This window comes from Triturus cristatus, chromosome 6 (genome assembly GCF_964204655.1).
Source record: "Triturus cristatus chromosome 6, aTriCri1.1, whole genome shotgun sequence".
NCBI classification, from domain to species: domain Eukaryota; kingdom Metazoa; phylum Chordata; class Amphibia; order Caudata; family Salamandridae; genus Triturus; species Triturus cristatus.
This window is the reverse complement of record NC_140589.1, coordinates 683,599,269-683,671,357: the sequence shown is the minus strand read 5'-3', so window position 1 is coordinate 683,671,357 and position 72,089 is coordinate 683,599,269.

The window sequence follows — 72,089 nt, the reverse complement described above, 5'->3', positions numbered from 1 at the left end:
ATTAGTCGGGAGGTGAGACTGGAGAAGCTGACCTGGGTGACGCCTATGGGCCCGCCTTAAGAAGACTGTGTGCCTTATTTGTGGGGTGTTGTATTATACGTTGAGTTTGTATATAAATACTACTTTTACGTACAAGAAATAATTTGACTGTTCAGTCATTTATTGGGGTTGCTGGATGTATTTCGAGTTGTGAGTCTGTGTACACTCTATACCTATCTCCGCCCAAAAAGCCTAGAACTGCTCAACCCATGCTACTACTGAGAGTCAAGTGCTGGAAGTGTACTTGTCTCAGTTGCTCTGAGTCGATATCCTGGCACACACAGGAGTGAAAGGCCTTAACCACCATGGATGGGACCACTGGTACCTGCTTACCGGTGGCTGTCTGAACAGGATTCTGTCAGTTAATAACATTCAAATAGTAACATATATTATTCAGTGTCACAAATGAAGTTTAAAACATTATTTAAACAATAAATTAATTCAATATGTAAGATCATGCATAGCAACCTATGTAATGTGCTTAAGTAGACAGTTGTTTCAGTCGTAAATAACAAATGCGTTGCTCAGTAGTAGATAATGAGAATATGGAAATATGTAATCAGAGCATTACTATAGATTAGCACATATCAAAACAATTACAAACAAGACTTTGTTGATGCAGTTTTACAGTTGGAACATCTAATGGTGTAAAACCACTCAGCAAGGGTACATATAAGATATATACTCTTTTGTTCAAGTTCTGAAATATTATTTGCATATTTCAAATGCTGATGTGATGCTACTGTTGATGCTTTGGTCTTACCAGGTATTTATCCATGAGAACATCCTCAGTACCATATGCCAGAAAATACATATGCATTACCCTTATTAAACGTAAGTTATGTTGAATATATCAAACCAAAAATGATATACTAAGTGCTGAATATGGATGGGTTTTACATTCCCTTGATAAATAAAAGTCACAAACAAACTGGAGTATCCAGTAGATGGAGTCATTTAGAAATGTGAGGGTGGATGAGTTGCCCATCACACTGAGCTGCTGATTCAGCAATGTCAAGGCAGTTAGGACACTTTTGATCCTATCCATTCACATCTTGATTTACCATATGATATGTCGATTTCAGCAAAATGTTGATTGATAAGGAAAGGTTTAGAGGGCCTAGACTGTCTGAGGAAGTGATGTTATCGTCAGGGAGCTGCTGGATGACACAGTGGTAAAGATTTCTACATTCGGACTTAGCCTCTGTTTTAAAAGTCAATCAGCCTCATGCATCAACCCAAAATCCAGTCGGTAAAATACCGATTCGGTAATAGCTCCCGGTATTAAGTAAAAAATACCCAATCCCAATGCATCAACCCAAAAGCAGAAATCGCTATTTAAGGAATCCTTAAATAGCGATTCTTTAAATAGGGATTCCTTAAATACCGATTCCTTAAATAGCGATTGCATTTAAGGAATCCCAAAGTGAGATTCCTTAAATGCAATGCATCAAAGTTAAAAAATTAGCGATTTCGCTAATAGGGGGAGCAAATTACCATGAAGATGAACTGCATGGTAATTTGCAAAAACTTTGAAAAATGCACTTTTGTGCATTTTTCAAAGTTTCATGTTGCGCACACACATGCCCTTAGAGCATGTGTGTGTGCAACATATGTGCACATATCATTTTCAGGGGTGCAACAGGGTGTCCTTTTGACACCCTGGCACCCTTGAAAGTGCTCCCGCTATTAGCGATTCGGTAATACCGAATCGCTAATACAGACTGGCTTTACATTCATTCCTATGGGCCTCCAAGCCCATAGGAATGAATGGGTAGGTATTCCTTATTACCGATTCGGTATTACCGATTCGGTAATAAGGAATATTAAGGAATCGCTATTTGAATAGCGATTCCTACATGCATAGCCTTTTGCTATTCCTTATTAGCGATTCCTTATTTTTCGCTAATAAGGAATCGCAAATGGCATTGTTGATGCATAGGCCCCAATATTCTTCAGCAAGGCAACTTTAGAGGCTGTAGCCAATGACAGTTCCACAAGACCGAATACGCCTTTGGCGAAGGACCGATGAACAGGATTTGCTGATAGTCTTCCTGTGGTAGAGCTTGAGGAAGTATGAAACACTCATGTCCATGTCAAACTTTAAAAGCCCTTGGTGTGTAGTTTGACAGGGGCCACGACCTTGATGCTAACAAGAGTACATTACTGCGATATTATCTATGTTTGTTTGCATACAAAGAGAGCTTGACAACCACCCCCCTAAAAAAAAAAAACAATAAAATAAATCATACAAACGCTGTTTAAACCTAAATATTCCCTCAACCCCAGTAGCTCAGATAATAGAGGTCAAAACTCTATGTGCCATATTTAAAGCCGGTCATAGCCTATATCTTGAGGTCCAGCACTGCGATCCTGCTCACCAAGGTTATATTCTCCTGCACGACCCAGGGAGGCAGTACTATCTGCACAGGGGAGTCTGAAATGCTTAGTGTCAATGCTTGAAATAGAGAAATATTTAAAAAAAACTAACCCATAAGAATTCTCAAACATCATCAGAACCTTTGTGAGTACCATTCCCAGGCCCTAATAATGGATAGAGCCCTGCTGAGTGCATTTTAACCCCACAGAATATCAGATTTAAAAAGCATGCTTAATATGGGATAATCAAAGTTTTGCGCTGTCCTTGCGCACGCAAGGTGCAGCAAGGGCAATGCAGTCTTTAAGTCAGATTTGCCAAGCCACGCAATGCCATCTTGCGTGGCGCTGCATTGCTTGGTAAATCTAGAGTGACACAACGCAGAGCAGGTTGCTGCCTTGCATTACTCTGCACCGTGAAGGCGTTACATGGGTGAGCTTGGGTGTTCCCTACACATCCACCCATGCTTTTTTGGCGCATTCCCAGATTTACCAGGAGAGGTAAACCTGAGAGTGCATCAAATGCTTTGTCTTTGCGATAGAGGCAAAATGAGGGAAAATGTCATTATTTCTCCTTGTTGTTTCCTGTTTGTAAGTCTGCAGCACACCTATAAAGAGGGAAAAGCCTCTAAAGATTATTTTTGTGAACGAAGGTGTCACTTTCTGCACAAAAACAATCCTGCCTGCAAGTTAGGCACCATTGCTCCACTCCACATAGGTGCCGGCATTGGCACTGGGCAGCCCACAGTGCGCTAGTGCAGGGAGAGAGCAGGAATGGGCCGTATCTTGATAGAAAAGCCCATTCCTGCATGCTCTATTTGGCTCATCTTTGCAAGTTGTCTTGCTGCGTGGTTTGTACTGCATCACATAATGATACATTTGGGCCCCAATTCATACAGGCTTCTCTTTAAGCATCACCAAAAAGGGTTTGGTTTATCCCTACCTGCCCCAGAAGACTGTTAGTGGTGTCACCTAGTAGTTTGTGCCCAGGGCCGGACTGGGAACCAAAACCGGCCCTGGCAAAGAGCTCGGACGGCCCCCTGGGGGTTTGTGGGTGGACCGAGCTGTTTGCCAGGGCCGGTTTCTGTTGATTTTGTTACAGGGGCCGATTTACAGTCCTGTAACAAAAATGTCCCCCAAGGGCCCAAATTCGGCCCCCATTCTGGCGGCCCACTGGGGAAATGCCTGGTGCCCGCTTGGGCCAGTACGGCCCTGTCTGTGCCTTTACATAAAATCTAAACAAATATAAATAAACGGTACTGTGAATGATGAGATAATTGCTTTGGACTGCATCGAAAAGTTGTCTAGCTACATTTTGAACAATGTTGATATTAATTTGCTAGAAGTTGTTTTATCTCCTGTATTTTAAGGCTGGATGGTCCATTTTTCAGATGTTCTTTGCAGGCTGTTTGATCTTTAACTGTATGCCAGTCCTCATCTATCTGCTCCTAACAGTATTAAAATGTAACATGTATTTCCCGTTACCAACCTGCACCTTAGGGTTTGCAACTTAAATGATATTTAAGTTTAAGCCACATCTATATTAAATTGAAAGTGCGGTTTCTGGACCCTTTCCAACAGCTCCTTCAAAATCAAATGGGAAAGTTAGCTTTTGAACTCCAAGTTAATTAACTCGAGATAAAGGCCTGCTTCAAAAACGCACGAACAGCATGTTAGATTTCTTGGCTCTTTAAAAATAGAAACATCATAGTAGATCTTCGAATCTGACACAATGTGCCTTGCCTTAAAGATGCATAAATGCAACAACGTATTTTAAATTAGAACTCGCAGTTTTATTTTGAAACTGTTTTATGTATGTAATAAAAATATGAACTTTTCTCACACGTTGTTGGGGCACTTGAGACAGATTGTATTAGGAAAGGTTATAAAACTCTTCATGAAATTGTCCAAGAGCAGCACCTAGTGGTTTTGCTGGATCCCCAGCCAAAAGCAGCCACTACTTGTAAACGCCGAAATAAATCGCGTCACATTAAAGCTACTGATTCTCTGTTTGTTGGTGTGCCATTTTTTCATCCTCATTTAGATTTTCGAAGCAATGTGTTTTTAAAAGAAACATTTGGTGACCCAATTACCGCACATTTTTCCAGTAACAAACATTTACAGGTCTGGTCAAATTAAATTTAACCTAAAATCAAGAAGTAATACCGGGTCAGGATCATGAACACGTACTGTCTCTGATCACAGCAACCAAATTGAACTGTATGCCTGTATTTCCCAAACTAGTGTGCCTACAGTGCACACACTAACTCAGTAGCACTTTGGCCTAGATTTACTAAATATTAAACTGTACAGCACTGTGTGAAATTCCAGTTTAGTAATACCCGAAATCAAAAGAATTCACCTGTTGCAAATTTCAGAACATCGTAATTGACGAATCTAAACTCAGATAATGTAAAACATTAAACACACCCCTATGATTACATTGCCTGGCATTAACTTGATTGATTTAATCAATTCAATTATGGGTTCCCGGTGGTCCTCGATGGGGCATATATTGTAGCAAACGTAAATAATTGCACATCAACATAGCCATTAATCCAGACCCATCTTCCCTCTTAGTCGGTATGGGAGGCACTAATGTCCATCTGTATTTGCTTAATAATATATATATATATATTCACTGAAAAAAAATAAAGTAAAGGTATAGCTAAGTGTGATTAAAAGATCTGTTTTTGCTTTAAAAAACAAAACCTTAGAAATTAACTTTTATAAAAAGGCTAAAGTGACATTATAGTTACGTGAATGTGTCAGTGAAAACATTAACGTTTACAACTAAAAAAACACACAGAAATTTACCAGCACAGTTTTCTCATCAATAATTTCACCACAAAAGTTGCTGAGAAATTATCAATGATGTGAAAGAAGATGTCATGAGTGATGTAATATGTGGGCTAATTAGCAGTGCATGGCGACGGTGCAAGTTATAGTTATCTTAGGGCACGGATTATAGGTACTTAAGATAACTATACCTGGTGAATTTCAATGGTTTTTAGAGTTTAAAACATTAGGTTGTCACTGAACATTTCACCTAACTATAACGTTACGTTAACCTAGGTACTTTACAACATAAAATAATGCTTAATTGCCATATGTAAAACCAACCCCCGGCAGAGAGTCAACCTCACACTGCACACTGCTTCCAACTGTGCATGATGTGGGATTGGCCACTGTAGCCAACCCCCCTAAAGACAGCCAACCCCATGCTGTGCAGGGCCGACAGCCGTGTTGGCGGGGGCCTGAGGTTTTGCTACTTGGCTCAGCACTGGACTTTGGCCATGGGGACCCCATCCCTCCTGGACCAAATACAATTTAACAGGGGCGAGGAACATGCAGCCCTCCTACCCAAATCCTTTTGAGCCCCGGCGACCCCATCCCACAGTATAAAATAAGATAAAAAAGCTAAAGTTGTATTAGACCAGAGGATCCTATCTCCTCAGGGCTGTACCTCATTTCAAAGTTGATGGGGGCTGGTGGGGGAAGAGAAACCACTGTATCTCTGGGGTGGCTCGCCGGGACACAGCTTGTGATTCATCCCTGGGGCCATAGAAGGCTCAAGGAAGAGGTCCATGCGGCTCCACTTTCTTTTACAAAATTTAGCAACCCCAGGGGGTGGGGTACCAAAGACCTTTAGAGGATCAGAGAGGGGGGTCCTTGGGCACCCCTCACCTTCAAAAATAAGTTGAGCCCTGGGGATTGTGGTCTTCAGATATATAAGCAGCACGGGGAATGTGCTGCATGCATCCTCCCCCTAAAAAATACATTGAGCCCAGGGGATTGAGTCTGTTATATTGTCATTCTGGTATCTATAAAGCATTAAGAAACCTTTGGTGAAACTGCACTCTACTAAGAAGATTTATTCAAAACATATAACAGGTTCATCAGGAACTCACTGTAAATGTATTTGGCTTTTTGGTGCCCTGTTCAGTGGCACCTCACAGCCTTATTCCACCTAAGGATTTTGAGTACCAAAATTTACAAATCCTGAAGGTAAAACCTGGGAACATGGTGAGGCAATGAATCTAAACTAGTGGTAAAGTTACTTCACTGGTTATAAAATCCAACTTTGTCTTACTTTATGCCCCAAAATCAATGTCTTCATCAGGAGCTTCACACAACATATCCAAGATCAAGGGACTATCACTGACTTCAGTCTTGGTCCTTTCCTCACTGGATGACTTTGTCACCCAAAAAGTAAGTCACAAGGGAAGAACTTTTATTGGGGTGACTCGCTTTGGTTATCCATATTCCACTCTTTTGCAGACAGATTTAAGTTTAAATCTTTTTATTGAGTTTAAGACAGGAAATGCATACAAAACAGCTTTTATATACAAATCTGTGTACAAAAGAAACATGTCAACCCAGTGCTTAATTTGTAAAATAATAAGTGCCAGGGCTCTGACCAGGAGGCCACTGCAGCTTGCACCACCCATCGCCCTTGTCATCGCTACCAACACAACTTCTAACCATCTCTCTTGCATGTAAATGTGACAGTTCAGATTATTCCAGGTCCCCAAAGCTAAAGGAATGGCTGGGGAGGCAGTTATTGGCAATTTTAATGTATATTGCAGTCCTAAACTACCGTTGTTCTGCTCATCTCTATGTTAGATGAGCAGCGCCACCATGTGGTGAACTGTTCTAAGTATGGTTTTGACATTTAGGTGCCGGTGCCGAGCACCGGAAACCAATTAAGTGCTGGTGCTTAGCACCTGGAAAGCCCTGGCTCAAATTATGCACTGCGTCAACCTAAACCAACTACACTGAGGTCGGGCACCACTGGAGGACACAACTCCCCCACCAGGATCAGGGGGATATAAAGGCATATAGGGAGTACAAAAAACAACACAGGGAGGGGAATGCACAAATATGAGAACTGCAAGCAGCCCATACAGAGCTCATGGGATGTGGATTCAGCCCTGCAGTGGGTGGAAGGAGTCACAGGAGTGGGCCGGGATGGGCAATCAGGGTACAAAGAGAGATATCCTGGGTGGTGGCATGCATATCAAAGAGGCAGCGATAACAGGGAAAGGGTGGACAAGAGAATGGTGACTGGACAACAAAGCCCTTGACAGGCAGGGCAACAGGTCAGGATCAAGAGAGTGACTAATGGGAAGAAGGGAGTGAAAGAAATGGAGCTCATGCAAATTGGGAAACATGCAGACAACCAGACCCAAAAGGACAAATGCAAGGTACGAAGAAACAGTGATAAATAATAGCCACCCAATAGTCTGGAGTTTAAGGAGACAACAGTCCATCAAGTTGCTTCACGGAGGAGGGGGCCCCAGATGTCTGTAAACAAATGTTCCTGGCCATTCAGTTGGTATATCAGCCTTTCATGTGTTACCCTGGTCGCCACACTTTCAAGCCAGTCCTCCTGGGTGAGAAGAGCCTGAGTGGACCACCGGCAAAGGATGCACAGCTTACCTGCAGTCAGTAGGGAGGCCACCCAGTGAAATTTGTGGGAGGTAAGTGCCAGGAGACCCCATGTGTCGTGGAGGATAACCTGGGAGGCATGGAAGGGGGTGGTGTGGCCATGCGTTTTGAGCAGGAGGCGATCAACCACGCCCAAAAAGGTGTGAACTTCGGGCAGGACCAAACAATGTGGAGAATGTTGCAGTTTGGGGCCTGGAAGCGCCCGCAGTGCTATGTAGACATCAGCCACACCCAATGTGACCTAGCTGGCGCCCAGTGCCAGTCTTGCAAGATATTACAGTAGCGAACCTTCATTCTGGCCTTCCCTAAGTCCCTTACATTGGGAGGCCAGGAGGAGTGACCAACATTCCAAAGAATAGTCATGGTGAAAATGGTCCTGCAATTGAATGCGAAGCAGGTGTTCCAGTGATGTAGAGAAAAATGTAGATAACAAAAGACTGTAAAGTCCAGAGATTGTAGTTTTGTCAGTGCCCCACTGCACCAGATAAGTATGGAGAGGGGATGCAAGACGCCTCACGCAGTTGCGAGTCAAGACAATGATGGTCCTTAAGGTCATGCCAAAAATGGGAGCAAGGAATATGGTATTCCGCAATAAGGCTCTCAAAAGACCAATTGGCCCTGTCAGTCAGGAGGTGATAGATTTCAGAGATTCTGGCTTCGGACAACTTAGGCAACCATAACAGCAGCCAGTCATTTATGATGGATATGTTGTACCACAGAGGTGCTTTCGAGTGCAAGAAGCCATCTTCCTGCAGGAAAGCGTAAGTCAATTTCCAGACCCCTGGCTTCTGGGGACTCACATAGGGGACCTAAAGGCTGGTCGAGACATCGTAAAGGCTCAACTCAATCCTGACCCACAAAGGAAGTCCAATGTGCATGAGAAGGTGATATGTCATCTAAGACAAATGATAGGCCATGTAGTAGGACCAATACTGAGCACATCGGAGCCCAACGGAGGTCGTGGTGGCATAGAGTTTGTCAGGAACAAGTCACGGGGCAGAGAGACCTAGAGATATTTGCAGACTGAAGAATCAATTTGCACAAAAATTCCAGCTTGTACATGGACCACCCTAGCAACGAAGTTCAGCTTACTAAGTAGCTGTTGCATTGGAAAGTGGTGGTTGTACAGTCGCAATGAGACAGCAACACTGCCTCTACTCCTCCATTTTCCTCGGCTCTGTATAGATTCAGGTGAAGGCGGAGGAAGCAATTACACTAGTATGTTTTAGAAGTCTAGGACTGAAGTGAGGCACTGGGAGGGAACAGTAGACGACAGTACAGCTGGCAATCAATATGGTATTCTCCTTCGGTGACGTCAAAGCAGTTGAGAGCAGCTGCCAGAAATTCCAGTTTTGTATAGAGGCTTTCTATGAAAGCCCTATACATCACAAATACATAGGTATGTTCCCCCTCCTTTTCCTTCCTTTTTTATTTTAAGTTCTTTCAAAGGATTTTTTTTTAAACCAGGATATTCTCATTACATGATTGCAGGGCTGTGAAGCGGCCTACATTCCGCACCCTAGCTTGAGCAAGCCGGTCAGCGATATTTGTCGTGTCCGCTGCACGCCCACAGGCATATAATTCCCGCGCTTTCAAGCGAGTGCCGTCTGCCTGGGCGTGACAATGAGAGCTCAACCTTGCTCATCGCTTCAAAACACATCTATATTTTAGCGTTGCCATTCTTGTTGCGCTCGTGCTTGAAATGACGCAGGCTCCGCAACGTTTTAATTGCTTTGACTCACTCTGAAAGCATGTCCTAATGTTCTGAGCGGCATTTGCTGAGGCATTTTAGCGCGAGCACCAGCAACAAGCTTTCAACTTTAAAGCCACAAACAGTGAGAACAAACAGACTGACCTTGAAAAATTCATGCTCGTAGAGAAGGCAAGAGCAACGATACAAATATTCATTTAGATGAATGCATACCAGGCCTGGCCTTATCAATCTGAGCTGCCCACATTTCAATTTTCCTAGTTATACTCAGAAGTATGGGTTGCAATGAAAAGGAAGAGAATGGATATTGTTGCCATGGCAGCAAAGGCATCTTCTGCTACTTTGGCAAATCTAATGCCAGAGACCAATAAAAAAGCATAACGTTCACCGAGCTTGAAGAGGAAATTAAATTTAAATACCATCCATTGTGATTTTATCAAATTCTGATTTTGTCCTTCAATCTTAATCAACAAACCACGGAGGCGAATTTGTTTTTGTTTCAGAAATTGAAATGGAAGGTTGCGTTTTTTTAAACATGGGGTTATCAGGTTTGACGAGTTTCCACTGAAAAGAAAATGTATTTGTCACAGAAACACAAATGCCCCAAAAAACCTATTTCATACAAGGCCATATGTGAAAGATAGGTTTCAATGCTGTTATAGGAGTAAATATTTAAGTTTTAGTTTGATGCTGTCGATATACTAATTAGTATACCTGAGAATTAACAGGTAAGGACATTCTCTGTGTGGTATAATGTTAATAATGAAAGTGTGACTGTCAGATGAAATCTTTCCAAAAAGAGACAGAACTGAGAAAGCCATATACATGGATCGCTACTTCTTCTGTAGTTCTCCATGGAGAACGCTACACTTCAGTATCTTCCTAAAAGGGATTTTGTTTTTTGTAGATCAAGGACACATACCAGTGGTGCCACATCTTCACCACTGACTGCATAAGAAAGAACAATATTATCTAATGGGATACATAATATATGTTTTTTGAAGGCTCGGTGTAGGACCTGGGGTCTCCAGGCCCTATGGGGCGGTAACGTGGCACGAGCCGGTCGGGCAACCAGAGGGCTGTGTGTTAAGCAACCATACACCACGCACTTCTCATGGACGGGGGACACACACAATAAGTGACGCCACACAGTTGAAATTATGCAAATACTTCAAGTTTATCCAAGTAGAGCTTGATAGATGCAGTTCAGGAGATATCAGTGCCATGCATGAGTTGTAATACAGTCAATCAATATACACAGGCCATCCATGAGATGTAAATGCAGTTCCTACTCTAGACATGCAGTTCATGAATATGGCTAGGCACGGGTGATTATAGCGCTGCGCGCGTTAAGCAAGGTCTTTCTCTGAACGGGGCATCTATACCAGAGCAATACTCGGAAGGGGTGACATTGGAGACTTCAACACGGAGCCTGTAGAACAAAGCGCTCCTCGTAGTCAATGGCACTAAATACTTTGAAGCAGGGCATATGAAACAAAGCGCTACTCGTAGTTGAGGACACGTAACACTTTCCAGCAGAGCGTGTAAAACAAAGCGCTACTCGTAATCAATGGCATGTAATACTTTCAAGCAGAGCATGTAAAACTAAGCGCTACTCGTAATCAATGACAGGTAATACTTTCAAGCAGAGCATGTAAAACGAAGCGCTACTCTTAATCAATGACAGGCAATACTTTCAAGCAGAGCATGTAAAACGAAGCGCTACTCGTAATCAATGACAGGTAATACTTTCAAGCAGAGCATGTAAAACTAAGCGCTACTCGTAATCAATGACAGGTAATACTTTGAAGCGGAGCATATGAAACAAAGCGCCACTCGTAATCACGGACTCTTAGTACTTTGAAGCGGAGCTTCCAGCGGGGAGTGCAACGGGACTCGAGGAGCGAGTCTCTAGGCTCTGGTGCAGTTCGTAGGGCACCGCGCTCAGTACCGCTCGAGGGGGCACACGGATAGGATCCCTCGGCGGGGTCTCTCCGTTGTGAAGGCAGGGGGGGGACTCCCACGGAGGGGAAACCCGGGCCAAGAGTGCGGTGTGGCTCCCAACCAGCAGGGGGCGCACCGGGGGTGATCTCAGCCTCCGGGCTTACCTCAGTCTCGGCGTCGGCAGGGGTCCGCTCCCACGATGATGGGGGAACTCGGCCCCGGCCTTTCGCACCTCCTCACACAGCTGCGACGGCAGTGACGGGACCCCGGGCTTCTCCTGGGCCTCGTGACATGGCAGGGCTCTTCTCCTGGCCTCCAGGCCGCGGCGGTGAGCGCGCTGGCTTCGTCGTCGCAGGGGGGGCTCAAATTAAGGATGAGGATGTTGTGCTCAGTGGAGCATGCTGCCGGGGGTCCCAGACCAGGGCAGGGAGCGCAGGGGTCACAGCGCTAATGCCTGGTCGATCGCCGGTGGTTCGGCAATCTGCTTTGCATAGAGTTTGAAGGGTCAGGCTGGACACGCAGTCTCAGCGCTTGCATGTAAGGTTAAAGTTCAGTCTGGACACGCAGTCTCAGCTCTGGCATAGAAGGTTTACAGTTCAATCTGGACACGCAGTCTCAGCTCTTGCATATAAGATTCAAAGTTCAATCTGGACACGCAGTCTCAGCTCTTGCATATAAGTTTCTGTTCTCAGATGTCAGATGAAGTCTTGTTGGCGCAGATGTATCTGGCGCCCTTAAGGGGTACTGTTACAGGGGGTTAGGAATGGAGATGGCGACTAGATCCTTCCTAGTCAGGCTGGGCAGAGATTCTCTGGGTCCTCCTACTGCTGGGCAAGATCAGTGGGTTTCACAGGGTCCCTCACTCACTTATGAGGCAGCACCTAAATCCTGTCACTCTCAGAGGCATAAGTCCCTGGCTGGGCCCTACCGCCTACACTCCTGGTGGATTCTTCCAGCTCTGCTTCACCCCAATGGCCAACTCCCCTCAAAAAGTTCCCTCCCTCTCTTAAGTAGCCCTAGGTCAGGTGACCTCTAGCCAAGGCGGCAAAAGTAAAACCCCACCTCCCTTCTAGAAGGTTCCAGCACATTCCAGGAGCTTCCCCACTCTTACCTATGGGACAAAAAGGCGGGCTGGTGTCGCAACATTGTTGTGGGTTCCAGCCAGCTCCTGGCAGCTAGGGTGCTACTATGAAAAAGACCACTCTGCAGTAGCAGGGGTCTGTGGCAGCCATCTTGGGAGAAGGGAGCACCTGCACCTTAACACTGATTGGCAATGAAAAGGCGCCCGGAGACCTAGTCCAACATAAAAATGAGGATGGAAAAAATGAGGCACGATACAAAAATAGAAGGGGAGACCACCCTAGGGCTGACAGGTCCAACATGCGTCCCCCCCAGCCGAAAGAGGGGAGAGCTACCCAACCTCTAATGAGTTCTCTTCACTAAGGTGGAAAAACCTGGAGAGACCGTCAGCATTGGCGTGGTCAACTCTGGGCCGATGTTCCATCCGAAACTCCATCCCCTGTAGGGAAATGGACCACCTCAACAACTTGGGGTTTTCGCCTCTCATCTGCATGAGCCAGCGAAGGGGGCGGTGGTCGGTCTGGATATGGAAGTGAGTGCCAAAGAGGTATGGCCTCAACTTCTTCAGGGCCCAGACCACCGCGAAGGCTTCTCTCTCAATGGTGCTCCATCGCCGTTCCCGAGGGAGGAGTCTTCGAGATATGAAGGCCACTGGTTGATCTTGGCCCTCGGTATTGAGTTGCGAGAGCACCGCACCTATGCCGTGCTCTGAGGCGTCGGTCTGTACAATAAATTCCTTGCTGAAATCGGGTGTTGCTAGTACTGGAGCTGTACACATCGCATGTTTCAGCGTGTCAAAGGCTTCTTGGCATGCAGCTGTCCATATGACCTTGCGAGGTTGCTTCTTTGAGGTCAATTCCGTCAAGGGGGTCACGATGGTACCATATCCCTTGACGAACCGGCGGTAATACCCAGTGAGGCCGAGGAAAGCTCGGACCTCTGTTTGGGTCTTGGGGGGCTCCCAAGCCAAGATGGTCTCGATTTTGGCCTGGAGGGGTTGCACCTTACCTCCGCCCACCAGGTATCCCAGGTACACGACAGATCCCTGTCCAATCTGGCACTTGCTGGCTTTAATGGTTAAGCCAGCGCATTGCAGAGTCTGCAATACCTCCTGGAGGTGTTGCAGATGGTCCTCCCAGGTGCTACTGAAGACAGCTATGTCATCCAAGTAGGCTGCTGAGAAGGACTCCAGGCCAGATAGTACCTGATTCACTAACCGCTGGAATGTGGCCGGAGCATTTTGAGCCCAAAGGGCATCACTCGAAATTGGTAGTGGCCCTCTGGGGTGGAGAACGCTGTCTTCTTCCTTGCTCCATCGGCCATGGCAATCTGCCAATATCCGGATGTCAGGTCAATGGTGCTGAGGTACCGGGCTGCTCCCAGCCAGTCCACCAGCTCATCTGCACGTGGGATGGGGTGAGCATCTGTCTTCGTGACAGAGTTCAACCCCCGGTAGTCCACACAGAACCGAAGTTCTGGTGTCGTACCCGGTGGGCCGCTTTCTGCACCAACACCACTGGACTAGCCCACGGGCTGCTGGAAGGTTCTATCACCCCCAGCTCCAGCATCTTTGCCACCTCGCACTGGATGCTATCCTTCACTCGGTCAGAGAGCCGGTAAGACTTGTTCTTCACCGGGGGGCTGTCCCCTGTGTCCACATCATGGGTACACAAATGAGTGATTCCAGGCATGAGGGAGAACAACGAGGCGAACTGTCCCAGGACATGACTACAATCCCTCTGTTGCTCTGGGGTCAAGGATGGGGAGAGGACTACACCTTCTACCGAACCATTCTTCTCTTGGACCGCAAGAAGGTCAGGAAGAGCTTCACTCTCTTCCTCTTCGCTCCCATCCGTCACCATAAGGAGAGCAAGCTCCGATCGCTAATGGTGAGGCTTCAGGCGGTTGACGTGGAGCACCCTGAGGGGCTGACGGGGGGTTTTCACATCCACGACGTATGTGGTCTGGCCTCGCCGCTCCACAATGTCGTACGGGCCAGTCCACCGGTCCTGGAGGGCACAAAGCTCCCCAGGTTCCATAACCCACACCTTCTGTCCAACGTCCAACTCGACCGTCCGAGCGTTGCGGTCATACCACTCCTTCATCACGGTCTGGCTAGCCTCCAGGTTCTCTGTGGCCGCCTTCCACAGCTTGGCCATCTGGCTGCGGAACGCCAGCATGTAGCTGACAATGTCACGGGGAAGCTTCTGCGAAGTCTTCTCCCACCCCTCTTTCACTAAACTGAGGGGACCCCTAACGGGATGGTCATACAGCAATTCAAACGGGCTGAACCCGACTCCCTTCTGCGGTACCTCCTGATAGGAGAATAACAAGCAGGGGAGGAGGACGTCCCATTTACGCCTCAAGCCCTCTGGCAGGCTTCGGATCATCCCCTTCAATGTCTTATTGAAGCGCTCTACAAGTCCGTTAGTCTGGGGGTGGTAAGGAGTGGAGAACCGGTAGGTCACTCCACACTCCTTCCACATGGCCTGCATGTAGGCCGACATGAAATTCGTGCCCCTGTCCGACACCACGACCTTCGGGAATCCCACTCGGGTAAAAATTCCCAACAGTGCCCGCGCCACCACCGGTGCAGTGATGGTCCTCAGAGGAATAGCCTCTGGGTACCTTGTGGCGTGGTCCACCAAAACCAAGATGAACCAGTGTCCCGCTGCGGTCGGAGGGTCCAATGGCCCAACAATATCGATACCGACCCTCTCAAAAGGGGTCCCGACCACGGGGAGCGGTTCCAACGGGACCTTCAACTTCGTCCCAGTCTTGCCACTGGCCTGACAAGACTTGCAGGTCTTACAAAAGGTGTCTGAGGCAATCCTCATCCTGGGCCAATAAAAATGGGGGACTAACCGTGCAAAGGTTTTGTCCTGGCCCAGGTGTCCGGCTAAGGGTATCTCGTGCGCTAACTCCAGCAGGAAGGCCCGGTAATATTGGGGGACCACTATGGCCCTCGAAGATCCATGTACCGGCACCCTGGGCTCACTGTATAGGAGACCATCCTCCCAATACACATGATAACCTCCCAGTTCCTGACTGGCCACTTGGGCTTCGGCTTGCCGCCGCATGCCTTCAAGAGTGGGGCACGCCCTTTGTGCCTGACAAAATTCCTCCCGGGTAGGCCCTCCTTCCACATGCCAGTCAGCAAGGGTCGGCAAGTCCTCCACAGGAACGACATCTACCTCCGCGGACTCCGGGGGCACCTCTGCGGCCTCCCCATCCGTCTCACGGGGCAGGTCCTCCACCACCTTCTTCTTTCCATGTTTGGCTTTGGGTTGGGCCATGATTCCAGGCTCCAACCCCGGGTGAGTTCCATGCAGGGCAGCCATGGACCGCGTGCTCACGCAAGTCCACCCTGGTAATCCCAGTATCTCGGTGTGAGCGTGAAACTCGACATCCTTCCACTTGGTGAGCTCCAGGTCGTTCCCTAGCAAACACCCCACAGGCAAGGCAGGGCTCACAGCAACTCTCAGTAGGCCTTTGACTCCTCCCCACTCAAATGGAACACGAGCCACTGGATAGTGACTCAAACTGCCGTCAGCCAATACGGCCGGATGGAACTCCTCGGGGACTACTTGGTCTGGGGACACCAGCCGCCGTACGACAGTGGTCATGCTGGCCCCTGTGTCCCTCAGAGCTTCCACCTCCTCCCAATTAATTCTCACCCTCTGCTGATATTTAGCAGTGTTCGGGGGCAGGGACACTACGGGGACCACCTCTCTATCCCCGAGTGAAACCAGCATCAGGCCTGTCCACTCCCCTTCCCTATCTGAGGGCAGCTCCACCCCAAGCGCTATACTACTCACCCCGGGACTTTTCCCGCCCGATGGGGCTGGGGGTCACTTGCGACACTTGGGATCTCCTCTGTAGTGTCCAATCTCCCCACACTCGTAGCACCGCACAATCCTTGGCTGCTGACTCCTGTCAGGGTAAGTGGGTCTTGTGGAATTGGACGGGGGTGGGGTTCCTACTCCCTTCCCAAACTTATTTTGGGGACCTTTCGAGAACTCCACCTTTTTATCTCCCCCCTCTTTCTTCTGGGGGAAACCCTGTCCGCCTTTCGAGCTATCTCCCCCGGGGCCCTTGTGAGACACCCGGGTGCTCACCCAAATATCTGCCTCCTCCGCAAGCTCTCGAGGATCCATCAGCTTGCGGTCCACCAGATGTTGGCGCAGCTCCGGAAAGCTCTTATCCAAGAGGTGCTCCCTTAAAAAAAGATCGTACAACCCTTGGTAGTCCTGCACCTCGCTGCCACGCACCCAACCATCTAGTGCCTTCCTCGCATAATCAAAAAAATCTACCCATGTCTGGGTGGACAGCTTATGGCTGCCACGAAACTTCTGCCTATACTTCTCGGGGTTAAGGCAAAACTTCTTTAACAAGGCCTTTTCATGGGGGCATACCTGACCTGATCCGCCTTGGCCAAATATAGCAGGGTGTCCCTAACATTGGGAGGTATATACCGGTATAAACCACCTCCCCAATTACTCTTGGGTACCCCATGGGCCGTTAAGGCTACCTCGTATGCCTCCAACCACTTCATGATGTCGTCCCCCGCTGTGTAATTGGCTATTACTTCTTTGGGTAGGTAGAATTTCGATTCTTGAGGTTCCCTGGGTATGCTGCCACCATTGTCCTTATTGGACGCGTTCAATTGGAGGGCGCGTAACTCCAGCTCTTTTAACTGAAGCTCGTGCGCCAGCTTCTTCTCCTCCATTTCCCATTTCTTATTCTCTCTTTCCCTTTCTTGTTCCAACTTCGCTAATTCCCTTTCTTGTTCCAATCTGGCCCTTTCCCTTTCTTTCTCCTGTTCTAATTTGGCCAGTTCCCACTTTCTGTCTTGCTCCAACTTCGCTAACTCCCATTTTAATTGCCTCTCTTCCCTCCTGTCCTCGTACTCCTCTGGAGACGCGCTCCTCCTAGACCCTGTCCTACTACTGGCCCCAGAACGACTCCCTGGGGGCACATTTTCGGACACGTCTACATTCAAGATGTCTAGGACTTCCTGGGTGCTCTCCTCCTGAGGTGCATCTGGTGCCTCCTGTCCCTCATCCCCTCTCCCTTCTGGGTGGGCTTCTACCCATGCCCTAATGGCGGTGCGGAGTTCCGGTCCTTTGGCCCTCCGCATCCCAGGCACCCCCATCTCCTGCCCGAACTCCCTCAGTTGCTTCACAGTGTACCCCTCGAGGTCAGCTAACCGGAATTCCATTCTGGCAGGTGGGGACCTAGACACTAAGGAGAAAAATTCCTAGGGTGTAGGCAACAGTTAACAGCTAACCAGGCTTCTTGCACTCTCAACCTGGACAGTGGAAACAATAATGCAGCAAACAATGGTTTTTGAGCTCTGGAACAAAATATAGGCATTTAATTGTGGCGCCCTTCGCCTCACGGAAGGGTGCTGTATGGTCACAGGTCCTAAGGATCCCACCGCTCGCCAACAATGTAGGACCTGGGGTCTCCAGGCCCTATGGGGCGGTAACGTGGCACGAGCCGGTCGGGCAACCAGAGGGCTGTGTGTTAAGCAACCATACACCACGCACTTCTCATGGACGGGGGACACACACAATAAGTGACGCCACACAGTTGAAATTATGCAAATACTTCAAGTTTATCCAAGCAGAGCTTGATAGATGCAGTTCAGGAGATATCAGTGCCATGCATGAGTTGTAATACAGTCAATCAATATACACAGGCCATCCATGAGATGTAAATGCAGTTCCTACTCTAGACATGCAGGGCCCGATTCACAGAACTAACTTAAGACAAAATCCTAAACTTACTACCATTTTGGTATTCACAGAAGGCACTTACTCATTTTGGTATTCACAGAAGGCACTTACTCATTTCGTTATTCACAGAAGTTAGGAGTCCTAACTTTAGGACTCCTAAATGCCTTCTGTGAATACCGAAAGTCTTAAAATTAGGATTTTTCTCAATTTAGTAGTCCTAAATCTAAACTTAGGACTACTAAATTGAGAAAAATCCTAATTTTATGACTTTTGGTATTCACAGAAGGCATTTAGGAGTCCTAAAGTTAGGAGTCCTAACTATACTACTACTAAACTGAGAAAAATCCTAATTTTAAGGCTTTCGGTATTCACAGAAGGCATTTAGGAGTCCTAAAGTTAGGAGTCCTAAATTTAGGACTACTAAATTGAGAAAAATCCTAATTTTAAGACTTTCGGTATTCACAGAAGGCATTTAGGAGTCCTAAAGTTAGGAGTCCTAACTATACTACTACTAAACTGAGAAAAATCCTAATTTTAAGGCTTTCGGTATTCACAGAAGGCATTTAGGAGTCCTAAAGTTAGGAGTCCTAAATTTAGGACTACTAAATTGAGAAAAATCCTAATTTTAAGACTTTCGGTATTCACAGAAGGCATTTAGGAGTCCTAAAGTTAGGAGTCCTAACTATACTACTACTAAACTGAGAAAAATCCTAATTTTACGACTTTCGGTATTCACAGAAGGCATTTAGGAGTCCTAAAGTTAGGACTCCTAACTTCTGTGAATACCGAAATGAGTAAGTGCCTTCTGTGAATACCAAAATGAGTAAGTGCCTTCTGTGAATACCAAAATGGTAGTAAGTTTAGGATTTTGTCTTAAGTTAGTTCTGTGAATCGGGCCCGCAGTTCATGAATATGGCTAGGCACGGGTGATTATAGCGCTGCGCGCGTTAAGCAAGGTCTTTCTCTGAACGGGGCATCTATACCAGAGCAATACTCGAAAGGGGTGACATTGGAGACTTCAACACGGAGCCTGTAGAACAAAGCGCTCCTCGTAGTCAATGGCACTAAATACTTTGAAGCAGGGCATATAAAACAAAGCGCTACTCGTAGTTTAGGACACGTAACACTTTCCAGCAGAGCGTGTAAAACAAAGCGCTACTCGTAATCAATGGCATGTAATACTTTCAAGCAGAGCATGTAAAACTAAGCGCTACTCGTAATCAATGACAGGTAATACTTTCAAGCAGAGCATGTAAAACGAAGTGCTACTCACAATCAATGACAGGTAATACTTTCAAGCAGAGCATGTAAAACTAAGCGCTACTCGTAATCAATGACAGGTAATACTTTGAAGCGGAGCATATGAAACAAAGCGCCACTCGTAATCACGGACTCTTAGTACTTTGAAGCGGAGCTTCCAGCGGGGAGCGCAACGGGACTCGAGGACCGAGTCTCTAGGCTTTGGTGCAGTTCGTAGGGCACCGCGCTCAGTACCGCTCGAGGGGGCACACGGAAAGGATCCCTCGGCAGGGTCTCTCCGTTGTGAAGGCAGGGGGGGACTCCCACGGAGGGGAAACCCGGGCCAAGAGTGCGGTGTGGCTCCCAACCAGCAGGGGGCGCACCGGGGGTGATCTCAGCCTTCGGGCTTACCTCAGTCTCGGCGTCGGCAGGCGTCCGCTCCCACGATGATGGGGGAACTCGGCCCCGGCCTTGCGCACCTCCTCACACAGCTGCGACGGCAGCGATGGGAGCCCGGGCTTCTCCTGGGCCTCATGACACGGCAGGGCACTTCTCCTGGCCTCCAGGCCGCGGCGGTGAGCGCGCTGGCTTCGTCGTCGCAGGGGGGGGGCTCAAATTAAGGATGAGGATGTTGTGCTCAGCGGAGCATGCTGCCGGGGGTCCCAGACCAGGGCAGGGAGCGCAGGGGTCACAGCGCTAATGCCTGGTCGATCCCCGGTGGTTCGGCAATCTGCTTTGCATAGAGTTTGAAGGGTCAGGCTGGACACGCAGTCTCAGCGCTTGCATGTAAGGTTAAAGTTCAGTCTGGACACGCAGTCTCAGCTCTGGCATAGAAGGTTTACAGTTCAATCTGGACACGCAGTCTCAGCTCTTGCATATAAGATTCAAAGTTCAATCTGGACACGCAGTCTCAGCTCTTGCATATAAGTTTCTGTTCTCAGATGTCAGATGAAGTCTTGTTGGCGCAGATGTATCTGGCGCCCTTAAGGGGTTCTGTTACAGGGGGTTAGGAATGGAGAGGGCGACTAGATCCTTCCTAGTCAGGCTGGGCAGAGATTCTCTGGGTCCTCCTACTGCTGGGCAAGATCAGTGGGTTTCACAGGGTCCCTCACTCACTTAAGAGGCAGCACCTAAATCCTGTCACTCTCAGAGGCATAAGTCCCTGGCTAGGCCCTACCGCCTACACTCCTGGTGGATTCTTCCAGCTCTGCTTCACCCCAATGGCCAACTCCCCTCAAAAAGTTCCCTCCCTCTCTTAAGTAGCCCTAGGTCAGGTGACCTCTAGCCAAGGCGGCAAAAGTAAAACCCCACCTCCCTTTCCAGCACATTCCAGGAGCTTCCCCACTCTTACCTATGGGACAAAAAGGCGGGCTGGTGTCGCAACATTGTTGTGGGTTCCAGCCAGCTCCTGGCAGCTAGGGTGCTACTATGAAAAAGACCACTCTGCAGTAGCAGTGGTCTGTGGCAGACATCTTGGGAGAAGGGAGCACCTGCACCTTAACACTGATTGGCAATGAAAAGGCGCCCGGAGACCTAGTCCAACATAAAAATGAGGGTGGAAAAAATGAGGCACGATACAAAAATAGAAGGGGAGACCACCCTAGGGCTGACAGGTCCAACACTAGGCATATTACAAATTTGCTCGAGGTCATTGGTGAAAGCTTTTTCTGATGGGGAAAGCTAGAGGGCAGCCGTCTCCAGAGTCGTGTTTTAGTGTCACAAATCAACTCAAGCAAATGATCAGGGAAGAAAAAAGATCTAAACAAAAAAGTGGAGGATTGACTAAAACCAAAGACTTTGGTAATAATTCTGTGAAGTGTGCTTTTGCAGTCAAGTTGTGATATTCAAATTTTGGTTACTAACAAACTGATTTTCCATTGCCATTCGCATATTGTATGTTGTCAGAGCTCATTTCAAAGGGCCACACGGGTAACCAGGAGTTACTGGTGGGGACTGAGGCCTTTTATTCCAGATGTCTCGATACCAGACCCACTATGGATCCTGATCAACTGGGCCAAGTATCCAGTCAGCACTTGACTCTCAGCAATAGCATGGTTGAGGAGCCCAAGGCTTCTCGGGGGGGGGGGAGGGGCATTGATGAATGCAGGGAGCGGACACAGGCTCACAACTCACTCAAAATATGTGCAGCAATAAATGATTGTCCAGCCAAACACTTGCTCTTATGAATAAAAAGGTAATTTGTTTTTACCGCTATCAACACAAAGGGATATCTGACATTCATAAACCACTTCTACAGTCTGCCGATGTCATGACTTTTCAGGTGGTTCCCCGATTCCCTGATTCACACTCTGCCTCACTCTAGCGATAGATGCTTTCCCCCACTATAGGCAACTTTCGGGTGAATTAAACAAAAATCATCAGAATGTGACGTTCCACAGTGATGACCTCAGCCTAATAATTAGTTGAGGTCGCCAATGTCCCATATAGAGGGATCTTGTGGTCACCATACCTGTTTCAAAAGAGGGGATCCCAAGTTAGGATTTTTGAACCCTCATCCATCTAGATGGCATGTTTCATCATTGAGTTCAGCTCCACTCTAGGCAGGCACCACAATGCAAAATGGCCCCGGTGTCTCTAAGGGGGTTGGGCACATTTAGTGGAAGTTCTTTTCACTGTCCATAGTTGTGGACTGTACATGTGATATGGTGGGTGATTCTGAGTGTAAGGGAAAGGATAATGAAAATTAAAATTGACTTAGAAAACGCACATGCAGCTGTTTTATTGTGTGGGGATTCATTCCAAGATTAAAAACAATATCATTAGAAGCTTAGCTCTTTGGAGTTTCCTCTATGCAAGTCTACATGGTTCACTCCTTGCAGTGCCCAGATGGGCGATATGGGGTTTCTTCAGAACTTGAAACTATATTCACCCTACCCTATGGGAGTGTAAACTATATAAGTTCCCCTAACGTGTGTGAGATTCCACCAATAATAAATAGTTCAGTGGTGTGTGAACCTCAAACGCTGGTTTGCCATAATCCATTGGTTTTCCATGGGGACCCTGACCGGCTCTGCATAGGGTTCTCCAGACATTTCCACGTGAGTTGGCATCAGAGGGTCAAAGCTGGGGTCACTCCCACTCTGTAGTGTGTCCCACCCAGATTACAGGAAAGCGACAATACACAAATCTGTCTGGGGGGATTTCTCTGCATCCTCATGTTTCACCATGCAGACCTGGCTCTCCCAAAATTGAACATAGTCAGCCATGAATTGTACCATTCACAGGAACACATATATACAGCATATATACACTGCACAGCACTGCTTAGCCCTGCATTGTACCATTCAGAGGCACACATACATCCAGCACATGTACAACACACATGCACCGTGCACCACTTCAGTTAAGCACACAGTATCGGAACTTTAAATGAGTGAGCCTGTAGACTTCAGTCCAACGACACGGATAGAAGAGACCCTTTACTCCTACTGATCATTATATGGTATACTGCCACCTCCACACTCTTGATGTTTCACTCCTGGTTAAGGCACTAGCCTTTTACCACTATGAGGTTAGCGCTTTGGGCACTCATCCCAGTTCAATGAGACTGCATTCCATGAAATAGGGCTATACCATAATGCACAAGCATGATAAGTGTTTACTTGTAACAATCAAAAATCATCATTAGGGATCCAGACATCAGTACAATTGGGGCACTCAGGGCAGGGTACATGTCCATTACCATGCAGGGGACTTTTCCATCCCAACATATGTACACATTTGTAGTAATGCTGTTATCATGATGTGATTGCTAAAGACAATGGTCCCTAGACATTTTCTAGATATACTTAATACTAAATATAGACTAGATAGGTTCTATATTCTTTGTCCAGCCGGACAGAATTGTAATATTCAATGAATATATAGAGAAAAACATTCTTACACAATTCAAGCGGGACACCACCTGGGTCCTACTACCACATTATGACAAATGCCATGTCTTGTCTGCTTAGTAAAAAACATTATGACAAAGGTAGTTGTTCTACCTTACTAATTGGGAAAAGCATATGTTAAAGAAAGTAAGCCATTAACTGTTGATTGTTATCACATTGTGTTACAGGCTATAGACATATATTTTGATACATATAATCTCATAGATCATTGTAGTAGGCATGGGTTTTTGTGTTAGATACTCACTCTGATAAAGCCTGCAGGTTTTCACTGTGGTGATTCTTGTTGGGCCCTGTTGAGAGGGGTTCTATATTGGATTGCAGGCTGCATTTTTCCACATAATTGCACAGTTCTAACTGTATGCATGATGATTGCCAGTTTATGTGCACTTGAATAGGCTGATGTTGTGTAAAGTGTAGAACGAATGTTAAAGGTTAAAGGCTTAATCAGTGCATTGGGAACACTCATGCCAGATGTCATATGCTTGATCTATTTATTATAAAACATTGACAAATCCAGTTGACGAAATCCACGTATTGTGAAAAGCATGCTATAAAGACAATATTCTTTTAAGGGCTGATTGTTATTACACCATGGCAAAGCCCTTGCACAGGTATTTTGTAAGCCCGGGTGGCGTACTCCATTCCACCAGTGGAGTATGCGGAGTTTTACCATCTCCGCGCTACGCCGGGAACACTAAGTTGAGGTAAAACTCTGACTCCGTGGCGGAGTGGAGGATGCCCCTCAGCCCCTGCACCACAGCCCCAAATAAAGGTCAAAACTCCCACTTACCTTCTCTCTAGTGGCTGCAGGCCACCCTCCTCCTTACCGTGGTGTCTCCTCCTTGCTGTCGTCCTCCGCCTCGCATTGCCGGTCGCAACCCCCTACGTTTTACCTCTACCCCGGATAACTTTAACGGCTATGAAAAGACTACAACGGATTCAGAACTCGGCTTCCAGACTACATTTGCATATCAAACTGCGAGACCACATCTCCCCTGCCTTGAAAGCCCTACATTGGTTATCGGTTGCCAGAAGATCCACGTTCAAGCTGCTTTGTATCACCCACAACGCGATACATGGAATGGGACCGCTCTTCATCAGGAATAAAATCACCAAACACATTCATCGTAGGAACCTCCGCTCTAGAGTGGCACCTCGCCTCAAAATCCAAAGATACAAGAGCAATCGATGGGTGGCACATCCTTCTCTGTTCAAGCAGCAAACATATTGAACTCTTTACCCCACAACATAAGATCCACCGACAACCACTTTATCTTCAGAAAACTACTCAAGAATTGACTCGTCCCCACATAAGCACCAAACACAAACAGAAATATACAGCATATCCCTCTGTATATAAGCATTTATTTGTACTATACATATGTACCTATGGATGTGTATTGCTTTGTATAAACATGTAGAATAATTATGTCTAAAAAAAAAAAGTAAGTACAACACTTGAAAACCAGAGTTTATCGAATGCATCTTTCATCTACTTATACTTACCTCCTTTATGCATCTATATACCTTCCATGTACTTGGATCTATATATGTATTACTTTCCTCCCACCCCCCAAGAAAAAAGCATATTCAATGCACTACCCTATTTTTAACCCTAATTTCCATGTACTTATGGATCTATATAATTATTACTTTCTTCTAATTCAGCATATCCAAAGTACTACCCTATTTCTTACCCTGTACCTCTCTCAATATAACTTCAACCTCAACTTTCTGACTCAACTCAAACCTCTTTCTACTACTCTTTCCAATGCACTACCCTATTTCTCACCCTATACATCTATCAATATATCCTCTACATCCACTCTCTCATTCATCTCAAACCCCATACCACTACTATGATCCCCAAAATAGCCCTTCCTAGATTCTCCCCTACTCTACTCCTCCTTGCACCATCTGACACCTCTTTTACTGTACCAATCCCCAAAACAAGCCTCTCAAAACTCTTCCCTCTGACTCTTCCACTCCACATCCCTTTTTACTCATCTCAAGCCTCCCACTACTGCTATGACCTAAAAAAAAGTCTAAATACTTCACTCTTCTATCCCTCCACTATACTTTTCAATCAAAATAACAGACTAACATGTCCACTTCTCAAATTTCATATTTCACTGTACTAATTCAACACTAATCCGTTATGGGTTCCAGAGAAGCGTGCTGCTTGCCTAAAAAAGCATTTCAACACCTCATATGGGGTAGCAAGTACTATATAAATGCAAATCTTTTTTCCCTCTTCTAGCCCTCCGCTATCCTTCTCAGTCCAAATAACTGACTAATATCCGCCACTTAAATTACTTTCATATTTCACTATACTAATTCACCACTAATCCTTTATGGGTTCCGCAGTAGTTTGTTACTCCCCGAAAAGAGTGCTTCAACACCCCATCAGATGTAACAAGTGCTTTATAAATGCAAACCTTTTCTCTCTTCTATCCCTCCGCTATCCTTCTGAATCCAAATAACTGACTTACCTATCCACCACTCACATTACTTTCATATTTCGCTGTACTAATTCAACACTAATCCGTTATGGGTTCCAGAGTAGCGTGCTGCTTGCCTAAAAAAGCATTTCAACACCTCATATGGGGTAGCAAGCACTATATAATTGCAAATCTTTTTCCCTCTTCTAGCCCTCCGCTATCCTTCTCAGTCCAAATAACTGATTAATATCCCCCACTTAAATTACTTTCATATTTCACTATACTAATTCACCACTAATCCTTTATGGGTTCCGCAGTAGTTTGTTACTCCCTGAAAAAAGTGCTTCAACACCCCATCAGATGTAACAAGTGCTTTATAAATGCAAACCTTTTCCCTCTTCTATCCCTCCGCTATCCTTCTGAATCCAAATAACTGACTTACCTATCCACCACTCAAATTACTTTCATATTTCACTATACTAATTCAACACTAATCCTTTATGGGTTCCGGAGTAGCGTGCTACTCGCCGAAAAAGCGCTTTGACGCCTCATCGGAGGTAATAAGCGCTATATAAATGCAATTACAATACATGGTGTCAGAGGTCCAGTACTTATACCTGTTGTAGCCATTGAAGTAGGGAGACTTCAAAGAAAGGTCTTTGTAGTGCACAATATTTTGCCTTTCCCTGCCCCGGCTCCAGACTCACTACAGGGGAGTAATGCAGCCTTATGTGTGGAGGCAGGCACAGTCCTATTCAGGTGCAATTATCAGTTCCTCCCTCTCACTTTAGTTCAGGAAGACCCATCACCCAGGCGATGGGTCATCAGGATGTGAGTGGCACACCTCAGCTCCTTTTGTGTGTCTGACTGGTTAGAAGAATGCACAAAGCACAGCTGTCATCCAACTCAGATATGTATTCCAGAGACAGGCAGAAGGCACTGACGGGTTTATTTAAGAACATGCCGTCTTTCTAAAAGTGGCATTTTCAGACCTGCAATTTTAAAAAACTACTTTACTAAAAGATGTGCTTTTAAAATGTGGGCCCAGAGACACCAAACCTACTTTTCCTATATTTCCATAATTAAAAGGCACACTCATAAAATGTTTCAAGGCAGCTCCAGTATTACTCTCTGGTAGAGGTAGGCCTTGCAGTAGTGAAATACGAATTTGAGTATTTCACTTCATTGGATCACTGAAAGTACATGTCCTGCCTTTTAAGTACACTACACCTTGCTCATGGACTGTCTAGGGCCTGCTTTAGGGGTGACCTATGTGTCATAAAAAGAAAGGTTTAGACCTGGTTGAAATGGCAGTTTAAACATGCACACACATACTGTGCAATAGCAGGCCAGAGACATGTTTGAAGGGCTACTCTTGGGTGGCATGATCAGTGCAGCACGCCGACTCATAGCATCTGATTTACAGGACTTGGGCACAGGTAGTGCACTGTACCAGGGCCTTGTCAGTAAATCAAATATGCCAATCATAGAGAAACCAAATGTCTTTACATTTTATACACAGAGCAAATACTCTTTACCATTGGTCAGCAGTGAAAAAGTGCACAGTCTTCAAGCCAGCAAAAACGAAGCTTAGCACAAAGTCAAAACAGCAGGTCAGAAGGCAAAAAGTCAAGGGAAACAATGTCAAAAGATGCAAGGTCTAACAGTATTATTTTGCCAGCTGCATCATTCTACATATTTGTAATTTTAATAACGTATACTTGAAGGTTGTTGTGTGGGAAGGCTTATGTACATAATAGGTCTGAGCTGCTTATGACAAAGGCACTAGGCCTGACCTGTTGATTGTGATTAGTATATGTTAAAATGAATAGGCACTTAAGAGTAGGTTTTAATACTCTGAGTAAAGCCTAAAGAAAAGTGTTTTGTTACATGGAATATCTCGGATTACTACAGTAGGAAAATGCTTTGGTGCTGATTACCCTTTCTTACAAACCATTGGCATAGAATATTCGTGCTGTCTGAATCCCTGTTACGCCCTCTTATGAGAGATGGTAGTTTGTTTGGACATTTATAATTATGGGAACTAAGACATTTTATGACTGTATGTCTGATGGTTGCCTTGTGGAGAAGCTTATGTTCAGTGCAGGAGGCTTCAGTTGATTATGGTGATAAGCTAATGATAAAAGCTAGAGGACTGATTGGTTCACCAGGAAAACATAATTTTGTGCCATAGCTCTGGTGTTTTTATTATAAAAAGATATGAAAAATACATTAGGCCTGACATATTGATTGTAAAAAGCCTATATTAAAATCTGTAGGCTATTAGGGGTAGATTGTTATTTCTCTGAATAAAAGCACACAGACAGTTATTTTGTTAGCTGGAATGGCACAGATTGATTTTGTAGGTAATGATTTTGGCGTTGGCTACCACCTGTGGCAAACCCTAGGGGGGGAAATTTGCACTTTAAAAATTATTTTTAAAATCTCTTCTTAACTGTCTGGCCTGCCAATATATTGTAATAAAAATCATTACATAATATGTACATCCATATACACAAGGATATAGCCATATAGATTCATAGACAGCCTCTTGGTCTGATCGGGTCTTCCATTTGTCTGTCTCAGAGTCATTCACACTCTACCGCCGTTCATGACAGTGTTCTGCATGGTTCAGTCCACATCAGTCATTGGGTCTCTTTCTCTGTGAATGACTGCATTTTCTGATCACACGTACATCTACCTGAAAAGGAATGCACTTCAATGTCAGGCCTTAAGTATATCATTTTCTCCTTATATAATTTTGTTTCACTTCTTTGCTTCTCCTCTTTTTATTTTAAGGGGATACTACAGGTCTCCAGGCAGAGCTAACAGGTTGGTTGCTTGTCGCACATTTCATCTGGAGTGTGCCACATCCCACATTGCCAGTTCCTCTAAACCAGGAGACCATTATGGGATGATGTCCATAGTGTGTCCTTGTTTTACTGTTTCATGATGGCCAACACGTTTGTTCAAAATGGGGTGGCCATGTTTGAACTTTAATGCAACAATTACTATTTAAAATACTTTTGCAAGATTGACCACGACTGCTATGATTAATTTTGTTATTGCAAGTATATACCTGTGGTGTTTAGACGGCAGCATGTTTTCTTTTTTCTACTTGTGTTCTTGCAATTTGCCTTACATATGTTGAATTTGTGGGTATTTATTTGTTTGTGCCAGAGGGTGAATGCAAAAGTCAGTGGATTGATGACTAAATACAGATACAGGAGTGCAAAGATGAGTTTCAGAATGCATGTATGATGACTTATTGATTGCCTAAATCCACCAATGACACAAACAACACTTTCATTCATAGGCCAGGCACATTAATTATGCCAATGTTTGTTTTGGTATTTGATAAGCAAAATGAATAGAAGATGGCGGCACTCGGAGTGTGCAACGTTCATCAAGTGAATAAAGTAAACCAATGGTAAGTATTTTAGGGTGCCAGGAAATAGTCCCTTCCGGCCGGTAGGGACTAGAATTTGAACAACAGACGAAGGAGTGCAAGGGGGGCTTACACTGTTTCCAGGGGCACTCCGGTTGGAGAAAAAACTCCTAAATTCTAATTACATCAGTACGTTTCGTATAGTTCAAACACGTGTAATCGAGGTAATCATGCTTGAAAGGTCGTTTATTTAGTGGGTCACATATTAAATCTTCATAGTAACTCCTTTGTGAAACAAAGCATTAAGGAAAACGATTTAAACAACATCCATGGATCTATGCATTATCCCTATGCATTTCGGGCGGAGCCCTTCGTCAGGGGATAGCGAAGAATCTGCAAGTAAATAAATCGATATCAGGAAGGGGAGCTCGCAACCACAGATAAATACAACGTTCTATGTGGGTGAAATGAAAACATGCATGTCTAAATTGACGACTAAAAAAAAGGAAAAGAAGCGAAAAATGAGCCAGTGTCGACCATATCGTGTTGTCAGGAGTTAAAGAGAAATCACCGTGTCATAGATGAAAAAAACCGGAAAGCACCCGATAGATCCGAGAACCGTTGCGTGCGTGTAAAGTTGGTGACAATCGGAAACTGGAACTTCAAATGGTGGAGTTTTAGCGAAGTACCAGTGAAAGAAATAGCCATACGAGTAAGGGTGAGGAGGAAAAACGCTTACCGATGGGTCAGAGTCGCAACGCGCCAAGCGCCGTGTTGCCAAAGGTTGGTGAACAAACGAGGGTGATGCGGAAGGAAATAAACTACCGTGAGAGTAAAAGACGGACTCACGAAAGTGTGGGTGGGTGGAAATGTCGTATCTGTAAATACTCAATCAAATTAGAAACATCATAAAGTACACGGGAAAGTGTTGTGAAACATTAATCCAACGTTTCGGGTGAGGATAAAAGCCGAAAATTTGTGTACAAAGTCAGACGAAAACGAAGCGAAAAATTGCAGTGAGAAACCGCTTAACCGAACACAAAAGCACTATCAGGAACAGATCAACTAAAGCACCATTAGCTGCTCACTTCACCACACACCAGCACAACGTGAGCCAACTGAAGTTCCTTGTTTTGGAGGTTGTCCCACTGAAAGCAGGCGTAGATAACAAGAAACTACTACTCCAAAGGGAAACAGTGTGGATCAAGAGACTGGATGCCTGCCAGCCTAAGGGGCTTAATGACAGACTGGAATATAGTTGTTTCTTATAGATAATCGTTTTCCCAACCCATATACATTCATTTGTTTTCTGTCTGAAACCACATGCTTACATTGTGTTTTTCCACGTTCTCACCTTCCCTACTCTCCCCTCTTCTTCTGTTTAAGTGGTTTCTCACTGCAATTTTTCGCTTCGTTTTCGTCTGACTTTGTACACTCTATTTTCCCCCTGTCTATAATCTCTCTGGTAGAATTTTCCCTACCTTTTTTATTTTTTCTTATTTTTTCTTAAACTTCTGGTCTTTGTTATTTACTCCAGCTGTTTTTCCACCTTTTTTTGTTTCACTTACTATTCACTTATACCTTCTGTCTATTTTTCATCCATTCACCGTTATATCAGCAAGGCTACTACTGTGTATGTATACCACCTAGAGCCCATTTTAAGATGGCCGCCACTTTCGAGTATTAGTGTCGTGTAAGCTCACGCAAATTTTCGGCTTTTATCCTCACCCGAAACGTTGGATTAATGTTTCACAACACTTTCCCGTGTACTTTATGATGTTTCTAACTTGATTGAGTATTTACAGATACGACATTTCCACCCACCCACACTTTCGTGAGTCCGTCTTTTACTCTCACGGTAGTTTATTTCCTTCCGCATCACCCTCGTTTGTTCACCAACCTTTGGCAACACGGCGCTTGGCGCGTTGCGACTCTGACCCATCGGTAAGCGTTTTTCCTCCTCACCCTTACTCGTATGGCTATTTCTTTCACTGGTACTTCGCTAAAACTCCACCATTTGAAGTTCCAGTTTCCGATTGTCACCAACTTTACACGCACGCAACGGTTCTCGGATCTATCGGGTGCTTTCCGGTTTTTTTCATCTATGACACGGTGATTTCTCTTTAACTCCTGACAACACGATATGGTCGACACTGGCTCATTTTTCGCTTCTTTTCCTTTTTTTCAGTCGTCAATTTAGACATGCATGTTTTCATTTCACCCACATAGAACGTTGTATTTATCTGTGGTTGCGAGCTCCCCTTCCTGATATCGATTTATTTACTTGCAGATTCTTCGCTATCCCCTGACGAAGGGCTCCGCCCGAAATGCATAGGGATAATGCATAGATCCATGGATGTTGTTTAAATCGTTTTCCTTAATGCTTCGTTTCACAAAGGAGTTACTATGAAGATTTAATATGTGACCCACTAAATAAACGAACTTTCAAGCATGATTACCTCGATTACACGTGTTTGAACTATACGAAACGTACTGATGTAATTAGAATTTAGGAGTTTTTTCTCCAACCGGAGTGCCCCTGGAAACAGTGTAAGCCCCCCTTGCACTCCTTCGTCTGTTTTGGTATTTGGCCACAGGGTGTTGGTTCACTGACAGAATATCGAAAACAAAAATATAGATGTAAACTATATTGAGGGAAAAATATTCACTCTCTACACTTAAAAAAGTAAGTACAAAACTATTGGAAAAAAATATCGCGCACAATAATATAGTTGTATCAAAATATATTTATTTTAAAATATTAAAATAAACATAAATTAAATACTAACTTTAATTTATAAAAAATATAATTAAATGCATATTTAACAAATACACGAATATTTTAATTAAAAATGTAATTTAAATATAGTAAATAGCATAATATTATCAAAAATATATATAAATATATTTAAGTATACCAAAAACATAAAGGTGCCGATTACGACTCGTATCCGTATTTTTTTACGTACGAGTCGTACAAGTACCGTACAAACGGCCAAGTACGATCCGTACGCGAAAAATATCTACGAATAGCGTCGGGAAAAGTCTACGAGAGTGCGCCGGAAATTTTTTACGTCCGAATCTCGTCGGGAAAAGTGTACAAGAGTGAGCCGGACATTTGTACGTGCAAATCGTAAAACACAAGTCCGAATGCGCAAGTACAATCCCGACCGTCCGTCCGAAAACACAATCGCACGGAAAAAGGCCCGTACGGAGCTAATGCAGTAGCACACATGTACACGGGTAAACCTATGCCCGTGTACGAGCCGTACAGCCCCCCCACCCCCAATTCTGTCAGCACCGTACACCACCCTGTCCGCACTGTACCCCAGCCCCGCAACTGTACGCGCCATCCCCCCTGTACGCGCATCACCCCCGCATGTACGCGCCGTACCTCCGCATGTACGCACCGTACCCCCTGCCCCCCACGGCATGTACGCACTGGACCCGAGCACCGCCTGTACGCACCTTACCCCCTGCCTCCCCCACCACATGTACGCACCGTACCCCCTGCCCCTCACCGCATGTACGCACCGTACCCCAGCACCGCATGTACGCACCGTACCCCAGCACCGCATGTACGCACCGAACCCCCTGCCCCCCCACCGCATGTACGCACCGTACCCCCTGCCCCTCACCGCATGTACGCACCATACCCCAGCACCGCATGTACGCACCGTACCCCAGCACCGCATCTACAGACCGTACACCAGCACCGCATGTACGCACCATACCCCCTGCCCCCCCACTGCATGTACGCACCGCACCCCCCATGTACGTGCCATCCCCCCCTGTACGCGCAGTACCTCCGCATGCACACGCCGTACACCAGGTCTGCCCGTGTACGCACTGTACCCCCACCGCATGTATGCGCCACACTCCAACACCGTACCCCAGCACCCACACCCAGCATCGTGTATGTACGGATCGCACCTACGCAAAAAAGACTCATACAGAACCAGGACACTGTAAAACAGCACAAGGAGGGTCAATTCAACTCGCACAACACCACCAAACACATCCACACAACAAAATACATCTCAATGACTGACCTGGCACATCCAAACAGCCAAACAGAGGCCCCAAATCACAACTACCTCTTATAACACACCCACCAAAATTCAAACACAGCCACACCCAAAAATGGACCAATAAAAAGGGCCCACACACACAACCATGAGCCTTTGCAACAGACGCACTGCTGCCAGACCCCACACACAAACAACTCTACATCACTACACATTCACTCACACACATTCACACAGCCTACACCACAAACATCCCCCTCTTCACATTCACACACACACACACACACTCACATACACACCCACACACCCACAACCATCCACACTCACACCCACACCCCACACCATGCCCACAGACAAGAATCCAAAGTTCACTACGGCGGAGCTGGAGCTCCTTGTCAACGAAGTCATCAGAGTCGAGCCACAGCTGTTTGGAACATTGGTCAGACAGACCAGCATATCTGCAAAATCTGCCATGTGGCTGAGGATTGTCGACAAGGCATGAATGCCAAGCCAGGTGGTACGATCTGCGCCGGGCGGTCAAGAGGAAAATGAATGAAGAATATGCCCAGACTAACATCACTGGAGGTGGGCCGCCCTGCAGACCCATACACTACCATCCCTGGGAGGAGAAGGTGATGGCCCTGCTACCGCCGGTGGGAGTACATGGAGTGGAAGGAGTCGCAGAGCCTGGTGAGTACACAAACAACTTACGTAACATGGGGGCAATGGGGTCCACACAACATATACACCAAATGCACGCAACTTCCCCCAAGCACTCACCGCACACAACCACACTCACAAACCACGCTCATGCCACTAACGTCTCCATGCACCCTTCACAAATCAAGGCAAGGCCATGTCCAAGGCTACAACAACCACAAACACAAGACTGGATGTCCGGGAGGCTGGGAGGGTGGGCCCCACACAACACATTGTGGAAATGAGACGCAGACAACAATGCCCTCAGCCCATATGGCATATGTACATACCCATGCACAATGCACAGGGACTGGCAAACTACTGACAAGGTAGCTGACACTGGGCCTATGCAGCACAAGGCCCTCCTGGGACCACTGTACACTCAAACCCAACTCCACAAGCACAGGTATCTAGCACAGGAACTCACACTCACTGTCATGCCAGCATGCACCATGAGGGGACAGACACATCACCTGGGAGACCCAATGACAACTCACACTACACACGACAGCACGCCCGGTCACACCCCCCCTAACACAAACACACACCCCCGGGGCAGGCAACGGATTCACACACTCCCACAATGGACATGTGACACAACTACACCAATCCAGAGCCAAATAAGCATCAGAGCCACCAATCTACAGGTCAAACACTCAGGAGAACATCCCAGTATGTCCCCCGCAACATACCCATACCCAAGTGGACATTGAGAGGAATGCTAGGGACAACCAACTACCTGGAGGAACTATGTCAACTTGAATATGTATGAAACATAGATATGGCAGGAAACACCATTGACATTGTCTCTCTCTCACACACAGGGCAACGTCGTCGATCTCCCCCCAACACTGGGGGGAAGAATCACTGTCCCAGGCTCCGCGTGAAGACGATCCCACCGGCAGCGACGACTCTCACCACTCCGTGGATGACCCCACCAACCTGGTCCCTCTGGTGCCCAAGCACCTGCAGCACCTGCGTCAGGTACATCTTTGCCAACCACCACCCCCATTCCTGCCACATCCCAGGACACACCCAGGAGCCCTGCTCGCACTGAACAACAGAGCCAGCCTGACCAGGAGGGACAAGGTTCTCCGGGCACCAAGGAGGAGGCAGGCAACCCTGCATATGCCATCCCTCAGGGGTCCTGTAGACCCGATGTGCCCACAAGGGCAGGCCAGGCTCAAGTGGGCAGGGGTGGTGGGAGTGGAGGCAGGCGGAGGCACGAGCCTGACTAGCCAGCTCAGGACCCCGGTATGTCACACATACGCAATATCCTGGACTCATACCGGCGTGATACCAGAGGCATCGACCAGGTCGTGTCCAGACTTTCCGGGATGCAGGGGACCCTCGATGAGATTAAGAACCTGCAGGTCGAGCATCATGCCAGTCATCAACAACACCAAGGACGGATGGAGGCAAGACTGGCTGAGCTCCTGGCAGTGCACAGGGACGTGAGCCAATCACTCCGTCAGATCGCCCAAAGCCTGGCAAACCCTCCCTGTACCACCAGGCGTAGACCTGCACCAGACACAGGGACGGACGAGGAGGAAGAGGATTCGTATGACGGAGCGTCCCTAACATGGTCAAGGCCTGCATCTGAGGGTCCACTGAGGAAGGTGGGTCGTCCACGTAAAAGACCGTGAGAGTCAGCGGACCATCCCCATCTCCCAGGTCACCTGGCCTGGCACCTGGCCCTCTGGCGCAACAGCAGCACCTCACCCAATGACATTCTTTGCCGCATGGACTTGCTGGTCACAGTCTGACCAATGATGACCAACACTGTGGTCTGGACTCTGATGACTCCAACTGACAAGGATGCCATCTCCCCCTGTGAACTTTGGATTCTATTCCCCCGGTAGTGCACCTTAGCACATCTACCAAAAGACTCACCCCAACAAAAATAAAATCTTATTTTTCTGCACATGAGATGTTGCTGTCATTTGGCATTATTCAATGACATATGTGTGTGGAAATGTCTAACTATGCCTGAGTGTTGAACTAACTCCAGCCATCCATACCCTGAGATCAGAGTCCGGTACAGGACACACATGGGTCACAAGGTATCATACAATGTAGGCATGGAGCACAACATTCACCTGTGATGGCCTCTGGCTGCTGAGGGGGTGCTTGCTAAACTGTGCGGAGAGACCTATTTGGGAGATTATCATCAAGGCGTAGGGGTCATGGCTCATGTGGAGGTACCCGGGGAGGGAGTCCTAGGTATGTGTGGCCAGGTGGGAGAACAATGTCCTGTATGCTGGAGTACGGTGGATGGGAAGAACGGTGCCCAGGGCAAGGTTGGAAGCATGGAGATGGCCCAACGGGATCTAGGATGACAGACGTACAAGGTTGGTGTGGGGTCGGGTTTGTGGATCGCCTCCTGAGTGTGGGTTGAGAGTGTGGAGGTCATCCTGCAGCAGACAGTGATCCATTGCAGCTATCTATGCTGGACGGTGAGGTGGCTGGGGCGCAGGGTGTTGAAGCTGAGGTGTGCAGATGCCCCCTGGAAGTGGACCAGTTTCCTGGGAGTTTGGCTGTACTTGCTCCGTAGAGGGCAGGGCAGTATTTGACACAGATGTTGCCATGGACCTGGGGGATGGTCTGTCTTTACTTGGAGTGGATCCATCTGTGGATCAAGTGCATAATGCAGAGGGCGTTGCAGCAAGAGGTACAGATGCTGTGGACTAGCATGGCATATGTGAGCCAGCCAAACATGATGCACACCTTCTTGTGTGTGTGGCCACTGGGTGCTTGTGCAGGGCCCGCAGCAGCAGGCGCCATCTCCCTTCAATATGCCACATTTTGCACACAAAGACTAGGATGTCAGAAGGACAACTGCAACAGGCGCGGGTGTAAAGTAAGGAGTGTCCAGTGTCACATGGCACACCCAGCGACAATGCATGCACAATCACCAAAGAGCCATTACACCGGATCAGGAAACTGAAGGCCGACCTGCGTACAGGAGACACACCCTCAGCAGCTGTTGATGGTCCATTGTGTGGTCGACCTAGCAAAAAAACATACACGACCATGTACTACATGCCCAATCGGGAGCCTAATCCATGAGCAACTGCATGCATGTCGCTAAACTACACATGGACTCCTATGCATTATCTACAACAAGTATGCCAGATATGCCGCATGCTAAGTGGCAAGAGACCTGCATTGACAGAGATGAGGCACCTTGGAGTGTTACGAACACCTTCATTACTCAGCCTCACACTAATGGAAATGCAACCATTGGAACAGACTCACAGGTCATTTGGCAGAACATGTGTGACCTACACTGGACACCCCCTTCAACACACAGATGTGGTAAATCCTACAGAGCTGGCACACAAGTGAAGGGGTTGAGCCTAACACCCCTTGCTGCACACGGAGAGTGTGCAATTCCCCATTGAGGCTGTCATGGGGATGTCCCACACCATGTCCACCATTAGCATCCCGTATGTTCCTGAGGGACGTTATACACACATTGATGCCTTCATCAGAATCCACAATCCATGACAGATGACTGTCAGGAAGGGTGACTATCAATTCATGGGAGCCATGCAACACGTCATGTGGCCCATGGTGAGTCGACATGTATGCATGGTAACACAACATGCACAGGAGCAGCCCCCTCAAATCACAAACACGTACCACCCACAAAACGCCTTGCTGCACTCCTTACCCCAAATGAATGTTCACCATGTCTGTGCATGTCACTCTGATCCAGCACACGTTGCAATACTCATGAGGAATAGCAGGACGGCAATGATGACATGAGCAGACGACAGCCGCAGGAACCTGGGGAGGACAGACACACAAGTCAGCTAAGAGCTAGTAATCCGCAGACATGTACATGTACTCTACAGGAATGATGCTGTCACCATGATATTAATGATTTTTGTGTTCCCGCAAAAATGTGTGGATTGACACCATCACTTAAATGACACATCAGAACTCACCTCCAAGTCACTCAGCACACAGTCAGCTCGACACACACATTGCAACACATGCCACACAAGGCTCTAAGCGTGCACACTCAGACACAGGGACTCACCATCATGAGAAGAAGTTGCGGATAAGCTGACTCCGGATGTCCTCATCCTCCTCCTCATCCTCACTTGCCCCGTGCCCAAGCCCTTCATCCTCCATGGGTGGATGATCCTGCTCATCGGGATCCAGGATGAGTGGCACGGCCTTCTCCACTGCCATGTTGTGCAGCATGCAGCACACAAGGAAGATTTTGCAGACCTTCACCGGGGCATATGGGAGGGCGCCGCCGGTCTTGTGGAGGCACCGGAATCTGCTCTTCAGGAGGCCAAACGTCCTCTTAATAACGCGCCTCGTCTGCCCATGGGTGTTGTTGTACCAGTGTTCTGTGGCAGTTCTGGGGTTGCGGAGAGGCGTCATCAGCCATGGCATGTTGGGATAGCCAGAGTCCCCTACATGGAAACATCATGGGCAGAAGTGGGTCAGGAGAAGCAGTAAGAAATTGAGATACCGCAAAACACTGGACTAACAGAGTATACCCACCAACAAGACATGCACGTTCGTTGCGCAGCTGCACCATAATTTCAGGCACCCTGCTACGCGTCATGATGTAGGCATCGTGTGCTGATCCTGGAAAACGGGCACAGACATGGGATATCAGCATGTTAGCAAGACATACCACAAGGGCATTGATGGAGTGGTAATGCTTGCGGTTATGAAAGGCTACCTCCTGTGCCTGTGGTGGTACCAAAGCCACATGTGTCCCATCAATGGCCCCAATGACATGGGGCATCCCTCCCAGGGCATAGAACCCACCCTTGACACCTGTCAACTGCTCACCAGTTGTAACATGTATAAATTCATCCAGGTGTAACAACATGGCCTCTAACACAACATGCAGGACACGGCTGAACATGGTCTGGGACATGCCACCTACATCAGCTATGGTCAATTGAAACGTACCCGTGGCAAAGAAATGTAGGGCTGCCATCACCTTCATCTTGGGTGTCAGTGCAGTAGGATACCTGTGTAGCGGTTGGAGGTGTGGTGCCAGCCTTGCTGTCAAGTTGTCAATCAACGGTTGTGAGAAGCGGTAGCGGCGTATACAGTCACGTTCCCTCATGGCAGCCAAGTCTGGCATTGGTCAGGGGAGAGGCGGTGCCCTGCAGAAATTTGGAAGGAATAACGAAGATTGAGTACATCACTACACAAATGTCAATGAACAGAGCACATGTACCACAGCTAATACACATATGCTACATACAGAGTCCATTCTGTGCAATGCATCCAGGCCACGTATGGCAGCCAGGTGATACTCCTACCAAGAGTCAGCTACACACGTGGGTGCTCAAGGTCAACACGACATGCCATGAAACTAGCTGTGGGCCAGTGTAAGTGAAAAGCCAGACGCATTACAGGAGTGACAGACATCCACATATCAGCATTTGAAGGATGTCATCTCATACAGACAGCTGGCGGGAGTCTAGACGCACAGGTCACATGTAATCTTGAAAAGGACAGCCAACACACATTACCATGAAGGGGTACATGTCAAAAACTGATGACACAGACATTGAGAGAATGCAGATATTGCCTCATGTCAGGGAGTCATCTTCGAACCATCATGACACATGTAACGTGTGAGTCCACATGTGGCATGGTGTGCGTATATGTGTGTCATGCACATATGCACACAGACACATGTTGGATGCTGCAACAGCAGATGGATTTGACGGAACACCAACGGAAAGCTCATGGGAACACATGACACACACTTGACATAGTCACATCGTGGCACGCTGGGAGTCACATGTGAGGTGTAATCATCCGTGTACCTGGCATCAGGGGACAGTTGCGGGTGTTGCTGACTGTGCCATACCAGTCATGCAGTGCTTGACACGTGTGTCCTACATGCACACATGTGCAAAGTGTGAATGGGAAGTGTGCCACGTAGTGCCCCATCACACATGACATGTGTAAACAGCTCATCACACATCTATTGTGCCACAACATGAGGAGACATGTGGCACATCACTGCCTGACACACCTAGGCCCTGCACATGAAGGACTGCACTGACAATGACTTGATGTACAGCCTTGTGCGAGTCTGACGCCTCCATTCCTTTCGTGTGCGCCTCCTATCACCAGTGTAAGCTGTGAAAGGCAGTACACACGCTGTGAGGGCATGTGTAGGGCCCGTACTCACGCGTGTATGGGCCTGGCCGTACTCACGCGTGTACGGGCCGTACACGCGTGAGTACATGCCTATCACTAGGACCTACGGTACCCCCAACTATAGTGATACGGTCCGTACTCACGCGTGTACGGGCCGTACACACGTAAGTACGTGCCTATCACTAGGACCTATGGTATCCCAAACTATAGTGATACGGGCCGTAATCCCGCATGTACGGGCCGTACACGCGTGAGTACGGCCCATATCACTAGGACCTACGGTACCCCCAACTATAGTGATGGCTGTACTCACTTGCATTATGCTTACTGTGACATTCACTGCATAGTGCATGGCACATTCCGCCAGCCTAATCCGCTTGGGCATTCTTGTTCTATTGTCCTGCGGTGATTCAGTGGTCACCCCGGTGTGACAGTTGACTGCACCCACAGATGTGTGTGAGAGTTGAGTGGAGCTGTGGTGCGAGTGGTGAGAGTGTCCAAATGATGTGTACGCCCCCTGGACATTGATGTGTGTGAATGTTCCTTGTCATGTGGGTGAGTGTCCATGTGGAGTGTTGCACCACAGCTGCCTGGCGGTGGTCTTCCCTGACCTGGATAGGCGGATACGGGAGTTACAGCAACAGGAAGGGGGTAGGTACATGTGTGTTTGTTGTGTGTCGCCAGCTTTTTGATCTGCTCAGTCGCCTGGATGCACTGCCAGGCTATATATGTGCAGTGCATATCCAGTTCCCCAAAGTCAACCTGTGCTGTTCTTCCTCCCTTCCCCTCCTTGACATGTGTTACCTGGTCTGTGTGCCATCACTATTGCACATGGTCATCTAGGCTGCCAGTTTATCAAGGTGCACACTGCTTTCTGCATCATGTGTGGGGGTGGTCTGCCTGTGCCCTGTCCTGTTTGGTCATTTTGGGGTGCTTAATAGTTGGCACTGATGCTGAGTCTCAACATAGGAGTGTGAGGGTTCAAATGAACAGACTTGCAGCATGCATTACCAATGTTGTGGCCTCAGACATGATGTGCATGAGTGGGACATATGCTTAGTGCCGGGACAGTTGCTCCTGCGACAGTCAGCTCATTCCAGGACCATGGAGCAGTGTGCACACTACAATCCCCTGACACAGCCTGCCCTCCTACTCATGTGTGTCATCCAACACTGTGCACATTCACTGTGGGTACATCATGGCTCTGCCTCTGTGGCATTGTTCCCTGGCCTAGGCTGTATTTTTCACATGTGTGATACATTTGTCCACTGGACAGGGATACACCAGTTTGCTTGTGCATACTCACACTGGGCAGTGCCTGTGTGGCTATTCACAACAATCTGTTGATGTTTGTTTCAGACCAATATGTTTTACCAGCCCTACAAGGTGATGTCGTGTTAATGAAGCTAGTTTTCAAGCACAGTTATTGTAACCCTGAATAAGAGGTGTCACTTCTTGATCGGTATCAGTCACATTGACTCAGGTATGGGTGGGTGTGTGCGGGAGGGGCGTACATGTTCAACCCTGATGTTTCATTGCCAGTTCTGACTTGTGTGTGATGAGTCGTAGTACAGACAGTCATCGTGCAGTGCCCCCGTGATGTTGGCCAGTGCTTAATGTTCGTGCGTCATTGCCAGTGTCAGTTTTTGACAATCGTGTATCCTGGTTGTTCATTTTTGCCACCTGTGTGTGGTTCAGATTATACATAGTTGTGACTTTGTGTGCTGACATCTGTGGGGACATTCTGGCTTGCCATGAGGGGGAACCCACAGTACAGCTAGGCTTTTTTGCTACACAATTGCAGGCCCATTAGCTTATGCATTGTCCTGGGTGTGGACATGTGTGCCACTCCAGATGACAGTCAGTAGGTCATATGTGTAGCCAACTGTGTGATCAGGTGATGGATAGCCATGTGACAAATTACATGATTCAAGTTGTTACACAGAGAAAATGTCCATTGGCACTCACTACACCTGTCAACAAGTCTCAATGTTTCATATGCGTGACCTTGTTGTTTTGTTGTGAAGGACAATGATGTGCCTGCATGCCAGATGTCTCCCAAGGAAGTGCACAAGACACCACCTTTACACTTTCCAGGGACACGCTAGCACATTTTACAGTAATTCCACAAAAAATATAAACCTTGAGGATTTACTTCATTAATATTTCTTAGTCAAACAGTCACCTTAGTGAACTTAATTTCAAAAGAACCTAGAGAGAAACAGTAATTAACACAGTTCATTATTTATTCATTTTTATGCATTCTTTTTTTAATTTCAATGTAACCGATAGTTTATATATACAGAAAGGAAAAGATCAATTTTCATTTATACACTGGCAACATAAGACTACAGTCAATTTGATACACATAGAAAACAGTAGTTATTGACACTTTTTACAATGATGAACCATCCACAGTTTGGTCATGTATCAAGAAAATTCTTGTTTCAACGTTTGTGGTATCAAAACACATCAGATGAACACTTGTTTACACCAAAGAAGTGTCACGGCGTCGACGTTTCGGTCTCCTATTAGATAATATTAATCAACGAGACCATCTTCAGGACCAAAGTTGCGCCATGTATCTTTTATAAACAAATGCATTACATTACTTAACAAACTATTACAAATATCTACATCTAAGTTCTACAAATTGGTATTGCCTATACAATGAAGGAAAACAGGTGTATCCAAGGGTAAACACCCGATCTAGTGAAAAAGGTCCCAAAAACCATAAAGTATATGACATTCATTAAAATCTCCAAGAACAACTCCATTTGTAAAGTCAGTACGTGGAATACAAACACTACCTAATATCTCTCCCGCAGCGTGACCATCACCACTTTGTGAACCTATTTGTCATGCCAGTGTGGTGGAAACGAGCCACTTACTATATAGAGACCATAAGTAATTCTAGGTCTATTGAATCAATTCTTCCGCGGTCTTCTAATGAAGAGCTTGGTTCTAAAAGTATATACAAAACGCCGCAAATCAAAAAACTATCATAAACATTTTAAAATCTTTCCATAAGTACACTTTTTTAAACAAACAAAATATGACAAGAAAACCTCCCCGCCACTACTTACAGGAAACGCCAGCTATCGTCGGCGGTGCATGAGTCCTTATTCTGTAAACAAACAGACACCCGCCTAATCAGTAAACGACTATGCCATGTCGCTAGTGTCTTTATAAATCCAAACAGCAATCCATCAAACTTTCCATGACTTACCATTTAGCAGAAATCTCCAGCTACTCTCCTTCCATTGCGCGTCTCGCCAATTAGTCTGAGCATGAATTCTGGGGCAACGCAAGCCTTAATAATGGCGTGGTCTAAAACGTCATATGTAAGCGGTAAACAAGTCGGCCATCTTTTAGTGTAGTTCAAACAACGGACTCACCTAATGCCCTGCTGACTTCTAGATACGTCCAAACAGGTGAAAACCAAATCATAACACTATATACTGCCTAGTTACGGGCGTACATGTATCTTAAGAAAATTTATTAAACTTATGCCGAGTGACACGACACCTATTATGAGTTAGCTATGCGAAAGAGGAACCACGTCCAAATCGTCTTATTCATGATGAAAAACTGTCGGCCATTTTAAGGTGGATATATTTGAACTACAAATAAGCATATAATGCTCAGACCCACTACTACCCTACTTGTTTCTCCATTGAGCCAGAATAGTTGGAGAACAAATCAAAGAGCTACAAGCCAATCAATAGAACCTAGCCAATAATATCCATCTAAGCTAGGAAATCACTCAAACACATGGGTGTAGATGACTATGTCAACAGTATAAATCCAATGCTCTCATTATAGAACTCATTGGTTGAACAAAGTCCTACAACATCCAAACAGTGGTCATATAGTTTACAGTGTCGCCAAAGTTTGCCATTCGATAAAGGAATTTAATCCCCTCTCCACCGTTTTCATAACTAGCCAAATCCACCTGTTTTCCTTCAGAGTCAGTAGGCGTTCAACATTCTGTCGCCTTTTTGTGTTTTTGTCAGTCTCTAGTACAAACCATTTCATTTCAGTGGGGTTATGTTCTTTTTCCACGTAATGCTCTACCATAGGTGCAGTAATGATTACACATCTAATACGCGATTGGTGTTGTATTATACGCTTCTTGACTTCTTGTGTTGTTTTGCCTATATAGTATAGGCCACAAGGGCATTCTATACAGTAGATGACATTTCTTGTCAGACAATTTGTGTGTTGGCGTATTGTCCACTTAATTCCATTCAGGACACAGGATTTAACCACTGATGTCGTTGGACAGGCTATGCAATGCCCACATGGGTAGTGGCCGGTTATGGGTGCTAACCCCCACAGGTTTGTTAGTGAAGTCGGGACTGGTTCTTTATACGCTTTTACGAGTGAGTCCCTTAGATTATTTGCTCTTTTGAAAGCAAAACGCGGTCTGGCAAACTGTGGTTCGACTTTCTGTATCAGATGCCAATTTTTTGACACAATCTTTTTGATGGAATTAGACTCAGTGCCAAATGTCATGACACAGGTGATAGTTTCAGATGGGGGAGCACGTTGTTCCTTACTCTGTAGGAGTGCCTCCCGATCATAATACCAAGCCCTTTTGAGTGAGCGTTTCACAAGCCTGTATGGGTAGCCTCTCATCCCCAATTTTATCTGTAAGATTTTGGCCTCTCTGAAATAATCCTCCCGTCTGGTACAGTTCCGTTTTATTCGGAGGAACTGGCCAAACGGAAGGTTATCCCGCAGATTCCGTGGGTGGTGACTAGTGTATTCGAGCAATGTATTTCTTGCAGTCGATTTTGTAAATAGACTAGTGGCTAATACTCCTTCATCATTCCAAATTTTTAGATCCAGAAAATTAATAGACTGTTCATTAGAGTCCAGAGTAAATTTGAGATGATCACTTTGTTCATTGAGCCATACATGGAACTCATGTAGTTTAGAGGCAGGACCTTCCCAAATCATAAATACATCATCGATGTATCGGAGGTATTTTTTAATTTCATTTTTGAAGGGGTTGTTGTTATAGATTACCTCTTCTTCAAAGGCAGCCACATACAAGTTCGCTATATCAGGAGCAAAAATTGCTCCCATAGCGACTCCCTTTACTTGGCCATAGAAGTCGCCATAGAACAAAAAATAATTTTGTTCCAGGGGAATCTTTGCACATTCGATAATAAAGTCAGATGGTACCTGATGGGGACGTGGCCTTCTTTCTAATGTCGTGTTAATTAATTCTAGGGCCTCTCTTTGCGGAATACTTGTATACAAGCTTTCTATGTCCATCGTGACTAGGATGTTCTGCTGCTTGTTAAATGGTTGACCTTCTACTGCTGTGATCACATGTGTGCTGTCTCTAGTGTAAGATTGTGTTAACACTACAAAAGGTTTTATGAAGAAATCTACATATTCAGCTAATGGTTGTAAGATAGATTGACAACCAGCCACAATTGATCTTCCGGGTTTTTTTTTGTCGTCCTTATGTATTTTAGATAGCGTATAGAACGCAGGTGTGGAGAAGTCATTTTTGTTTAGATAAGCAAATTCTTTTTGGCTCAACCATAAGTTGTCCAGTCCATTCCTCGTTAGGTTTAGGATCTTTGATCTGATCTTATCAAGGTTTATATTTTTTGTGGAATTACATTATACCCAAATCCTTGGGGTTTATTGGGTTGCCCTATTGTTTTGTATAACATTTTACAGTAAGACACAGTTTGAACAAAACTTGTTTGGAGTTCATACATATACATCTTCTCACAGTGTGCTAGCAATTGGGTTCGTCCTTGGTTGTTGCTGATACCAACTTACGAGTGTCAAGTCATCCAGACCACCCTGGTGACATGTATATGTACTTACTGATACGCCATTTCTGCCTAACAGTGGCTGATTTGAATGAGTCTGGCAGCTCAGACAATGACTGTGTACATGTAGTTTGGTGTGCACCTCCTTGTGTGACTTCTGCTATACAGACACATGTGTGTTGTGTTCACAGAGTGCCATATTCACACATGCTAGACATGTCCATTATGTAAATGGTTGTGAATCTCCAGGAGTCACAATGTATTGCTTTGGGGTGTCAAAAGTACTCACAGGTCTCTGAGTGTGGGGACACCTTCTGCATTGGCATGTGGTCTTTGTCCTTCGTTGCAACAATACTGTTTGTTTCACAGTAAACAAGAGGTGGCATGCCTTCATAGTCTCGCTGTGCTCAACTGATCCCAGACACTAGCTTCTCATGATCTTGTGATTTCAAGTTATTTGCTGTTGTGTCCTAATTTTATTTTTATCCAAGTGGCATGGTGGGTCAACCAACTGGGGAGTGCAGGGCTTACATATGTGGGGAGTATCCTAGATGTTACTCATGATGCCTTTCCTGATATGCAGTGTTGCCTATTTTGTTTGGACTCATGTGTCAGATGTATACAGGTGACTGATTTTTTCCTGTCTCTTGACCTTGCCCACAACATCATCTGAGGACACCGAGGGAGACACCAGCACGGACGTCGAGGAGGGATCGAGCAGTGGTACCACCACTGCTCAGGAGTCGGTGGAATCCAGTGGCATAGAGGGCAAGGGGAGTGAGGCGGAGGACCTGCCCAGTATCAACACAGACTACGAGGCAGACGGGTCCGAGGCTGAGCTCCCAGAGGGGGTGGAGGCTGCTCCCACAGCTGAAAGCAGCAGTACATTTCTCGCCGCCCCCTCCATTCCCATCACCGCCCTCCCACTTGCTCGGGTCCCTTCTGTCCGTGCTAGGCGCCCACATGTCTCCTTCGTGCCAGGCACCGCACCCCCTACCCCTGTCCCCCCTACTGCCCTCGCTGCCGAGTCTGTGGACATTCAGCGGCAGTTGCAAGTTGGGCAGACATCGATCCTGACTGTCCTCCATGGCCACACCAGACTGCTGACACAGATGGTGTCGTACATGGAGGGCATGTCATCAGCGATGTCTGACCAACGGAGGTTGCTGAGGTCCATGGACTCAACACTGACGGCAGTAGCAAATCACCTGCAGCGCTTCGTCCCCCGCCCTACCCCTGCCCCATCCACAAGTCCCACAACCATGCCTGTCCCAGTCACACGAAGACATCCACATACATGCACCCCACCAGACAGTAGCAGCACACCACACATAAGGGCAAGCGCACACCTCCTGACATGCACACTCAGGGGGAAGCAGGCACACCCACTGAGTCTGGGGCACACAGGCAGGCACGCAGCAGCCACAGTCCTCGTCCACATGACTCACACCCCAGTCCCTCCGATGTCACTCCCCTTGGCTCCCCTGCCCCAGATTCGGAGAAGGAGGCCTACTTTGCTGGGCTGGGCCTCAGCCCCACTAGTTCACCTGGGCGGAAACAATCAAGGCACTCCACGGGTAGGGGAGTTAAGTCCCCCAGCCTGTCCACCACCTCCCCCAGTAGCGCTGCAACCCATCCCTCCGACCCCCCCTCCTTGGGGCCTGTTGTTTCTCCGGGTGCAGGGGAGACGCTTGAAGAACTGGCAGAAGTGTGCAGCGCTGAGCTCACCTCCACCTTTGGCGCTGCCCCACCCCCTGTGGTGGAGTCGTCCGTCCCTGCACCCACCACACCTACCCTTCCCCCTCCTGTCCCTACGGTGCCTGGTCCTTCCCCACATGATGCCCCCCCCAGTCGACGACACAGTCTTGTGATGTGCAGGCAAGCTAGGGGAGACGCATGGCCATGTGCTCCCCCCCCAAGGACTGATGTAATGGACTGGCCATTGGCCTTTGTGAATAGTCTCGTTTACACATTAATATTTTGCTGCTGAATAAAGCCTTTTCTTTTTCGTTTGGAAAGTCTTGCATTTCAGGTATTGATGTTGATGCTGATGCTACAGGAGTTGGGATTGTGGGCATGTGTTATGTTTCAGGGACATGTTGTACTCTGCTGCTCATGGGGTGGAACCTGGTATCTGCGTGCCATCACAAGGTCTCTGCAAAGATTCTTTGTCGTGTCTGCTCTTTGTGTTTGGAGACATTGTCCCAAGGAGTGTTCTTTCCTCTGTGTCACCTGGCATCTCCCCTGCAGAGAGTTGCACAATTGTTGTGTTGCCCTGTGTCTACATATCCTTGGCTGGTGATGGATCCCTTCAACTCTGGCCATGCCTGCTCAGCAATGTGTCCGGCTGCATAGTCTGTGCCATCCTTGGTACTCACTGTACTCATGTATAGAGTGTTTTGCCATGCCTTCACGGAGACATTGTCCCTTTTCCGCACAATGCATGTGCGTAATCCCAGCCTAGTACACATATGGTACTTGTCCTGCCGGGTATTTGAACACCTGACTCACAATTGTGGCCTTTGTATCTGTGGGAAATCCACCCGATTCCTTCCGTGACAGACAACATCTTGGTGGCTAGGCCAGCACCTGAACATTCCTATCAGTCCTGGGATGTGCGTGTCAGTGTGTGTTCTCTTTGGCTCTCTTAGTTTATTAGGCAGTGGCATGACTATACAGTCTTGTGGCATGATCTCAGTGTGTGTATTGTGCTGCATCTGCCAGGGGTGGTTATGCATGTGTTATTTGTCCTCACACCCACATGTGCTGTGTTATGCAGTGGGGGAATGACATCCATCCTCCTGGGAGTGGGACACTGCTGTCAGTGATGTGTTGCTATGGCACTATCATCATTGTCCTAAGTTATGGATACGTACATTGACCCATGGAGCTGTGGTCATCTGATAATGATGTACACCCCCCATATCTCTGTCCACTGCTGGGAGTCCTCTGCACCCACCCCCATGGCTCTGTCCACTGCTGGGAGTCCTCTGCACCCACCCCTCATATGTCTGGGCACTGCTGGGAGTCATAGCCACCCACCCCTCATATGTCTGGGCACTGCTGGGAGTGATAGGCACCCACCCCTCATATGTCTGGGCACTGCTGGGAGTCATAGCCACCCACCCCTCATATGTCTGGGCACTGCTGGGAGTGATATGCACCCACCCCTCATATGTCTGGGCACTGCTGGGAGTCATAGGCACCCACCCCTCATATGTCTGGGCACTGCTGGGTGCATGTCTGGGCACTGCTGGGAGTGATAGGCACCCACCCCTCATATGTCTGGGCACTGCTGGGAGTCATAGGCACCCACCCCTCATATGTCTGGGTACTGCTGGGAGTGATAGGCACCCACCCCTCATATGTCTGGGCACTGCTGGGAGTCATAGGCACCCACCCCTCATATGTCTGGGCACTGCTGGGAGTGATAGGCACCCAACCCTCATATGTCTGGGCACTGCTGGGAGTGATAGGCACCCACCCCTCATATGTCTGGGCACTGCTGGGAGTGATATGCACCCACCCCTCATATGTCTGGGCACTGCTGGGAGTGATAGGCACCCACCCACCCACTTGCGCCCTTGCTGTGGTACACTGCTGTCCTGGCCATACACCACCCCCAATTTACAGCTGATGTGCTGCACCAAGCCGTACGCCTGCATCCATGGCGTGTGTACGCCTTGTGTCCATCATGTAATGGGGCTGTAGGGGTACGCGTGTACGGACCATACCCACGCTCTGGGGGCGTGGGTACGGTCCGTACACGCATACCCCTACATCACCACTACTATGGTGGTACGGACCGTACCCACGCTCTGGGGGCGTGGGTACGTCCCGTAACACCATTATGGTGGTGACGGGTACACGTCCACGTCCACTTCCGTTGTGGCGGGACGTGGGATTGGTGGACACGCCCCCTGAAGTGACCAGACCATGGAGGTAATTATTGTGCAGGTTGTATTTGTATTTTGTGGGGTGTGGGTTATGTTTCCTGCCCCTTGCACCCCACCCCCCCTTTGCCCCTGTGGTTTGTTCTGACCTTCTGTGGCATCTGCGGCGGTTTCTGTACACGAGGTGGTAGGCTATGAGGGCCGGGATGACGCGTAGGTTGGGGTCCATCGCTGTCCGTCACGTACCGGTGCTCCTTGTCGTCCTCAATTTCCCAGCAGTTTTTGGCTCCCTTAAAAAATGCTACGTGCGGAGTGACGTAGGCACGAATCGTACTTGCTGGTCCGTGAAACGCTGCCTGACTCCGTCCGGACGTTGCGTCATTGGATTGTGGAGGGGCAAAATTTACTATTCCCACTCCAGTCAGTTCAACAGTAGGGAAAGTGTTGGATTGCGGTGGGGTATAATTTACTATTCCGACTCCAGTCAATGCAACAGTAGGGAAAGTGTTGGATTGCGTAGGGGTAACATTTACTATTCCCACTCCAGTCAGTGCAACAGTAGGGAAAGTGTTGGATTGTGAAGGGGTAAAATTTACTATTCCCACTCCAGTCAGTGCTATAGTGATACGGGCCGTACTCCCGCATGTACGGGCCGTACACGCGTGAGTACGGCCCGTATCACTAGGACCTACGGTACCCCCAACTATAGTGATGCCTGTACTCACTTGCATTATGCTTACTGTGACATTCACTGCATAGTGCATGGCACATTCCGCCAGCCTAATCCGCTTGGGCATTCTTGTTCTATTGTCCTGCGGTGATTCAGTGGTCATCCTGGTGTGACAGTTGACTGCACCCACAGATGTGTGTGAGAGTTGAGTGGAGCTGTGGTGCGAGTGGTGAGAGTGTCCAAATGATGTGTACGCCCCCTGGACATTGATGTGTGTGAATGTTCCTTGTCATGTGGGTGAGTGTCTATGTGGAGTGTTGCACCACAGCTGCCTGGCGGTGGTCTTCCCTGACCTGGATAGGCGGATACGGGAGTTACAGCAACAGAAAGGGGGTAGGTACATGTGTGTTTGTTGTGTGTCGCCAGCTTTTTGATCTGCTCAGTCGCCTGGATGCACTGCCAGGCTATATATGTGCAGTGCATATCCAGTTCCCCAAAGTCAACCTGTGCTGTTCTTCCTCCCTTCCCCTCCTTGACATGTGTTACCTGGTCTGTGTGCCGTCACTATTGCACATGGTCATCTAGGCTGCCAGTTTATCAAGGTGCACACTGCTTTCTGCATCATGTGTGGGGGTGGTCTGCCTGTGCCCTGTCCTGTTTGGTCATTTTGGGGTGCTTAATAGTTGGCACTGATGCTGAGTCTCAACATAGGAGTGTGAGGGTTCAAATGAACAGACTTGCAGCATGCATTACCAATGTTATGGCCTCAGACATGATGTGCATGAGTGGGACATATGCTTAGTGCCGGGACAGTTGCTCCTGCGACAGTCAGCTCATTCCAGGACCATGGAGCAGTGTGCACACTACAATCCCCTGACACAGCCTGCCCTCCTACTCATGTGTGTCATCCAACACTGTGCACATTCACTGTGGGTACATCATGGCTCTGCCTCTGTGGCATTGTTGCCTGGCCTAGGCTGTATTTTTCACATGTGTGATACATTTGTCCACTGGACAGGGATACACCAGTTTGCTTGTGCATACTCACACTGGGCAGTGCCTGTGTGGCTATTCACAACAATCTGTTGATGTTTGTTTCAGACCAATATGTTTTACCAGCCCTACAAGGTGATGTCGTGTTAATGAAGCTAGTTTTCAAGCACAGTTATTGTAACCCTGAATAAGAGGTGTCACTTCTTGATCGGTATCAGTCACATTGACTCAGGTATGGGTGGGTGTGTGCGGGAGGGGCGTACATGTTCAACCCTGATGTTTCATTGCCAGTTCTGACTTGTGTGTGATGAGTCGTAGTACAGACAGTCATCGTGCAGTGCCCCCGTGATGTTGGCCAGTGCTTAATGTTCGTGCGTCATTGCCAGTGTCAGTTTTTGACAATCGTGTATCCTGGTTGTTCATTTTTGCCACCTGTGTGTGGTTCAGATTATACATAGTTGTGACTTTGTGTGCTGACATCTGTGGGGACATTCTGGCTTGCCATGAGGGGGAACCCACAGTACAGCTAGGCTTTTTTGCTACACAATTGCAGGCCCATTAGCTTATGCATTGTCCTGGGTGTGGACATGTGTGCCACTCCAGATGACAGTCAGTAGGTCATATGTGTAGCCAACTGTGTGATCAGGTGATGGATAGCCATGTGACAAATTACATGATTCAAGTTGTTACACAGAGAAAATGTCCATTGGCACTCACTACACCTGTCAACAAGTCTCAATGTTTCATATGCGTGACCTTGTTGTTTTGTTGTGAAGGACAATGATGTGCCTGCATGCCAGATGTCTCCCAAGGAAGTGCACAAGACACAACCTTTACACTTTCCAGGGACACGCTGGCACATTTTACAGTAATTCCACAAAAAATATAAACCTTGAGGATTTACTTCATTAATATTTCTTAGTCAAACAGTCACCTTAGTGAACTTAATTTCAAAAGAACCTAGAGGGAAACAGTAATTAACACAGTTCATTATTTATTCATTTTTATGCATTCTTTTTTTAATTTCAATGTAACCGATAGTTTATATATACAGAAAGGAAAAGATCAATTTTCATTTATACACTGGCAACATAAGACTACAGTCAATTTGATACACATAGTAAACAGTAGTTATTGACACTTTTTACAATGATGAACCATCCACAGTTTGGTCATGTATCAAGAAAATTCTTGTTTCAACGTTTGTGGTATCAAAACACATCAGATGAACACTTGTTTACACCAAAGAAGTGTCACGGCGTCGACGTTTCGGTCTCCTATTAGATAATATTAATCAACGAGACCATCTTCAGGACCAAAGTTGCGCCATGTATCTTTTATAAACAAATGCATTACATTACTTAACAAACTATTACAAATATCTACATCTAAGTTCTACAAATTGGTATTGCCTATACAATGAAGGAAAACAGGTGTATCCAAGGGTAAACACCCGATCTAGTGAAAAAGGTCCCAAAAACCATAAAGTATATGACATTCATTAAAATCTCCAAGAACAACTCCATTTGTAAAGTCAGTACGTGGAATACAAACACTACCTAATATCTCTCCCGCAGCGTGACCATCACCACTTTGTGAACCTATTTGTCATGCCAGTGTGGTGGAAACGAGCCACTTACTATATAGAGACCATAAGTAATTCTAGGTCTATTGAATCAATTCTTCCGCGGTCTTCTAATGAAGAGCTTGGTTCTAAAAGTATATACAAAACGCCGCAAATCAAAAAACTATCATAAACATTTTAAAATCTTTCCATAAGTACACTTTTTTAAACAAACAAAATATGACAAGAAAACCTCCCCGCCACTACTTACAGGAAACGCCAGCTATCGTCGGCGGTGCATGAGTCCTTATTCTGTAAACAAACAGACACCCGCCTAATCAGTAAACGACTATGCCATGTCGCTAGTGTCTTTATAAATCCAAACAGCAATCCATCAAACTTTCCATGACTTACCATTTATCAGAAATCTCCAGCTACTCTCCTTCCATTGCGCGTCTCGCCAATTAGTCCGAGCATGAATTCTGGGGCAACGCGAGCCTTAATATTGGCGTGGTCTAAAACGTCATATGTAAGCGGTAAACAAGTCGGCCATCTTTTAGTGTAGTTCAAACAACGGACTCACCTAATGCCCTGCTGACTTCTAGATACGTCCAAACAGGTGAAAACCAAATCATAACACTATATACCGCCTAGTTACGGGCGTACATGTATCTTAAGAAAATGTATTAAACTTATGCTGAGTGACACGACACCTATTATGAGTTAGCTATGCGAAAGAGGAACCACGTCCAAATCGTCTTATTCATGATGAAAAACTGTCGGCCATTTTAAGGTGGATATATTTGAACTACAAATAAGCATATAATGCTCAGACCCACTACTACCCTACTTGTTTCTCCATGGAGCCAGAATAGTTGGAGAACAAATCAAAGAGCTACAAGCCAATCATTAGAACCTAGCCAATAATATCCATCTAAGCTAGGAAACCACTCAAACACATGGGTGTAGATGACTATGTCAACAGTATAAATCCAATGCTCTCATTATAGAACTCATTGGTTGAACAAAGTCCTACAACATCCAAACAGTGGTCATATAGTTTACAGTGTCGCCAAAGTTTGCCATTCGATAAAGGAACTTAATCCCCTCTCCACCGTTTTCATAACTAGCCAAATCCACCTGTTTTCCTTCAGAGTCAGTAGGCGTTCAACATTCTGTCGCCTTTTTGTGTTTTTGTCAGTCTCTAGTACAAACCATTTCATTTCAGTGGGGTTATGTTCTTTTTCCACGTAATGCTCTACCATAGGTGCAGTAATGATTACACATCTAATACGCGATTGGTGTTGTATTATACGCTTCTTGACTTCTTGTGTTGTTTTGCCTATATAGTATAGGCCACAAGGGCATTCTATACAGTAGATGACATTTCTTGTCAGACAATTTGTGTGTTGGCGTATTGTCCACTTAATTCCATTCAGGACACAGGATTTAACCACTGATGTCGTTGGACAGGCTATGCAATGCCCACATGGGTAGTGGCCAGTTATGGGTGCTAGCCCCCACAGGTTTGTTAGTGAAGTCGGGACTGGTTCTTTATACGCTTTTACGAGTGAGTCCCTTAGATTCTTTGCTCTTTTGAAAGCAAAACGCGGTCTGGCAAACTGTGGTTCGACTTTCTGTATCAGATGCCAATTTTTTGACACAATCTTTTTGATGGAATTAGACTCAGTGCCAAATGTCATGACACAGGTGATAGTTTCAGATGTGGGAGCACGTTGTTCCTTACTCTGTAGGAGTGCCTCCCGATCATAATACCAAGCCCTTTTGAGTGAGCGTTTCACAAGCCTGTATGGGTAGCCTCTCATCCCCAATTTTATCTGTAAGATTTTGGCCTCTCTGAAATAATCCTCCCGTCTGGTACAGTTCCGTTTTATTCGGAGGAACTGGCCAAACGGAAGGTTATCCCGCAGATTCCGTGGGTGGTGACTAGTGTATTCGAGCAATGTATTTCTTGCAGTCGATTTTGTAAATAGACTAGTGGCTAATACTCCTTCATCATTCCAAATTTTTAGATCCAGAAAATTAATAGACTGTTCATTAGAGTCCAGAGTAAATTTGAGATGATCACTTTGTTCATTGAGCCATACATGGAACTCATGTAGTTTAGAGGCAGGACCTTCCCAAATCATAAATACATCATCGATGTATCGGAGGTATTTTTTAATTTCATTTTTGAAGGGGTTGTTGTTATAGATTACCTCTTCTTCAAAGGCAGCCACATACAAGTTCGCTATATCAGGAGCAGAAATTGCTCCCATAGCGACTCCCTTTACTTGGCCATAGAAGTCGCCCTAGAACAAAAAATAATTTTGTTCCAGGGGAATCTTTGCACATTCGATAATAAAGTCAGATGGTACCTGATGGGGACGTGGCCTTCTTTCTAATGTCGTGTTAATTAATTCTAGGGCCTCTCTTTGCGGAATACTTGTATACAAGCTTTCTATGTCCATCGTGACTAGGATGTTCTGCTGCTTGTTAAATGGTTGACCTTCTACTGCTGTGATCACATGTGTGCTGTCTCTAGTGTAAGATTGTGTTAACACTACAAAAGGTTTTATGAAGAAATCTACATATTCAGCTAATGGTTGTAAGATAGATTGACAACCAGCCACAATTGATCTTCCGGGGTTTTTTTTGTCGTCCTTATGTATTTTAGGTAGCGTATAGAACGCAGGTGTGGAGAAGTCATTTTTGTTTAGATAAGCAAATTCTTTTTGGCTCAACCATAAGTTGTCCAGTCCATTCCTCGTTAGGTTTAGGATCTTTGATCTGATCTTATCAAGGTTTATATTTTTTGTGGAATTACATTATACCCAAATCCTTGGGGTTTATTGGGTTGCCCTATTGTTTTGTATAACATTTTACAGTAAGTCACAGTTTGAACAAAACTTGTTTGGAGTTCATACATATACATCTTCTCACAGTGTGCTAGCAATTGGGTTCGTCCTTGGTTGTTGCTGATACCAACTTACGAGTGTCAAGTCATCCAGACCACCCTGGTGCCATGTATATGTACTTACTGATACGCCATTTCTGCCTAACAGTGGCTGATTTGAATGAGTCTGGCAGCTCAGACAATGACTGTGTACATGTAGTTTGGTGTGCACCTCCTTGTGTGACTTCTGCTATACAGACACATGTGTGTTGTGTTCACAGAGTGCCATATTCACACATGCTAGACATGTCCATTATGTAAATGGTTGTGAATCTCCAGGAGTCACAATGTATTGCTTTGGGGTGTCAACAGTACTCACAGGTCTCTGAGTGTGGGGACACCTTCTGCATTGGCATGTGGTCTTTGTCCTTCGTTGCAACAATACTGTTTGTTTCACAGTAAACAAGAGGTGGCATGCCTTCATAGTCTCGCTGTGCTCAACTGATCCCAGACACTAGCTTCTCATGATCTTGTGATTTCAAGTTATTTGCTGTTGTGTCCTAATTTTATTTTTATCCAAGTGGCATGGTGGGTCAACCAACTGGGGAGTGCAGGGCTTACATATGTGGGGAGTATCCTAGATGTTACTCATGATGCCTTTCCTGATATGCAGTGTTGCCTATTTTGTTTGGACTCATGTGTCAGATGTATACAGGTGACTGATTTTTTCCTGTCTCTTGACCTTGCCCACAACATCATCTGAGGACACCGAGGGAGACACCAGCACGGACGTCGAGGAGGGATCGAGCAGTGGTACCACCACTGCTCAGGAGTCGGTGGAATCCAGTGGCATAGAGGGCGAGGGGAGTGAGGCGGAGGACCTGCCCAGTATCAGCACAGACTACGAGGCAGACGGGTCCGAGGCTGAGCTCCCAGAGGGGGTGGAGGCTGCTCCCACAGCTGAAAGCAGCAGTACATCTCTCGCCGCCCCCTCCATTCCCATCACCGCCCTCCCACTTGCTCGGGTCCCTTCTGTCCGTGCTAGGCGCCCACATGTCTCCTTCGTGCCAGGCACCGCACCCCCTACCCCTGTCCCCCCTACTGCCCTCGCTGCCGAGTCTGTGGACATTCAGCGGCAGTTGCAAGTTGGGCAGACATCGATCCTGACTGTCCTCCATGGCCACACCAGACTGCTGACACAGATGGTGTCGTACATGGAGGGCATGTCATCAGCGATGTCTGACCAACGGAGGTTGCTGAGGTCCATGGACTCAACACTGACGGCAGTAGCAAATCACCTGCAGCGCTGCGTCCCCCGCCCTACCCCTGCCCCATCCACAAGTCCCACAACCATGCCTGTCCCAGTCACACGAAGACATCCACATACACGCACCCCACCAGACAGTAGCAGCACACCACACATAAGGGCAAGCGCACACCTCCTGACACGCACACTCAGGGGGAAGCAGGCACACCCACTGAGTCTGGGGCACACAGGCAGGCACGCAGCAGCCACAGTCCTCGTCCACATGACTCACTCCCCAGTCCCTCCGATGTCACTCCCCTTGGCTCCCCTGCCCCAGATTCGGAGAAGGAGGCCTACTTTGCTGGGCTGGGCCTCAGCCCCACTAGTTCACCTGGGTGGAAACGATCAAGGCACTCCACGGGTAGGGGAGTTAAGTCCCCCAGCCTGTCCACCACCTCCCCCAGTAGCGCTGCAACCCATCCCTCCGACCCCCCCTCCTTGGGGCCTGTTGTTTCTCCGGGTGCAGGGGAGACGCTTGAAGAACTGGCAGAAGTGTGCAGCGCTGAGCTCGCCTCCACCTTTGGCGCTGCCCCACCCCCTGTGGTGGAGTTGTCCGTCCCTGCACCCACCACACCTACCCTTCCCCCTCCTGTCCCTACGGTGCCTGGTCCTTCCCCACATGATGCCCCCCCCAGTCGACAACACAGTCTTGTGATGTGCAGGCAAGCTAGGGGAGACGCATGGCCATGTGCCCCCCCCCCCAAGGACTGATGTAATGGACTGGCCATTGGCCTTTGTGAATAGTCTTGTTTACACATTAATATTTTGCTGCTGAATAAAGCCTTTTCTTTTTCGTTTGGAAAGTCTTGCATTTCAGGTATTGATGTTGATGCTGATGCTACAGGAGTTGGGATTGTGGGCATGTGTTATGTTTCAGGGACATGTTGTACTCTGCTGCTCATGGGGTGGAACCTGGTATCTGCGTGCCATCACAAGGTCTCTGCAAAGATTCTTTGTCGTGTCTGCTCTTTGTGTTTGGAGACATTGTCCCAAGGAGTGTTCTTTCCTCTGTGTCACCTGGCATCTCCCCTGCAGAGAGTTGCACAATTGTTGTGTTGCCCTGTGTCTACATATCCTTGGCTGGTGATGGATCCCTTCAACTCTGGTCATGCCTGCTCAGCAATGTGTCCGGCTGCATAGTCTGTGCCATCCTTGGTACTCACTGTACTCATGTATAGAGTGTTTTGCCATGCCTTCACGGAGACATTGTCCCTTTTCCGCACAATGCATGTGCGTAATCCCAGCCTAGTACACATATGGTACTTGTCCTGCTGGGTATTTGAACACCTGACTCACAATTGTGGCCTTTGTATCTGTGGGAACTCCACCCGATTCCTTCCGTGACAGACAACATCTTGGTGGCTAGGCCAGCACCTGAACATTCCTATCAGTCCTGGGATGTGCGTGTCAGTGTGTGTTCTCTTTGGCTCTCTTAGTTTATTAGGCAGTGGCATGACTATACAGTCTTGTGGCATGATCTCAGTGTGTGTATTGTGCTGCATCTGCCAGGGGTGGTTATGCATGTGTTATTTGTCCTCACACCCACATGTGCTGTGTTATGCAGTGGGGGAATGACATCCATCCTCCTGGGAGTGGGACACTGCTGTCAGTGATGTGTTGCTTTGGCACTATCATCATTGTCCTAAGTTATGGATACGTACATTGACCCATGGAGCTGTGGTCATCTGATAATGATGTACACCCCCCATATCTCTGTCCACTGCTGGGAGTCCTCTGCACCCACCCCCATGGCTCTGTCCACTGCTGGGAGTCCTCTGCACCCACCCCTCATATGTCTGGGCACTGCTGGGAGTCATAGCCACCCACCCCTCATATGTCTGGGCACTGCTGGGAGTGATAGGCACCCACCCCTCATATGTCTGGGCACTGCTGGGAGTCATAGCCACCCACCCCTCATATGTCTGGGCACTGCTGGGAGTGATATGCACCCACCCCTCATATGTCTGGGCACTGCTGGGAGTCATAGGCACCCACCCCTCATATGTCTGGGCACTGCTGGGAGTCATAGGCACCCACCCCTCATATGTCTGGGCACTGCTGGGTGCATGTCTGGGCACTGCTGGGAGTGATATGCACCCACCCCTCATATGTCTGGGCACTGCTGGGAGTCATAGGCACCCACCCCTCATATGTCTGGGCACTGCTGGGAGTGATAGGCACCCACCCCTCATATGTCTGGGCACTGCTGGGAGTCATAGGCACCCACCCCTCATATGTCTGGGCACTGCTGGGAGTGATAGGCACCCACCCCTCATATGTCTGGGCACTGCTGGGAGTCATAGCCACCCATCCCTCATATGTCTGGGCACTGCTGGGAGTGATATGCACCAACCCCTCATATGTCTGGGCACTTCTGGGAGTGATAGGCACCCACCCACCCACTTGCGCCCTTGCTGTGGTACACTGCTGTCCTGGCCATACACCACCCCCAATTTACAGCTGATGTGCTGCACCAAGCCGTACGCCTGCATCCATGGCGTGTGTACGCCTTGTGTCCATCATGTAATGGGGCTGTAGGGGTACGCGTGTACGGACCATACCCACGCTCTGGGGGCGTGGGTACGGTCCGTACACGCATACCCCTACATCACCACTACTATGGTGGTACGGATCGTACCCACGCTCTGGGGGAGTGGGTACGTCCCGTAACACCATTATGGTGGTGACGGGTACGCGTCCACGTCCACTTCCGTTGTGGCGGGACGTGGGATTGGTGGACACGCCCCCCGAAGTGACCAGACCATGGAGGTAATTATTGTGCAGGTTGTATTTGTATTTTGTGAAGGTGTGGGTTATGTTTCCTGCCCCTTGCACCCCACCCCTCCTTTGCCCCTGGGGTTTGTTCGGACCTTCTGCGGCATCTGCGTCGGTTTCTGTACACGAGGTGGTAGGCTATGAGGGCCGGGATGACGCGTAGGTTGGGGTCCATCGCTGTCCGTCACGTACCGGTGCTCCTTGTCGTCCTCAATTTCCCAGCAGTTTTTGGCTCCCTTAAAAAATGCTACGTGCGGAGTGACGTAGGCACGAATCATACTTGCTGGTCCGTGAAACGCTGCCTGACTCCGTCCGGACGTCGCGTCATCGGATTGTGGAGGGGCAAAATTTACTATTCCCACTCCAGTCAGTTCAACAGTAGGGAAAGTGTTGGATTGCGGTGGGGTATAATTTACTATTCTGACTCCAGTCAATGCAACAGTAGGGAAAGTGTTGGATTGCGGAGGGGTAACATTTACTATTCCCACTCCAGTCAGTGCAACAGTAGGGAAAGTGTTGGATTGTGAAGGGGTAAAATTTACTATTCCCACTCCAGTCAGTGCAACAGTAGGGAAAGCACTGTATTGCGGATGGGTAAAATTTACTTTCCAAGTCCAGTCAGTCCAACAGTAGGGAAAGCGTTGGATTGTAGAGGGATAACATTTACTATTCCCACTCCGGTCAATGCAACAGTAGGAAAAGTGTTGGACTGCGGAGGGGTAAAATTTACTATTCCAACTCCAGTCAATGCATCAGTAGAGAAAGTGTGGGATTGCGGAGAGGCAACATTTATTATTCCCACTCCAGTCAGTGCAAAATTAGAAATAAATAAAATATCTTGAACAAAATGAAATTATTAAAAATAAATCTTAATAAATTAAAATACAAATGTATTCAACATTAAAATTAAAAAACATAAAAACATATTACAATGTTAAAAACATATTCAAAATAACCTACACATATATATGTAAATAAAATACAAAAATTATTTTCATACAAACGAAAATTGTTATTTGAAAACTATTTATTAACAAAAATATATTTATTGCATACATTTAATTTAGTTCTTCACACTCTATAACCACACAAAACTCACAACCTGCACCTAAAACTTAACAAAACAAAAAATGATACACACTAACACTATAAAAATTTATCAACAAAACAATTATCATTAATTAAACATGAATTAATAATTAATTTGAATGATTTTTCCACAGTATATCAACACCACACATTCATAAAATTTACTAGAAAATCAATTGCACAATTAGCATAATAAATTATCAAATTAATAATTAATATTACTTAAAAATATTTAATATTTACTAAACATTAGTTTACTTCCCAACCCATATCCCTACAAAACCCACAACCCACATCTCAAATAAAAACAAATAATTGCACAATTAACATAATTAATTATTAAACAAATATCATTTAGTAAAATCTAAATTCATTACAAATAAATAACTTCCCACCCTTTACCCCTATAAATCCAACAAACCCTACCTACTATTAAACTAAAAACAAATTAATAACAGTTAAAATAATGAATTTATATCTAAATATTTAGGTGCCGATTCCGATCCGTTAAAAAAAATTACCGTACGACTCGTATCTGTAGTTTTTTTACGTATGAATCGTACAAGTCTCGTACAAACGGGCAAGTACGATTCGTACGTGGAAAATACATACGAATGACCTCGGGAAAAGTCTACGACACGTCCCCGGACAGTTTTACGTACGATTCGTAAAACTGAAGTCTGAGCGCACAAATACAATCCATACCGGCGTTCTGAATACACATTCGTATGTAAAACGTCCCGTACGGAGCGAACTGTGTACCACCCCTACCCCGGGTACACCTGGGCGAGGGGTACAAGTCGTACGGCCCCCCCAGCCTCCCACCCCACCCCGCGTGTACAGTGCGTACCCCACCCCCGTATGTACGGTGCGTACCCCACCCCCGTATGTACGGCGCGTACCCCACCCCCGTATGTACGGTGCATACCCCACCCCCGTATGTACGCACCGTACCCCCACCCCTGCATGTACGGTGCGTACCCCACCCCCGTATGTACAGGGGTGGGGGTACGGTGCGTACATGCGGGGGGGCTGGGGGTACGGTGCGGACGTGTAGGGATGGGGTTACGGTGCATACCGGGCCCCCTTTTCCTCGTGCATCGCGGCGTACTTAGTTTTTCTGGCACTTTTTGGCTCCCGTAAAAATATTCCCGTGCGAAGTGCTGTGGGTACAAATCGTACTTGCTGGTCCGTAAAACGCTGCCTGACTCCGTGCAAATGTCGCGTACGCGCTGACCCGGATCCGACTTGTATGTATTTTTTAGTCGCACAGTGTTTTTTACGATTCTTACAGAAATGGTATTCTGTACGAATCGTACTTGCTGGTTTGTAAGGTGCATTCCCCGGGTACGAGTCGTACGGAGAAAACGCTCCGTACGACGATTCGTACCCGGGTTTTACAGGATCGGAATCGGCACCTTAATAGTATTTAACAAGTAATTATCAATTAATTAAAATTAAATTACTTCTCACCTTTTACCCCTATAAACCCCACAACCCCACCTATAATTAAACTAAAACAAAATAATAACACAGTTAAAATAAGTAATTTTAAATTAAATGATTAATAGTATTTAATAACTAATTATACATTAATTACAATTAATTTACTCCCCAGCCTTTACACCTATAAACCCAAAACTCACACCACAAAACATGTAATTAAACAAGTAACATAATATTTTACCAATTAAATTATTAAATGTAATTATCAACTAATTATTAAATAATAAAAAATAAAATACTTCCCACCCTTTACCCCTATAAACCCCACAACCAGTACCCAAAAAAATGACACAATTACTATAATTAATTATCAATTAATTAATATTAATTAACAACTAAGGGGTCGATTCCGATTCCGGTCGCAATACGTACCGACCGACACGGACCCGGACCGGAGACCGACCAACATAGACCGGCGCCGTACGACCCATGCAGTACGATGCAACACGTGTGAATTACAACCAACACGTACGGAATACAAGCCGTATGACCGAGCCGTAGGGAAAATAGTGATCCGGACGGAAAACCGACACGAGTTGCACCGACCGACACAAACCCGGAATGAACCCAACCGACACGTACCTGTGATGTCAGATCCGCGCAGTACAATGCAATGCGTGTAAACCCAGACCGTCTCGCACGGAGCCCAAGACGCATGACCGACACGCACAGAAAACAGGGCCCACAAGTAATAGAGATCTTCGCGGCCGACACGTATGAAACACAGAAGAAAGTCAGCATGAACGAGGTGGAGAAGCCCGCACGAGCCAACATCAGCGTTCGTCTCAGTCAGTAGAACGTCTCCTTCATGCCTAGAAAACCCAAAGGAAAAAAGACAAAAAAAGGACCAAACAAGCAATGACAATGCCAATAAATATCCCCCCAAAAAACCTGGGACAAAGACACACCCACAACTGCACCTATATAAAGGACATCAATCACTACCATGATCCTTTGCAAATAGACACAGCCAGCAGCAAACGCCATCACACAGCAACCACAACTCACACACCATTAGCACCTCCCCAAAAGCACTCATACATACAGCTAGCTAACCCAACACTAATCCACCCTACCTTGCACCCTCACACACACATCACTCACCACCACAACCCATCAACATGCCCCCAAAGAAGCATCCAAAGTTCACAGATGATGAGTTAGAAGTGCTGGTAGACGAGATCATAAGAGTACAGCCACATTTGTTTGGTACATTGGTCCAAAGGACCCCCATGTCACAGAAAACAACGATGTGGGCGAGGATTGTGGACAAGGTGAACGCACAAGCACCAACGTTGCGCACAAAGGACGATATCCAGAACAGGTGGTATGACGTGTGCAGGAGGGTTAAGAAACTCATCGAGAAAGATCACGCCTTGAGTCAGCGCACCAGCAGTGGCCCTCCTGCCAAACCAGTCTACTTCAGGACCTGGGAGGAGAAGGTGCGGGACATCTTACCACCAGAGAGCGCCCATGGTCTAACAGACATACCAGAGCCTGGTGAGTACACAAACAATATACTCAATATTGTGTGGTAAGGGGACAGTGAAACCATGCACCATAAGCAAAGCCACAGTAACCAATAGATAATCATCCCAAGATGTGTATGCTAGTCAGACAAACACAATACCTGCTATCTCATACTGACTTGGAACTGTTTCATGACATGTACAAACCTAACAACAAATAGAGCAAGGCAGTGGCACAAAGCCAAATAAACACTGTCAGACAGTGTGCCACCACAAACACACTACCTCACAGTGCAGCTGACTGACAGAAAGGAATAGTGGGTATGCAGGTGAAGTGAGTGTATCCAAAAGCATGATAAAGTTTGTAGTCACAGATAATGCTCGCCCTCAAAATTGGCCCATCAAGACCTCTCTGAAACATGCCCACATCACAGGGAGTAGAAAATGACTGACAAGATAGCTGACACTGACAGGGTCCTGCTGTGGGGAGCACAAGGCCCTGGTAGGGGTTGTGTGCAAATCAGATGCAGGCCACCATGGACTGACATCCTGAAAGACAACTTGCACACCCTCCAATGGAAGCACGTTTCATGGTGGGATGTCTGGCTGGGTGGGAAGGAGGACTGACAGCTCTGACCATACTTACCAGCATGTGGAGACACCACCTCCCCTCAACACAAAGTCCACACAACTCACCGGGTTGAATGCATTGACCCACACCTCAGTGAAATATCATCAAAAGATACACCGTACTGGGTGCTGCTGTGTGAAGCACAGGGGCTCTCCTTGGACTTGTAGCCAAACAAACACCAGGATTTCACAGTCAGCCATATTGCCATTGCTGTCACACTCCCTCACAGGGAAGCAGAGTCAAGAGGAAGGAAGTATGGGATGCTGGGAAGGGGGGTGTAGCCAAGAGCATGATGGGAGTTGCAGTCGCAGACAATCCCCATGTGCCCACATGGCCCAGCAAGCTCACACTGAACCATGCTCGCCTCACAGGGAGTGGGAAGGAACTGACAAGATGTCTGACACTGGGCTCTGTTGTGGGGAGCACAAGGCCTTGCTGGGAACTGGGCACCAACAAACACCAGGACTTCACAGTCAGCCATCTTGCCATTGCTGTCACACCCCCTCACAGGGAAGCAGAGTCAAGAGGAAGGAAGTATGGGCATGCTGGGAATGGGGTGTAGCCAAGAGCATAATGGGAGTTGCAGTCACAGACAATCCCCAGCCACCCACATGGCCCAGCAAGCTCACACTGAACCATGCTCACCTCACAGGGAGTTGGAAGGGACTGACAAGATGTCTGACAATGGGCTCTGTTGTGGGGACCACAAGGCCATGCTGGGAACTGGGCAAAAACTAGGCCTGGGCAAAAATTTCGTTCCGTTCGCGGAAATTGCGATAATTTGACATTTTTGCGTTCCGCGGAGAGCGCGAAAATGTCAAAAATTCCGGTTTCCGCAGCTTGGCGATAATTTGTTTCTTGCTCGCGCTGTAAAATGATACATTCTCGCGCGCGCGCGATCGCCTTACCTGAATCCCTGCGTTCGCCGACAAGTTTTCTTGATCCGGTCGCGTTCTCCATTAGATGTTGTATTGTTTTTAGCCATTTGCGCTGTCTCGCGACAGTTCGCGCCCGCAGTGACGTCATGCGTCGCGCGATCACGTCTTTCTTCTCGCGATCATGCACCGCGAGAACAACTCAAAACAAGATGGCCGCGCCCGCAAGCAACCACATGGGTAAGTTGGCGACCCGCAACCATGCAGAAAATCTCGCGAACATGCCGGAAAAAAACTTCCGCATCTTTGCGATATTTCTGCTTGTTTGCGATAATTTTAAACATTCTCGCGATAATTTGCGAAGGTTAATTCCGCAAATTCCGCCCACCCCTAGCAAAAACATACACCAGGACTTCACAGTCAGCCATCTTGCCATTGCTGTCACACACCCTCACAGTGAAGCAGAGTCAAGAGGAAGGAAGTATGGGCATGCTGGGAAGGGGGTGTAGCCAAGAGCACGATGGGAGTTGCAGTCACAGACACTCCCCAGCCACCTACATGGCCCAGCAAGCTCACACTGAACCATGCTTGCCTCACAGGGAGTGGGAAGGGACTGATAAGATGTCTGACACTGGGCCTGAGAAATGATGTGGCTGACAATCACAGATATGCACTGGCCAAACAAAACCCGGTCGCACACACAGCCATTGCAACCATATGTTCTAAATCATTGTCTGTGGATGCAGTGTTCAGGGGTTCCCCCTGGCAGGGCAGGGGAGGTGTGTCTTACAGATGACTAATGTGGAGACCCATATATGGTACATTACACAAAACACACAGGAACTCACATATACATCATTGACAGGGGACATCTGACAGTGAATGGAATGGACACACCAATCTAGCCGACACCATAGCATGTTCGCATTCATACTCGGTGCTGTTGTGAGCTGCATCCCACTCCTACATCATGTTGAAACATAGGCATCCTTCACACAACACACCACTCACTGACATAGACACTGTAGATACAAGGTCAAATCTGGACAGCATTGGAGGAGACATGCTACTCACAGCAGCCAAACTGCAACACACACACCACCGGCCCTCACTGTCATGAGCATTGAAAAGCCAGAGTGCTACATTTCCCAATCCATGTCACCATGGAGAACATTCACAAGTCAAATCACGTATGCACGTACAAAACTCAGCATCAGACTCATTAACGATGGCGACATCATCACTTGTATGTAATGAGATGGGAACTAGGAACACTGGAAAAAAACACTTCCTCCAAAGAGATCACAGGCATACCGGACTGTGACCAGGTCATACCAATACACCAATGTGGCACACAAAGACTAGCAAACTCTGCTACCACACTTGCCCCAATAGTACAACATATCCCCAGTGGAATAGCACGTATGTCCTTGTTAAATCTCACATGTGTACAGGGATGACACACCTGTGTCAGCAACGTGATGGCCCTTGAGCAGTAATGGTCATGTACTGACAAATCTATCCATGAGCTGGGCAATGTGCAACAACAATATCAATCTCTGTCCGTGAAAACCCGGAACAAAGCGGTGTACAGGCAGGCATCCGTTCGTACAGAAGAAAATGTCATGTTTGTGAACCATTGATGCCTGTAGAAACATAACTTACATTGTGTGTCTCTTCCAAACACAGGTGGTGCTGGGGACACAGCACCAAATGAAGAGGATTCCCAGTCCCAGACTCTGGTGGACACTCAGCTCTCTGGTTTAACTCTGTCTCTGTCCTCTTCGGATGACGAAGAACAACCTGGCACCTCCGGTGTGAAATATCATGCAGCACCAGCAGCACCAACATCTGCACCCCCTGTACCCACGCCTCCAGCATCTGGAAACAGACAGGGCACCCCCGCCAACACGAACAGACCAAGGCCACAGAACACCCACAGCACAGGGACAGAGGACCCCCAGGAAGCTGCAGCCAACACCACCAGCAACACAACCCAAGTGGTCCCAGTGTCACCTGTGCATGCCACTGCTGGTCCTGCCCATGTGGATAGGGGTGCTGGGAGGGGTGGGAGGCAGAGGCCGCGCCTTGCAGAGGGGTCTGGACTGCATGATGACCCCCAACTGGCACGCATCTTAGATGCGTACCAGGATAGCACCGGAGGATTTGGCCAGGTAGTGGAGATCCTCAAGGACATACAACAGGAGCAGGTTGCCCACCATGTCCGTATGGAGGCAAAGTGGGATGCCCTTAATGCGGTGCATCGGGACATACTCCAATGCCTCCGCCAGATCACCACAAACATGTCCACACCTCCCTGTGTGGCCACAACATCTGTTGCCACACCATCTGCCAGTGCCACAGGGAGGGAGGAGGACTCTGGCGGAGAGTCCCCTGCACCGCAGAGGCCTGCACCTGAGGACCCCCCCCCCAAGAAGAAGAGGGGTCGTCCGAAGAAGGACATGTGAGACGCAGACGTCCCTGCACATCCCCCAGGGCCTCTAAACCTGTTCTGGACAATGTTCTTTGTGCGTAACCCGTTCACCTTGTCCCATCGCACACAACTCGCCCACATGACATGGAGGGTTCATGTTGGTCCAATGCAACAGATGACTGTGGACTTTACTCTGGACATTTCATCTACCAACACTTCCAACTCTACTGTGAACTTTGGATTCAAAACCCAATGTACAGCACCCACCATCCTGTGCACTTTCCTCACACATGTTCGAAAATAAACTCACCAGTACATCATACTTGCCTCTGTTGTGATTCCAACTTGTCAGGTGTCATGGAGATGTTGATCTACTAAACAACACAGTGCATGCCAAATGCTACAACAATGTGACCACCGTTAGGTGAGTCATGGTGATGTGACACATGTGAGGGAGACACACCACTATGGCAACACAACACATACTCACCATGGCCATGTTACTCATCCCACACAATGATGTTGACCTGAAACACATTGGTATGCACAGACACAACACCTATCCACAGTCAGTGGCAACAAGTCCACAGGTGAGGTAAGCAAATGTCACTCAGATATGGGAAGACAGACAACGCACCTAACAAAGCATAGCACAGGTTCATTATAGGGGTGGGCGGAATTTGCGAAATTCACTTTTGCAAATTATCGCGAAAATGTAAAAAATCTCCCCAAACACGCGGAAATATCGTGAAGATGCAGAAGTTTTTTTCCCGCCCGTTCGCTGTATTTTCTGCATGGTCACGGCTCACCAACTTACCCATGCGGCTGCTTGCGCGCGCGGCCATCTTGTTTTCACTTGTCTCGCTGTGCATGATCATGAGAAGAAAGAAGTGATCGCGCGACGTATGACGTTATAGCGGGTGCGAACTGTCGCGAGACAGCGCAAATGGCTACCAACAATCCAACATCTCGTGGAGAACGTGACCGGATCGGGAAAACTTGTTGGCGAACGCGGGGATTCAGGTAAGGCGATCGCACGCAGGCGAGAATGTATTATTTTACAGCGTGAGCAAGCAAAATATTTCCGGTAAAATGCGGATTTTGGAAATTTTTACATTTTCGCGCTCTCTGCGGAACGCGAAAATGTCAAACCATCGCAATTTCCGCGAGCGGAATGGAATTTTAGCCCAGGCCTAGTTCATTACATATCAGCAACATGTTTATTCTAAAATAGTTGCAAGGCAATTGTACGTTACGGTGGACACACGGTCACAGAGTGTCTGAGAATTGAAGTCCAGGGGTGTGTGGCACATCACTTGATGGCAATTGACTACTCCCACACTGGTGTTGGATTCTGGGTGTTGGGGGTCAGTGTTGAACAAACAACAGGCAAAGTACCCTGGGAAGAACAGTCACAAGACACAGTCAAAAGCACAGCAGAACAGGAGAGAAATGCAATACACTTGCACAAAACATGTCACAAGAAACCTACACAGAAACAAGTTAGCAGTACTACCCTATTGTGGAGTACAGACCACCTGAATGGACACATCACTGCACGCATCCAGTCAAGTGGAACACAGACACACTCAGACAGCAACTGAGCAGCCACATTACATTTCAGGCTAACTCCATACATTGACATAACAACCCTGTAAACTCACATTCAATTCCACATGTCCACATAAGTCCCATGTAGTGCAATGGGCAATCATTGAGCTGTGTCACCCTACCTATGTACTGCTGTGACGTTACAAACACACACCACAGTGACAAGTGAGGTCTGATGTCTCCCAGACATCACGGATCTTTGCCATGCAGATAGCCAGGGTCCCTGTATTGCCACATCGACACTGGCATGACATGGCGTATCACGTACATGCCACAAGGCAAGCGTGAGTCCCACAGGTAGTGGCGACTGTTGTCTCTGCAGGCCCTACATGTACATCTCTTAGACACACACACACCATCAAGGTTGCTGCACATGCCACATGGATGTGGAGACTGTCTCCCATTGGGCACATTTGAGCATCCACATCTGAGACACAACATGCACATAGACTGTGGGTGCACATCAAAATTGTGGCTACAGGTCTCACTGTGACGTACATGCCATCACCCCCAGGACTCAGGGTGTATGTGACATGTCCTAAACATATCCAACCTGCAACTGTGTCCATGACTCATGCCCATAACATTACAGTTGCACATCACAGTGGTAATGTTCGCAACACACAAAGGATTCTGCCCCCATGAACACGTGCACAGCCTGGAAGTGGCTGAACAAAAGTGCCACACAACAAACCAAATGTTACACCCTCAACTGCCATGGGACACTGTGTGGCCAATGCTGTAGTGTGGTAGGTGTGCACATGTGTCCCTGGCAAGTAATTGTGTGTTCAAGCCATCAAATAGTCACACCAATGAGCCCCGACGTGAGTGACAATGCGTATGCATTGCACAGTTCATGACTGAGCCGTGCGTACGCTTTGCCATTGACTCCAATGAGGTCCGACGCGGGTGACAATGCGTACGCATTGCACGTTTCATGACCGAGCCGTGCGGACGCTTTACCATTGACTGCAATGAGGTTTGACGCAGATGACAATGCGTACGCATTGCACGGTTAATGACCGAGCCGTGCGTACGCTTTGCCATTGACTGCAATGAGGTCCGACGCGGGTGACTATCATGCATGCGCGTCGGGCAGGCATGTTCCGAGACAGGCGTACGCCTTGGCCATTGGATCGTATGGAGACGGGTGCATGTGTATTTTCAAAATACGCGTTGTACAGTCAGTTGACCGAGCCGTGCGCACCCATTGGCTCTGGACTGTCATGGAGACGGATGCAGATTCAAAACTTGTACGAGTTGTGCGCTGAAAATTCAGTTGGATGCCTAAAACAATGTTGCAATTCCTAGGGTTTGATGAAGGTGAAGATTTGAACGAAGCAGAAGACGTGGACGAGTCGTACATTTCCATGGATTGGCCAGATTCATAGAATGCAACCGTGTTGGACCTATCACTGGGGACACTTGGCACAGAGTCTGTCTCTGCAGCACAGATATAAGGCTGGCTGGACCCCAGGGAGCTCACTTGCCTGCACTACATGCTACTGGGCCACATCCCTGCTACCACTGCTGCTGTCCCTGCATCCTCTGGCTACTGCTATGGCACGTACTCTGGAGAGGGCCCCAGTCTTCACTGAAGAGGAGAACCAGGCCCTGCTGGACGGGCTCCTTCCACAGTACAGCAAGCTGTATGGGAAACCAGGGGAGCAGGTGAGTGTGCAGTCGACTGCCTTACTAATTGTGCATGTTGTCTGAATAGCCATACTAGCAGTGTGTACACCAGTGGCAAGCATACTCACTGAGTACTTTCATCCCCCAAAGTGTGTAGGTACATGTAATGAACAGATGTTCTGCAGCTAAAGTGCATTCGTGCAAGCTTAAACTTCCCAGGCATTGTTAACATGTCAGACATGCAGGTCATTTGTCCTTTTCCATGGGTGCACCACCTGTGTCACTAATTTCCCATGATGATATGTATATCCAAATGTGTGCAGCACAAATATGGGGCATGTGTGTAAATGGACGTTTAACTTTGTCATCCTCACAGGTTGATGCTCACCAGAAGCAGGAGATATGGCTGACCATCGCCCGGGCAGCTCGTTCGGTGGGGGTCTACAAGCGCCGGATCCGCAACTGCCAGAAGAGGTGGCAGGACCTTCGGGGCTGGACCCGGAGGATTGCAAGGGTCCAGCTGAAGCTGTCGCCTCCTCACAAGAGGGGCGAACACTGGACCCTGACCCCCCACATGCTCCAGATACTGGTGGTGATCTTCCCGGACCTGCATAGACAGCTGAAGGCCAGACAACAGCAAGGAGGGGGTAAATCTGTGTATAATGTTTGACATGCTAATTGCAGTCTTTTGGCCTGGTCACACTTCCACATTACGTAGGTCTTGTAGTCCAATACTC